We start from the raw sequence: 72,089 nt of genomic DNA, 5'->3' as shown, positions 1-72,089 counted from the left end.
ACACCTTTATAGGTGGCTGACACTGAAAGGAAAACCAGGCCCAATGTTACACACTAGGTTTTCTGTGCCCCAATAATTTGAGACAGATGGCACACACACGACCGGCACTCAAGCACCACTATTTATTTATTTTTTTTCAGGGAGAATTTACAAAAAAAAAAAATGGCCCAGTATTACACACTGGTTTTCTGTGGCACGCAATGAGAGACAGATGCCACACACAGCAATGGCACAGAGGCAGACTTGCCAATCTTTATCTCCCACTATTTATTTTTTTTTCAGGGAGAATTTACAAAAAAAAAAAAATGGCCCAGTATTACACACTGGTTTTCTGTGGCACACAATGAGAGACAGATGCCACACACAACAATGGCACAGAGGCAGACTTGCCAATCTTTATCTCCCACTATTTATTTATTTTTTTACAGGGAGAATTAAAAAAAAAAAAATGGCCCAGTATTACACACTGGTTTTCTGTGGCACACAATGAGAGACAGATGCCACACACAGCAATGGCACAGAGGCAGACTTGCCAATCTTTATCTCCCACTATTTATTTATTTTTTTCAGGGAGAAAATAAAAAAAAATGGCCCAGTATTACACACTAGGTTTTCTGTGGCACACAATGAGAGACAGATGCCACACACAGCACTGGCACAGAGGCAGACTTGCCAATCTGCCAATCTTTATCTCCCACTATTTATTTATTTTTTTCAGGGAGAATAAAAAAAAAAAAAAAAAATGGCCCAGTATTACACACTAGGTTTTCTGTGGCACACAGTGAGAGACAGATGCCACACACAGCACTGGCACAGAGGCAGACTTGCCAATCTTTATCTCCCTGCAGTAATCTCAGAAAAGTATGGCAGGCAGCTATAAAAAGGACTGCTGCACACAAAAGTGTGGACAAACAAACAAGATAGCTGTGCAGAAAGGAAGGAACAACAGGATTTGTGCTTTGAAAAAAGCAGTTGGTTTGCACAGCAGTGTACACACACAGCAACGCAGCTATCAGGGAGCCTTCTAGGGCAGCCCAATGAGCTACAGCGCTGAGGATAAAAAAATCTAGCCTCCACTGTCCCTGCAAACAAAAGGTGGTGTTGGACAGTGGAAATTGCTACAGCACAAGCGGTTTGGGGGTGAATGTACCCTGCCTAACACTATATCTGCTTCTGATGAAGCGGCAGCAACCTCTCCCTACGCTCAGATCAGCAGCAGTAAGATGGCGGTCGGCAGGAACGCCCTTTTATAGCCCCTGTGACGCTGCAGAAAGCAAGCCAATCACTGCAATGCCCTTCTCTAAGATGGTGGGGACTGAGATCTATGTCATCACGCTGCCCACACTCTGCGTCCACCTTCATTGGCTGAGAAATGGCGCTTTTAGCGTAATTGAAACACGACTTTGGCGCGAAAGTCGTGTACCGCATTGCCGACCCCACACAGGGATTGGGTCGGGTTTCATGAGACGCCGACTTTGCCAAAAGTCGGCGACTTATGAAAATGACCGATCCGTTTCGCTCAACCCTAGTCTTTAGTGCTGCAGGTGGTGTACTAACAGACCGTCGCATGCGACTATCCTCCGATAACGTTGACCGGCTTACTTTCCTGAAAATGAACCAGGCCTGGATCTCGCAGGAATTTGCCACTCCTCTTCCTGATTAAATAACTGGGTGACTGTCTACAGTATCCAGGTCTCCTGTTGTGTTCATCTTTCTACCACCTGAACTCTAATTCCTGGGCTCCAACCGCCAGTTGAGGCTCAGAAGTGCCGTCTGCACAGTCAAAACATACGACCCAGTGTTATTGGGTGTCAGTAACGTCAGCTGATCCCCAGCTGTGTAGCCGGCAATGTGTCCTGCGACCGCCACGCTGACACAACAACTGAAATGTAAGGGAATCTGTCCCCCCCCAGGGGTTTGTTACTGAAATAGCCACCTTGTGCAGCAGTAATGCTGCACAAGGAAAAGGAAACTATTTTTGTTTAGCTCCTTGCACACGCAGAACTTAACACTTTTAAAGTGTGTCCACTGATACCGTAAAACCATCCCGGAGGTGGGACTTTCCTTTGTAATGTGACGCAGCACACCCGTCATTCCTACCCCCTTAGCGCCGTGCGCTGCCTCCTCCGTGTTGTTTAATTCTGTCCCGGAGCCAGCGCTGTTATGTTATCCCTTGGCCAGGCACACTTTGCGGTGCCCGCCTTCTGACATCATTTGGTGTCAGGCTGGCTGCGCCTGTGCGGCCGCGCTGGCCGAGATCCCACCTCGCAGTGTCTTCTGATTTAATCACACTGCGGACCTGGGATCCATGGGCATGCGCAGTGCATATCTTCACCTCAGGCTGTCACTCATCTCCCTCCGTCTTCTTCAGACTGTGCGCCGTCAGCTGATCCCTAATAGCATGCCACGGCCGTGACACCGCACAGTCTGAAGAAGCCGGAGGGAGGGAAGTGAGAGGCGAGGATATGCACTGCGCATGGCCACGGATCCCAGGCCCGCGGTGGGATTACATTAGACGACACTGCGAGGCAGGATCCCGGCCAGCGCGGCCGCACAGGCGCAGCCAGCCTAACACCAAATGATGTCAGAAGACGGGCAGCGCTAAGTGCGCCTGGCCAAGGGATAACATAACAGCACAGGCTCCGGGACAGAATCAAACAACGCTGAGGAGGCGACGCATGGCACCAAGGGGGTAGGAATGAAGGCTGAGCTGCGTCACATTACAAAGGAAAGTCCCTCCTCCGGGACGGTCTCACGGTTTCAGGGGACACATTTTATAAGTGTTTAGTTCTGTGTTTGCAAGGAGCATAATGAAAAGAGCCACCTTTTCCTTTGGCATCCTTTGTGATGCAAAAGCTGGCTCTTTCAGCTACAAACGCCTTTTGGGGGGGGGTTAAAGGTTCCCTTTCGACTTGCTCCAATCAGGCTTCGGCCTAAACGGTGTTCCTCTGCTCCTCCTGCTGTCCCTGGGCTCTAACACCGCCAGTTGGTGCCTGGAACTGCTGTCCGCACAGTCAACAGTCGCTCCTCTGTTATTGGGGTTCAGTAACGTCAGCTGCTCCCCTGCTGTGTGTGCTGCAATACCTCCTATCTGCTCCTCCTGCTGTCCCTGGGCTCTAACACCACAATTTGGTGCCTGGAAGTGCTGTCCGCACAGTCAACAGTCGCTCCTCTGTTATTGGGGTTCAGTAACGTCAGCTGCTCCCCTGCTGTGTGTGCTGCAATACCTCCTATCTGCTCCTCCTGCTGTCCCTGGGCTCTAACACCACCAGTTGGTGCCTGGAAGTGCTAGATGCACAGTTAACACTTGCTGCCGTGTTATTGGGGTTCAGTAACGTCAGCTGCTCCCCTGCTGTCTGTGCTGCAATACCTCCTATCTGCTCCTCTTGCTGTCCCTGGGCTCTAACACCGCCGGTTGGTGCCTGGAAGTGCTGTCCGCACAGTCAACAGTTGCTCCTCTGTTATTGAGGTTCAGTAATGTCAGCTGCTCCCCTGCTGTGTGTGCTGCAATACCTCCTATCTGCTCCTCCTGCTGTCCCTGGGCTCTAACACCACCAGTTGGTGCCTGGAAGTGCTGTCCACACAGTCAACAGTCGCTCCTCTGTTATTGGGGTTCAGTAACGTCAGCTGCTCCCCTGCTGTGTGTGCTGCAATACTTCCTATCTGCTCCTCCTGCTGTCCCTGGGCTCTAACACCGCCAGTTTGTGCCTGGAAGTGCTGTCCGCACAGTCAACAGTCGCTCCTCTGTTATTGGGGTTCAGTAACGTCAGCTGCTCCCCTGCTGTGTGTGCTGCAATACCTCCTATCTGCTCCTCCTGCTGTCCCTGGGCTCTAACACTGCCAGTTGGTGCCTGGAAGTGCTGTCCGAACAGTCAACAGTCGCTCCTCTGTTATTGGGGTTCAGTAACGTCAGCTGCTCCCCTGCTGTGTGTGCTGCAATACCTTCTATCTGCTCCTCCTGCTGTCCCTGGGCTCTAACACCGCCAGTTGGTGACTGGAAGTGCTGGATGCACAGTTAACACTTGCTGCCATGTTATTGGGGTTCAGTAACGTCAGCTGCTCCCCTGCTGTGTATCCGGCAACGTGTCATGCGACCACCATGCTGGCACACTAACAGACATTTACATGCTTCCAGTGCAGGCTTCGGCCTACACTCTGCTCCTCCTGCTGTCCCTGGGCTCCAACACTGCTGGTTGCTGCCCGGAAGTGTTGTTTGCACAGAGTTAAACACCTCGCCAATGTGTTAGTGGGGTTCAGTAACTCCTGCTGCTCCCCTGCTGTGTATCCGGCAACGTGTCATGCGACCGCCATGCTGGCACACTAACAGACATTTACATGCCTCCAGTGCAGGCTTCGGCCTACACTCTGCTCCTCCTGCTGTCCCTGGGCTCCAACACTGCTGGTTGCTGCCCGGAAGTGCTGTTTGCACAGAGCCAAACACCTCGCCAATGTGTTAGTGGGGTTCAGTAACGCCTGCTGCTCCCCTGCTGTGTATCCGGCAACGTGTCATGTGACCGCCACGCTGGCACACTAACAGACATTTACATGCCTCCAGTGCAGGCTTCGGCCTACACTCTGCTCCTCCTGCTGTCCCTGGGCTCCAACACTGCTGGTTGCTGCCCGGAAGTGCTGTTTGCACAGAGCCAAACACCTCGCCAATGTGTTAGTGGGGTTCAGTAACGCATGCTGCTCCCCTGCTGTGTATCCGGCAACGTGTCATGCGACCGCCACGCTGGCACAATTAAAATTTAAGGGAACCTGCCCACCCCCACCCCCCCAGGCGTTTGTTACTGAAAGAGCCACCTTGTGCAGCAGTAATGCTGCAGAAGGAAAAGGTGGCTCTTTTAATTATGCTCCTTTCAAAGGCTGAACTACACACTTATGAAATGTGTCTCCTCACACCGTTTAACCATCCCGGAGGTGGGACTTTCCTTTGTAATGTGACGCAGCACAGCCGTCATTCCTACCCCCTTGGTGCCGTGCGCCGCCTCCTCAGCGTTGTTTGATTCTGTCCCGGAGCCTGCGCTGTTATGTTATCCCTTGGCCAGGCACACTTAGCGCTGCCCATCTTCTGACATCATTTGGTGTCAGGCTGGCTGCGCCTGTGCAGCCGCGCTGGCCGAGATCCCGCCTCGCAGCATCTTCTGATTTAATCACACTGCGGGCCTGGGATCCATGGGCATGCGCAGTGCATATCTTCACCTCAGGCTGTCACTCATCTCCCTCCGCCTTCTTCAGACTGTGTGCCATCAGCTGATCCCTAATAGCATGCAACTGCCGTGACACCGCACAGTCTGAAGAAGCCGGAGGGAGGGGAGTGAGAGGCGAGGATATGCATTGCGCATGGCCACGGATCCCAGGCCCGCGGTGGGATTACATTAGATGACACTGGGAGGCGGGATCTCGGCCAGCGCGGCCGCACAGGCGCAGCCAGCCTGACACCAAATGATGTCAGAAGATGGGCAGCGCTAAGTGCGCCTGGCCAAGCGATAACAGCGCAGGCTCCGGGACAGAATCAAACAACGCTGAGGAGGCGGCGCACGGTGCCAAGGGGGTAGGAATGACGGCTGTGCTGCGTCACATTACAAAGGAAAGTCCCACCTCCGGGACGGTTTAACTGTGTGAGGGGACACATTTCATAACTGTCTAATTCAGCCTTTGAAAGGAGCATAATTAAAAGAGCCTCCTTTTCCTTTTGCATCATTAGTGCTGTACAAGATGGCTCTTTCAGCAACAAACGCCTGGGGTGGGGGTTAAAGGTTCCCTTTCAACTTGCTCCAGTACAGGTTTCGGCCTACACTCTGCTCCTCCTGCTGACCCCGGGCTCTAACACCACCAGTTGGCACCCGGAAGTGCTGGCTGCACACAGCCAAACACCTCGCCAATGTGTCAGTGGGGTTCAGCAACGCCAGCTGTTCCCCTGCTGTGTAGCCGGCATCGTGTCCTGCAAACGCCACACAGACACAAGAACTGAAATTTAAGGGAACCTGTCCCCCCCCCAGGCATTTGTATGTATAACAGCCACCTTGTACAGCAGTAATGCTGCATTTGTACAAGGTGGCTCATTCAGTTATTGTCCTTGCACACGTTGAACTCAACACGTATTAAATGAGTCCCCCAAGACCATTTAACCTGTTATGATCTGGTGGCCTAGGAACGGCATGAGACGTACTCTGGAGAATGTGGTAACTGTACTGACCGCAGACCCTGGACTTAACACCGCAGCTAGAAGTAGCCGTGGGATGTACCTACTGATCCTAGACACCTCGACACATCCGGAGGACTAATTAACCCTATAGATAGAAAAGGGAAGGCTATCTCGCCTCAGAGAAAATTCCCAAAGGATAGGCAGCCCCCCATAAATATTGACTGTGAGAGGAGAGGAAAAAACATACACAGGCTGAAAACAGAATTTAGCAAAGGAGGCCAATCTAGCTGGATAGGAAAGATAGGACAGAGTACTATGCGGTCAGTATTAAAATACTATGAAATATCCACCACAGAAAATACAAAAACTTCACATCTAACTAAAGACATGAAGGGTATATCTGCCTCTCTAGAGATACCAGCTTGACTGCATAAATCCTTACACAGATTAAGCTGGACAAGAAAAAACATGAAATGCACTAAACAATAAGGCCCACAAAATGTGGGCTGTAAAACAAGCAGGACTTATCTTGGTGAAAAGACCAGGAAGCAAGAGAGACCATGAAGAGATGTGAATCCTCCAGATACAATTGACAACTGGCACTCACTAAAGGGTGAGGCCAGACTAAATAGCCCAGTCCAGAGTGAACACACCCGATAACTGCGCCTCTGCCGCCGCCCTGCCCGACACAATGCCCCTCGGTGTCTTATTTATTTTGACTTCGAGGGTGTGATTGATGGGCATGAGCAGTGCATATCTTCGCCTGTCACAAATCTCCTTCCGCCTTCTTCAGACTGTATGGCTTCATGGCCGTGGCATGCGATAAGGGATCAGCTGACGCCACACAGTCTGAAGCAGGTGTAAGGACACGAGTGTGAGAGGCGAACATATTGACTGCGCAAGGCCATGAATCCCAGCCCGGCAGTGTGAATTACTGAAAAGACACTGCGGGGCTGGGATTCATGGGCATCGCGAACCACACCGGTCAACATGAAATGATGTCAGAAGCCGGGCAGCGCTAACAGCGCATGGCCAAGGGATAACACGACTCTGGAGGTTGCGCCCAGCACCAAGGTGGCTTTTTTGACAGCTGTGCTGCGTCTCATTACGAAGGGAACTCCCGCCTCCAAGACAGTTTGACTGTATAAGGGCCTAAATGTTGTACGTGTTTCATTCAGCGTGTGCAAGGAACAAAATTAAAAGAGCAACCTTTGACTTGGGCAGCATTACTGCTGCCCAAGGTGTGGCTCTTCTAGTTTGTAAGACCTGAGGGGGGGTTAAAGGTTAGCTTTAAAATTGGTTCAATTAGGCTTCGGCCTACACTCTGCTCCTCCCGCAGAGCCTGGGCTCTAACACCGCCAGTTGGTGCCCGGAAGTGCTGGCTGCACAGAGAAAAACACCCGCCAATGTGTGGGTTTCAGCAACGCCAGCTGTTCCCCTGCTGTGTAGCTGGCATCGTGTCCTGCAAATGCCACGCAGACACAACAGACCTCCAAATGCCTCCAGACCCGGAAGACCACCCCTAAGATGACGATGACACCAGAGACGACAACCACTGAGATGACGACGACCCTGGAGACGATGACCCTGAAGACCACCCCGATGACAACGACCCCGGAGACGACGACCCTGGAGACGACGACGACATGGGAGACCGAGAAGCAGAAGAACAAGAGGCTGCAGAACAAAGAGCAGAAGAACATTAAGCATAACACTAAATATCAGAGCAAAAGATATTATCTAAATTATAAGCAGAAGAAGACTAAGCAGTGTATGGGGGTGAGTCCGTTCCTCCTCGTGGTGCCCCTGGATAAAGCCTGATGCTGCAGGCCAAACTGCACGTGGACAAATGTAACTCTTTTGTGACAGGCAGAACGGAAGGTGTAATCTTCAAACTTTTATAGATAACAACTACGGGAATGCCTGTCACAAATAAGAATATGATGAAGAAGTTGAATATGAAGAAGAATAATAGTTAAATAAAAAGAATATGAACAATGTAACAAAAAAAAATTATAGGTAGAAGATGAAGAAGAAGATGAATAAGGTGAAGAAGAACTTGATGTCAAAGATGCTGCTGATGATGAAGAAGAAAGTGTTGGAGAAGTAAAAAAGAGGGTGAAGGGCGTGGAAGTAGTGAAACATCAATATCTGACAAAATAAAAAAAAATCTTAACATAGTCAATATCTTTGTAACTCCGAACGTCTTAAAAAAAAATTAAAATTCCTGCTATTCTATTTGATTGGGCTAAACCTCTATGCCTTTAATGTCTCCGCCACCTCCCCCAATACATCCTACATTATTCTTAGTTGGTTTCCTTCATGTAGAATGAACCTACAAGGAAAGAAAGGGTTTATTTTAATTCCGATATTATCGTCCCATTGACTTGCATTGGTATCGGGTATCGGTATCGGCGAGATCCGATATTTTGCCGGTATCGGCCGATACCGATACTTTCCGATATTGGAAGGTATCGCTCAACACTAGTGACAAGATGAACCATGACAACTCCAACACAAGCTTCCATGTGTCGCGATCCAAATTACTGGATTCCAGAAAAAACTGCACCACTTTCAAGCCATCCTCCTGACATATGCAGGTATAAAATGATTAGACATCTGCTGTAACAAGAATCATATCAGAGTCTTAATTTCAGTCCATCTAGGGGTCTCAGTACATCTGTAGTTTCCTTGACATAGGAGGGCAGTGTTTCATCTTGTGGTTACAAACAATGTTTAATAAATTTGAAGATAGCGTCACATAGACCTCGTATGCCAGAGACAATCGGACGCCCTGGCAGGTTGATGGAGTCCTTGTGAACCTTGGGGAGAAGATAGAAGATAGGGACTATTCGATGTTTACCGTATATACTCGAGTATAAGACGAGATTTTCAGCCCATTTTTGGGGGCTGAAAGTCCCCCTCTCGGCTTATACTCGAGTCATACCTGGGGGTCAGCATGGGAGGGGGGGCGGGGGCTATCTAAATATACTCACCTACTGCTGGTGTGGTCCCTGCGTGTCCCTGCTTCTTCCAGCGCTGCGTAGTCTTCCAGTACTGAGCGGTCACATGGTCCCGCTCATTACAGCAATGAATATGCGGCTCCACCTCCCATAGAGCTGAACGTCAGTGCTGAAGAGAGACGGACACAAGGAGCAGGTAAATATTGAAAGTGCCGGGGGTCCTGAGCGAAGAGAGGTGAGTATGTGATTTTTTTTTTTTATCGCAGCAAAAACATATGGGGCAGTGACTGTACAGAGCATCTGTATGGGGCCATAATGATTGTGCAGCACTATAAGGGGCAGTGACTGTACGGAGCATCTGTATGGGGCCATAACGATTGTGCAGCACTATAAGGGGCAGTGACTGTACGGATCATCTTATGGGGCCATAACGCTTGTGCAGCATTGTAATGGGGCAGTGACTGTATGGAGCATCTGTATGGGGCCATAACAATTGTGCAGCATTATAAGGGGCAGTGACTGTACGGAGCATCTGTATGGGGCCATAATGATTGTGCAGCACTATAAGGGAGCAGTGACTGTATGGATCATCTTATGGGGCCATAACGCTTGTGCAGCATTATATGGGCAAGTGACTGTACGGAGCATCTTATGGGGCCATAACGATTGTGCAGCACTATAAGGGGCAGTGACTGTACGGAGCATCTGTATGGGGCCATAACGATTGTGCAGCACTATAAGGGGCAGTGACTTCACGGATCATCTGTATGGGGCCATAATGATTGTGCAGCACTATAAGGGGCAGTGACTGTACGGAGCTCTGTATGGGGCCATAACGATTGTGCAGCACTATAAGGGGCAGTGACTGTATGGACCATCTGTATGGGGCCATAACGAGTGTACAGCACTATAAGGGGCAGTGACTGTACGGATTATCTGTATGGGGCCATAATGATTGTGCAGCACTATAAGGGGCAGTGACTACATGGATCATCTTATGGGGCCATAACGCTTGTGCAGAACTATAAGGGGGCAGTGACTGTACGGATCATCTTATGGGGCCATAACGCTTGTGCAGCATTATAATGGGGCAAGTGACTGTACGGAGCATCTTATGGGGCCATAACGATTGTGCAGCACTATAAGGGGCAGTGACTGTACGGAGCATCTGTATGGGGCTATAACGATTGTGCAGCACTATAAGGGGCAGTGACTGTACGGATCTGAAGTGGCCCCCAAACGCAGGGCAGTGGGGTACTCGGTACCGGGTCTCTCGGTTCTGGGGATGTCACGGTGGCCTGACCCGGTCCGTGGCCCTGCTAAGGGGCACCCAATTAAAGATGTAGGTGACAGTGTAGGTCGCAGTAAATAATGAGGACACAGGGTTGCAGTCTCTTTACCTCTTTACTAGTGTTGAGCGATACCGTCCGATACTTGAAAGTATCGGTATCGGAAAGTATCGGCCGATACCGGCAAAATATCGGATCCAATCCGATACCGATACCCGATACCAATACAAGTCAATGGGACTCATGTATCGGACGGTATTCCTGATGGTTCCCAGGGTCTGAAGGAGAGGAAACTCTCCTTCAGGCCCTGGGAACCATATAAATGTGTAAAAGAAAGAATTAAAATAAAAAATATCGCTATACTCACCTCTCCGACGCAGCCGGGACTTCAGCGAGGGAACCGGCAGCGTTGTTTGTTTAAAATTCGCGCTATTACTTGGTTACGTGAATTCCCGGCTTGTGATTGGTCAGGTCGGCCACGTTGCCGGGACGCGGACCAATCACAGCAAGCCGTGACGAAATTACATCACGGCTTGCTGTGATTGGTCCGCGTCCCGGCAATATGGCCGCCCTGACCAATCACAAGCCGTGACGTCACGGGAGGCTGGACACGCGCTCATTTTAAAATGGGCGCGTGTCCAGCCTCCCGTGACGTCACGGCTTGTGATTGGTTGCGCCGCGGTCAACCAATCACAAGCCGGGAGGCTGGACGCGCTCATTTTAAAATGGGCGCGTGTCCAGCCTCCCGTGACGTCACGGCTTGTGATTGGTTGCGCCGCGGTCAACCAATCACAAGCCGGGAGGCTGGACGCGCTCATTTTAAAATGGGCGCGTGTCCAGCCTCCCGTGACGTCACGGCTTGTGATTGGTCAGGGCGGCCATATTGCCGGGACGCGGACCAATCACAGCAAGCCGTGACGTAATTTCGTCACGGCTTGCTGTGATTGGTCCGCGTCCCGGCAACGTGGCCGACCTGACCAATCACAAGCCGGGAATTCACGTAACCAAGTAATAGCGCGAATTTTAAACAAACAACGCTGCCGGTTCCCTCGCTGAAGTCCCGGCTGCGTCGGACAGGTGAGTATAGCGATATTTTTTATTTTAATTCTCTCTTTTACACATTTTAACATTAATGTTGTTGCGATACCCGATACCCGATACCACAAGAGTATCGGAATCCCGGTATCGGAATTCCGATACAGCAAGTATCGGCCGATACCCGATACTTGCAGCATCGGAATGCTCAACACTACTCTTTACTGAAGGCTTCGGCATCCGCAATCCAGAGCACTGTTAACAGGGCTGACTGAGACCGGCCGGTCCGAAGGCACATCCAGAGTTCCATTTGCTGGTGGAAATCAGTAGCCTACCTACTAGCACCTGGGTGTTGTAGTACTTCCATGCTGAGCACCACAGGATAGTCCTCACAACTGTCGTGTATGTTTCTGTTCTTTCTCTCCGTCCCCCAGATGATATGGATAGGACGCACCCGTATGACGGGGTAGGCCTGGAGTTATTTTATAGGGACCCTAGAGACGCCCCTCTCCCACAATTGCCTCCGTTGTCTTCATTAGGTGTAAAAGGTGATACAGCCAACCTAAAGTTAACTACCCTGCCGTAGTTCAAAGTAATGTGTAGAGTCTATTACTTCCTCGGCGTTCCGGCCGCCGACTACGCGCCTCAGTAGGATGTTGCCGATCTCGGGGCATGACTCCTACTGGTTCTATCGCCTTAGTGCTGTGATCTCGTTTCTCACTTCTCCACAATATCCTTCGCTTCGTGTCCTTTATTAAGATGCCGCCGCAATGAGGTGCAGGCACAGCTCCATAACGATCTGTCCTTTGCTAGGCCTCTGTCAGGATCCCACCCCTGACAGGGGACCCCCCTGAATCTTCCCAAGTAACGCTCTCCTCTCACTAGATGTTACCTGGGCAAAACCCAGTCAGCTTCTCCCTAACTTCCTATCCAACCCCCAGTTTTACCAGAGTGTGAGGAGTGGCCTAATACATAGAACCTTTTGCTCCCCCTGGTGGCCAGAGTGTGAAGTGTAATGTGTGACTGTGATACCTGGTCAGGTGAACTCTTTTAGTGCAATCAGACGTACCATCACTCCCCTTAGCGGCAGAGTGACGTTACTGCAATGACCAGGTCTCTGGGGCGCTGCAGATCATCTGTATGGGGCCATAACATTTGTGCAGCACTATAAGGGGCAGTGACTGTACGGATCATCTGTATGGGGCCATAACATTTGTGCAGCACTATAAGGGGCAGTGACTGTACGGAGCATCTTATGGGGCTATAACGATTGTGCATCTTATGGGGCCATAACGATTGTGCAGCACTATAAGGGGCAGTGACTGTGTGGAGCATCTGTATGGGGCCATAATGATTGTGCAGCACTATAAGGGGCAGTGACTGTACGGATCATCTGTATGGGGCCATAACGATTGTGCAGCACTATAAGGGGCAGTGACTGTACGGAGCATCTTATGGGGCCATAACGATTGTGCAGCACTGTAAGGGGCAGTGACTGTATGGAGCATCTGTATGGGGCCATAACAATTGTGCAGCACAATAAGGGGCAGTGACTGTACGGAGCATCTGTATGGGGCCATAACGATTGTGCAGCACTATAAGGGGCAGTGACTGTACGGATCATCTTATGGGGCCATAACGCTTGTGCAGCACTATAAGGGGGCTGTGACTGTACGGATCATCTTATGGGGCCATAACGCTTGTGCAGCATTATATTGGGCAAGTGACTGTACGGAGCACCTTATTGGGCCATAACGATTGTGCAGCACTATAAGGGGCAGTTACTGTACGGAGCATCTGTATGGGGCCATAACGATTGTGCAGCACTATAAGGGGCAGTGACTGTACGGATCATCTGTATGGGGCCATAACGATTGTGCAGCACTATAAGGGGTAGTGACTGTACGGAGCATGTGTATGGGGCCATAACGATTGTGCAGCACTATAAGGGGCAGTGACTGTACGGAGCATCTGTATGGGGCCATAACGATTGTGCAGCACTATAAGGGGCAGTGACTGTACGGATCATCTTATGGGGCCATAACGCTTGTGCAGCACTATAAGGGGGCAGTGACTGTACGGATCATCTTATGGGGCCATAACGCTTGTGCAGCATTATAATGGGGCAAGTGACTGTACGGAGCATCTTATGGGGCCATAACGATTGTGCAGCACTATAAGGGGCAGTGACTGTACGGATCATCTGTATGGGGCCATAACATTTGTGCAGCACTATAAGGGGCAGTGACTGTACGGAGCATCTGTATGGGGCCATAACGATTGTGCAGCACTATAAGGGGCAGTGACTGTACGGAGCATCTTATGGGGCTATAACGATTGTGCAGCACTATAAGGGGCAGTGACTGTATGAAGCATCTTATGGGGCCATAACGCTTGTGCAGCATTATAAGGGGCAGTGACTGTACGGAGCATCTGTGTGGGGCAATAACGATTGTGTAGTACTATAAGGGGCAGTGACTGTACGGATCATCTTATGGGGCCATAACGCTTGTGCAGCATTATAATGGGGCAAGTGACTGTACGGAGCATCTTATGGGGCCATAACGATTGTGCAGCACTATATGGGGCAAGTGACTGTATGGATGATCTTATGGGGCCATAACGTTTGTGCAGCATTATATGGGGCAAGTGTCTGTATGGAGCATCTTATGGGGCCATAACATTTGTGCAGCACTATATAGGGCAAATATCTCTATGGAGCATCTTATGGGGCCCTTATTACCCTTTATGCAGGATTATATGGGGCATATTTTAATATGGAGCATCTAATGGGGCCCATCAAACTTTATGGAGCATTATATGGGGCTCCTGATTCAATATGGATATTCAAAAACACTTAACCTACTGATGTCTCAATTAATTTTACTTTTATTAGTATCTATTTTTACATTTGAAATTTACCGGTAGCTGCTGCATTTTCCTCCCTAGGCTTATACTCGAGTCATTAAGTTTTCCCAGTTTTTTGTGGAAAAATTAGGGGTGTCGGCTTATACTCGGGTTGGCTTATACTCGGGTCGGCTCATACTCGAGTATATACGGTAACTGTCAGTACATGGAGGGTCTTTTTTTTAAATGATCCTCCTCTCAAATGCAATCTCAAGAATGTTCATAATTTGTTCTTGGCATATGGACAAGGGATTATTTGGAAGGAGCATGTATGTATTCCTATTTCGCAGTTGTTTGAATGCCTCTTTTTTATATTTCTCCATCGGCCATATAACAAAGTCCCTCATCCTTATCTGCTTGCTTGATGACAATGTCAGTAAGCGATTTTAGCTGCTGCAAGACTTGTCCCTGGCATGGCGTGAGATTATCTCTGTATATGATGAGTTTTTGATTTTACAGATTTTCTGCACCATTTCTGTATAAATTCTGTAAAATAGGTTACTCTGATTTTTTCAAAAATTCACAGCATAAAAAACTCACCATAAATCAGTATTTGTAAGCCAAAATGAGAAGTGGGACAATCAGAGGAAAAGTATAATAGAAATACATGCAGCACTTCTGCATTATTTACCCACTCCAGGTTTTGGCTTACAAATTCTGATTGTCGGGTGTCCTGGGACTAGGGACTCCTTTCCTATACCTAATGGTAGGGGTGCCCGTAGCTCGCTCCAGTTCCCCAGATTACTTCTGATATTGAAGATGCCGGTGCCACATACCTTGCCTTAGCAAGGTAGTACTCTTCCCAAACCCAGGGAAGAGGGGAGTAGTAATGTACTGTAATACACAAATGAGTCTAAGGTAAATATAAACAGGGATAAAGGACAATACCAATTATACAAATATACTCACACAAACAACAGACGAACGCATCGGGGAGTGGAGGATGGGGTAAAACTAAGGTAGGAGAAGGAGGGGAAATTAGCATTCACCCAAAAGCTAGCAACAGTCACAGATAAATCCACCAAATGCCTTCTCAAATAACAACGACCAACCAACAACCTTCCACCAGGCAGCAAAAGCAAACTCTGCCAGTGAGTGCTAGCCAGGGCTCAGATTATATAGGAGTAGCTAAAAGTGAACAGTTTAGAGCCTTATATGCAGGAAAGCTTCAAGGAACTCTCAACTGAGCATATTAACCCCTGCACTGCTAAAAGAAACCTGCACCATTTAGTATGAAGGTTATTAGGTGCTTCTAATCAGTGCAGGAGTAGGAGAAATCAGATGCTGCGATTTTCTGGCTCCTCTCTGTTGTGGTAAACCCATGAGAACTTAGGTAAAATACTCACCAAATACTCAACATGTGCTCATGGCCTACAAGTTATTCAAGTTTATATGTTCTTCAGTGACTAAGAATTACATAATTTTATATATCTTTAACAAAGTATGTTTGAAAATTAATAAGCAAATCATGTTGCTTCTTCAAAACTGGTTCAGTAGACTTGCTCTTTTCCATATTTATATTGGAGAGAATGGAATATTCTGTAGAACATACACATAAAATGCAATTAAAGATATAAACAAACTATGACACAGGTTGAAACATTTTATGCTGCTTTGCTTCATATTAAACATATTACATAATATTTTAAAAAATGTAAATGGTTTAACTAGATAACAATTCATCAGAACTGTTAACTTTTTGTGAATATGTAAATGAAATCTAATTATTTCAAAATTATGTGAGCAATTAACATCTAATTAGATTTTTTGCAACAAATTAACATATCATTTGATGCTTAAGCATTTAATTGGAACTCAAGGGGATAGAAAACTGGTTTTAATAGATACTAGTACAAATGCATGCAGTATTCTATGACTACTTAATAAAGAAGTTGCAAAATGGATTTCTTTAATATAATATGTGTCAGAAGAATTTTAACTAGCATTCTAATAATGCTACCGTTTCAATGTTTTAACAAAATCAAAGAAATGAGCCTAACTATAGGCTGGTACACTTGCAAAGTGTAAGAGGATGTTCACACTATTGCCATATTACAGACAAAACACAAGAAGAAAAATTAAATGAGCATATAGACTATAGCAAATAAATAAGTAACTAGCAAAAGTACATGTAAAAAAACATAATGTACTTAGCTAACGTTTTCTAATCAAAAGTGCATAAAAGCCATCCCACCATGACAAAGTGTTCCCATTGGGACGGTTCTATTCTGTCTCTAGAATTAAAACCTTACCTTGTGTCAAACTACCTCAATGTGATTAAGGAAAGAGCAGGACTAGGTCCTGACTGAGACACTCCATGGGCAGCTATATAGATGAAATACTTAGTTTAGAAAGGATGTACAAAGTACAAAGTGCAAGAAATTTCAGCAAAACCTAAGAAATGAGACAGACTATAAGCTCGTATGTGTGCAAAGTGTAAGAACACATTTACACTGTGTTGCCATTTCACAGACAAAAAACCCAAGGAAAAAAGCACAAGAAAAAAACAAAATGAGCATATACCGTGCAGCAAGTAAATAAGCAATTAGCAATTGTTACTGTAAATAATGGGTATTAAGTTAACTGTATTCTGATCAAATAAGCATAAAAGCTATACCACAACTACAAGGTGCACCCATTGGGTTGTTCCTATCATGTCTCTAGTATTAAAACCTTACCTTTTGTCAAATGACTTAGTGTGAATAAGGTCAGAACAGGATTGGGTCCCAACTTAGACAACCACTGGCATATTTGTTGTACTTTGTATAAACAGGAGTGTGGCCCCCTTTTCATCTATATAGCTTCTCATGGATGGGCCTTTCAGTAGGGACACAGTTCTGCTTCACCTTTATTCAAGCTGAGGTCGTGTAACACAAGGTAAGGTTTCAATACTAGAGACATTTGCAGGTTTATAGCAGAGTTTATATACATGTACACACATCCTGCTCTATATCCTGTGTGATATATATTTACTTTGCTATAGTTCCTCTATTACATACAGTACATACATTCATACATTTCTCGCTACATCTATCCACCCATCCAGTGTCAGACTGGGGTGCCAAGAGCCCACCAGTAACACTGACTTTGGGGGCCCACTTGCATGCAAATATTACATGACCCTCATTCACAAATTTACCTATATCTATATCTATATATATATAATAAACTGGGTAGTTTGATTAATGAATGATGAGCTGTTGCTTTTTTCTATACAGAATCATTTGAGTTATGCCAAGTACTGCTCATACAGTGGGGTTGGGGGCCCATATCTGCACAGGGGACCACCGGGGGATTCCCCAGATACCCTATGAGCCAGTCCGAGCCTGCACCCATCCATCCATCTACCCATTCTTCCATTTTTTTACAGTATGTGATTAATCAGTGAAAGGGTGTAAGGGATACTCTATTGCTAGAGCTGGTAGTTGTGTTACTTCTATGCACCTTATCAGCTATTTGCCTGGCACAGTGTCTTGGACAGGAGAACTTGTGAATGCTGTGTGAGGGAGTGGGAGAGGTTTATAAAGAGTTACGGGGGGGCGCTTACTGCGGGCGTGTAGCCCAGTGCAAGGGCTCATGTGAAATGTGAGAAACAAGCACAAATTTCTTAAGAGGAAGTAATGACTGTTACAGCGGAGTTACTACCATGGAACAAGAAACAAATAGGTTTCTTTAGGGCACTTATCCTTAGACATTTGTGGCAGAAGCAGTAGCTGAGTTAGGGTTGTGGAAAACCTCTTTAACACCTCATACTAGGCTTGCATCATTACACCAGATTTAGACCCTAAGATAAATTTGGATGCTCCAACATGATTCTTGCCTCAGTCTGGACTCCACATTGATTCAGACCCCAGACTAAGCACCTACATTGATTCAGACTATATAATAAACAACCAATATCTGTACTAGCGAGTATCAGAGCTAATAGATATAAAGTGATGAAATGCTTCATGGTAAAAACAAATATTTGTTAAAAATGTGCTAAAAATTCAGCAAAATGCCTCCCAAAAAGGGAAGAAAACACGGATACCAGTAAATCCCGAACTTGAAAATGAGGGATAGTTATAAGTGATGATTGAATACATATGGCACTATTCGTTACTCTCACGAATAGTACGCTATTCGAGCTATTCGTTACTCGGCGAGTAATTTTGTATTTGCCTCGGTATATTCGAGTGACCGCCCAGCATTTTTGTCACTTTATTTGCAGCCAATAAACATGCTGGGCTAGCATGTCAAGCCGGTGCCATCTTTGGTGTAGCATTACTGTGATTGGCTAGCCTTACAGCGTTATAGGGGATATTTAAAGGCTACTTGCACCATCTTGCGCATATTGCAGCCTGAAACAGAGTAGGGAGAGCAAAGTGTGAGCATAGGGAGAGTGATAAGAGCTTATAAGGAGCGTTATTCATTCCAAAAAGCACTTTAAAGAGCTGAAGATTGTGAAGATCAGTTCTTTGTTATTTGGGGATAGCGTAGGGGAAGATTTAATAGGAGGGAGAGTAAAAAGCAAGCACCAGGGTGTTTTATCATCATGGCAAGTACATGCGGCAAATCTCTGCTATTTTCCACTGTGTTGCATAGTTAGTATTAAGAACAGACACTATCAAAATATACAAATCAGCTATATTTAGAGGCAAATAATATTAGGTTGTACCAGCATATACAAATGCATTTTTTTAGAGCTACATAATATTATTGAGTTCCTATATATATTTTTTTACTGCAAAATAATATTCCTCAGTGCCAGCATATAGTAACATCCATTATAAAAGCGAATTGTTAAATAATATTCCTCGTCTATGGCTTAAATACCTAATATTTCTCTAGCAGTTGCGCAACTGGCGCAAAACCTGTTGAGCTATGGAAAACTCATTATTTATCAGTAATTAGCCTGAGTCTGCTGTTGGTGTGTCTCATAAAGGCGATGTTAAAAAATCCTAAAAACATTTCTACTGGTTAAAAAATAGCATATTTTTGTCTAGCAGTTGCGCGACTGCTGCAATCCATGCAGAGATAATCAAACGTCACAATTTAGCAGTGGAAATTATTTTCATTAGTCTGCTGTTGCAGTATGTCAGCAAGGCAATATAAAAAAAAATGTATTGGTTTAATAGCGCATTTTTAACTACCATTTGTGTGACCGGTGCAATCCGGGCAGAGATATTGTGATTATGCGTTACCTTGCATTATTTTCACTTTTTATGATGAATATATCCGAATGATGTGTATAGCAAGTATCCAAACTGTATATACCAGTTGGGTTATCACAACTTATTGTCACATTGTTTCATGGTTATTCTCTTTTTGTTTACCTTGACTCCTTTTAATTTTCTCTCTTTGCAGCAACAGCAAAAAAGACCCTGCTGTGGTTCAAATGTCTTAACTCTGTCACTCAATAACTTTGTTGCTCAATACTCAGAGCTATAATTTTGTCGTTACCTGCTCCCACGAATAAACTTTTGCACTTATGAAAGAGTGTGCGGTGAGTTTCTATTACTTCTAGATTTCTGGTGTCATGTTCCCTGTTACAGTTTACCTCGTCGACTGACAGAGTGGTTGCCAATCATCTGAATCTGTCCTGGCAGACAGATTTTTTTCAGGGAACGGGTGATGTTTTCAGCGACATACTCATGTAGCAGCTTTCTTAGAGAAGTAATGGTGCCTGGGCAATTGGTACTGGGGTACTGCAACAGCCATCAACTTTCTGAAATCGTCTGTATCCTCCAGGCGGAAAGGCTGTATTTCCATGGCCAACAGATTGGAGATGGCGAGTTCAAGCTCTTAGCTTTGGCATGTGTAGGAAGAAACTATACTTATAAGATATGTGTGAGTGGTATAACACTAGATTTACAAATCGATTACCTGACTTCTCACCTATATATTGAATGTACATTATTATAAGGCATATTGTGTTGTTATCATTGCCAGTTTTTAAAACTTCTGTATTACTCATACTTTGCCATCTTTGTAAATCTGTGCAGTCTTTGCCATTTTGTAAATTATCTATACACTATATATGGTCTAGGCTTTCGACCAAGTTACCTCATCTGTGGTTTTTCCTCACAAACCATAAAAACATATACATAACATAATATATTTTATCATGTTATATATATGTTTTTATGGTTTGTGTAATAAAATTATTATTATTATTTATTATTATAGCACCATTTATTCCATGGTGCTTTACATGTGAGGAGTATACATAATAAAAATGACTGATCATGTGCAGAGCACTTCAGGATTGTCACTGAATTAGCTGGCATAAGGATTCAATAGCATTTTTGGCCCAATTCCGAGTGTAAAAAACATCAAGAAAACGTACCAAAAATGCTCTGTGTGCATACAGGCTTCGTCTTTAGAGAACATTGAGTTGTGTAACTGGATTTCTAAGAAATGTTTTTCCATATCAGATTTTAGGTCTCTTAGAACTTTATTGCAATATTTCTTAATCTATGAACATTTACTTTTTAAAGACATAAATGTATATTGGTTTTAGGTTAGTTACTTGAATCCTTCACACTCAAATTAACCACATATTCTGTGAACTGAATATCCATTCCATGTTTACTCTCATCATTTGTAATAATAGTGAAAGTACTTATGGCAATATTCTTATGAACTAATTTAGATCCCCAAAACATTTGAATACAATTAAAGTGCTGAAAATAGCAAAAGGAGTGACCTTTACTTAACTCCTTCACGACCCCCGATATGCATTAAAACAGCGGTCGTTAAGGGTACTTATTCCCTCATTGCCATTTTAAAAGAGCAATGGGGATTAAGTGAATAGTGTCATCAGGCGTCAGCTGCAGCATCAGCCCTTGACAGTTTTGATACCGATTGGGGCCGATTAACCCCATAAATACTGCTGTCAATCGCAACACCAGTATTTAAATTGTTACAAGACCCTCATAAATAACCATCGGACCCCCCAATGAGAATAGCTGTTCACTATGGTTACCAATTTACCCTGAGGTCATGTGATAATCTCAGGGTATAGTAGTCTGTGAGATCCAGCACTTAACTCAGTCTCACAGGCAGTCAGTGAGACACTGACTGCTCTCATGCACTGCTGCGCATTTAAAAAAGTTTTAAAAAAAACTAAGAAACCCACACATCACGAAATTCCATTTTGCCACTCAAAATGCAGAATTTCTGATAAAACAAAAATAAACAAAAAAAGTACACATAATTGGTATCACTGCTTCTTGAATGACTTGCTTTATAAAACTGGCATGTCATTCATTCCATTTGATGAACGATGTATAAAAAATAAAAACACGCCAAAAATGTCGCTTTTTCATCATACTGACTGACAAAAAAGTGAATAAAAAGAGATCAAAAAGTCATATGTAAAAAAAAATGATATAAATGTAAACACCAAACTGTCCCACAAAAAACAAGCCCTTTTATGGCTCATTCAGCAAAAAATAAAATAGTTACAGCTCTCAGAATACAGTGGGGAAAATGTATTTAGTCAGCCACCAATTGTGCAAAAAAAGATGAGCGATGCCTGTAATTGACTTCATAGGTAAACCACAACTATGAGAGTTAAATGAGACATGTTGTCAGAAGTTTATAGAATAAAAGAACAATTTACATTTTACTCAAAAATATACATATAAAGAGAAAAATCAGACAAACTGAACATTTTTCAGTGGTCTCTTAATTTATGCCACAGCTGTATAACAAAATATTGAGATGAACTTTTGTTAATGACCAAATACTTATTTTCCACCATAATTTGGATCTCTCCGCAGCATTGGACACTGTGGATCATCAGCTCCTCCTCACTATGCTCCGCTCCATCGGCCTCAAGGACACCGTTCTCTCCTGGTTCTCCTCCTATCTCTCTGACCGATCCTTCACTGTATGTTTTGCTGGTTCCTCCTCCTCTCACCTTCCCCTTACTGTTGGGGTTCCTCAAGGATCAGTCCTAGGCCCCCTCCTCTTCTCTTTGTACACTGCCCCTATTGGACAAACAATCAGTAGATTTGGTTTCCAGTACCATCTCTATGCTGACGACTAGTGTTGAGCATTCCGATACTGCAAGTATCGGGTATCGGCCGATATTTGCTGTATCGGAATTTCCGATACCGAGATCTGATACTTTTGTGGTATCGGGTATCGCAACAACATTAATGTAATAATGTGTAAAAGAGAGAATTAAAATAAAAAATATTGCTATACTCACCTCTCTGACGCAGCCTGGACCTCAGCGAGGGAACCGGCAGCGTTGTTTGTTTAAATTTCGCGCTTTTACTTGGTTACGTGAAGTCCCGGCTTGTGATTGGTCAGGGCGGCCATGTTGCCGGGACGCGGACCAATCACAGCAAGCCGTGATGAAATTACGTCACGGCTTGCTGTGATTGGTCCGCGTCCCGGCAACATGGCCGCCATTAACCAATCACAAGCCGTGACGTCACGGGAGGCTGGACATGCGCGTATTTTAAAAAGCGCGCGTGTCCAGCCTCCAGTGACGTCCCAGCTTATGATTGGTCACGGCGCCATGTTGCCGGGACGCGGACCAATCACAGCAAGCCGTGACGAAATTACGTCACGGCTTGCTGTGATTGGTCCGCGTCCCAGCAACATGGCCGCCATTAACCAATCACAAGCCGTGACGTCACGGGAGGCTGGACATGCGCGTATTTTAAAAAGCGCGCGTGTCCAGCCTCCAGTGACGTCCCGGCTTATGATTGGTCACGGCGCCATGTTGCCGGGACGCGGACCAATCACAGCAAGCCGTGACAAAATTACGTCACGGCTTGCTGTGATTGGTCCGCGTCCCAGCAACATGGCCGCCCTGACCAATCACAAGCCGGGACTTCACGTAACCAAGTAAAAGCGCGAATTTTAAACAAACAACGCTGCCGGTTCCCTCGCTGAGGTCCAGGCTGCGTCGGAGAGGTGAGTATAGCAATATTTTTTATTTTAATTCTTTATTTTACACATTTATATGGATCCCAGGGTCTGAAGGAGAGTTTCCTCTCCTTCAGACCCTGGGAACCATCAGGAATACCGTCCGATACTTGAGTCCCATTGACTTGTATTGGTATCGGGTATCGGTATCGGATTGGATCCGATACTTTGCCGGTATCGGCCGATACTTTCCGATACCGATACTTTCAAGTATCGGACGGTATCGCTCAACACTACTGACGACACCCAATTATACACCTCTTCTACTGTTATCACTCCGACCTTCTTAGAAAACACCAGTGATTGTCTTACCGCTGTCTCTAACATCATGTCCTCCCTCTATCTGAAACTGAACCTGTCAAAAACTGAACTCCTCGTGTTCTCTCCCTCTACTAACCTACCTTTGCCTGACATTGCCATCTCCGTGTGTGGTTCCACCATTACTCCAAAGCAACATGCCCGCTGCCTTGGAGTCATACTTGATTCCGAGCTTTCATTCACCCCCCACATCCGATCACTGGCTCGCTCTTCTTATCTGCATCTCAAAAACATTTCTAGAGTTCGCCCTTTTCATACTTTCGACTCTGCAAAAACTCTTACTGTCTTACTTATTCATTCTCGTCTGGACTATTGTAACTCTCTACTAATCGGCCTCCCTCTTACCAAACTCTCCCCGCTCCAATCTGTCCTGAATGCTGCTGCCAGGATCATATTCCTCACCAACCACTACACCGATGCCTCTACCTTGTGCCAGTCATTACATTGGCTACCCATCCACTCCAGAATCCAGTACAAAACTACTACCCTCATCCACAAAGCACTCCATGGCTCAGCACCACCCTACATCTCCTCTCTGGTCTCAGTCTATCACCCTACCCGTGCCCTCCGCACCGCTAATGACCTCAGGTTAGCATCCTCAATAATCAGAACCTCCCACTCCCGTCTCCAAGACTTTACATGTGCTGTGCCGATTCTTTGGAAGCACTACCCAGGTTAATACGATTAATCCCCAATCCCCACAGTTTTAAGCGTGCCCTAAAAACGCATTTGTTCAGACTGGCCTACCGCCTCAACGCATCACCCTAACTATCCCTGTGTGGCCTAATAAAAAAAATAAAAAAATAAAAAAATAAATAAAAAATACATAATCAGGTTCCTCGCATCATGTTCTCATACACTTTATGCAGTTAATAGCACTCTGTGTCTGTACTGCTACATACTTAGGCTGTCAACTGGTTCATGCAGCTTTACATGAACACCTGAGCCTTACACTATGGCTGGTCCAAATAAATAAAGCAATTATTACCATCCACCTCTCGTGTCTCCCCTTTTCCTCATAGGATGTAAGCTTGCGAGCAGGCCACTCATTCCTCCTGGTATCTGTTTTGAACTGTGATTTCTGTTATGCTGTAATGTCTATTGTCTGTATAAGTCCCCTCTATAAGTTGTAAAGCGCTGCGGAATATGTTGGCGCTATATAAATAAAAATTATTATTATTATTATTATTATAATTTGCAAAATAAATCTTGCCAAATCAGACAAGGTGATTTTCTGGATTTGTTTTCTTATTTTGACTCTCATAGTTGTAGTCTACCTATGATGTCAATTACAGGCCTCTCTCATCTTTTTAAGTGGGAGAACTTGCACAATTGGTGGCTGACTAAATACTTTTCTTCTCCACTGTATGATGATACAAAAACAAATTCATTTTGCTAAAATATTGTTTTTAGTGTGTAAAAATAAAGCAAAAAAAAAAAAAATTCTGATACCACTGTAATCGCACTGACCCAACGAACAAATTGTTTTTATCACTGTTTCCACTCGGAGTTTTGTTCATTCTGTATCTGAAAAATCTGCATAAAAAGGGATAAAAAAATATTATGTGCTCCAAAATGGTATGAAAAAAATCTGCAACTCGTCCCTCAAAACATAATCCCTCATACAGCACTTTTCGCCAAAAAATAAAAAAGTTACAGCTCAGAATATGGCGACAAAAAAAACTACTTTTTTATAAAAAAGCATTTTTACTGTGTGATAGCAGCAAAACCTAAAAAAAGGTATATAAGTTTGGTATCGCTGTAATTGCACGGACCCGAAGAATAGATCTGCTTTATCACTTATAACACATGGTGAACCGCGCAAAAATAAAAATAAGAACTGTTCTTGTACTGTTGTCTATTTGTTCATTCTATCTCCCAAAAATCAGAATAAGTCTTGGCTCACATTTATCCTGAGTACTCTGATGAGCGCTTCAGATTCAGACAAAACCCCAGACAGAACCACATACTTATGAGGCAGATGGAGTCACTTTAGACTGGTCGGTGTTCCAGCAGTATACCATCATGTTAGGCTTCGTTTTAGCTCACATGTATGGGCGACCACAGATCTGTGCACGTCTAAGAAGATGGATACCACCAGAACAGATGCCTAGCAGAGTACGAAGTGTCTCCATCTGCCTCACGGTTGGTGGTTCTGTAGTAGGTTTTGTCTGAATCACATTTTGGTGGGATTTACACGGAAACCCCTAAGTAAGTGCTCAGCGTGGAACACAAAAATGTGATCTGAAATGAACCTTGGTTTTGGTACAAATTCTAAGGCTTCAGGGCTAAGTTCTCATTCATGAAGATGGTAAGTTTCACTTCTTGTCAGTCTGAGAAGTACAAATGTCTGTTCTTCTTCATCTGAACTCCCAAGGCTACTGTCAACCTCAGAAGCTTCAGTCTGTGGTAGTATCTCAGTTGGTTTTGGTCGATGTTGATCCACTTCTGGGATGTCCTGTTGAGTTTGGAAGTAATCACAGGGTAGTAGAAAGTTCCGATATACTATTCTTGTTTTGTTGTCTCTCATTTCTAGTCTGATTTCATAAACTGGGCTGTCATTGGACTTCCTCTTGATGACCACATACACCTTGTCGTCCCAGTACGAACAAAGTTTCCTGGATCACCTTTCTCACATACGTTTTTGACTAGCACACAACTTCCAGGAATTAGTTATGCTCCATGACATTTCCGATCATAGCATTCTTTACTTTTGCTTTGCCCTTCCGTGACCCTTTTTGATGCTATGTTGTATGCTTCTGCCATACTTTACTTCCATTTCAGGGTATATTTTGTAAGTCTCTGAAGCTGGAGTATCGAACATTATATCAATTGGTAGCCTTGGAGATTGACCAAACCACAGAAAGAATGGTGAATAACCTGTTGCTTCGCACTTGGTACAATTGTAGGCATGCACCACTTTTGATACAGAACTTTTCCAGTTCTTCTCCCCATCGGCTGTTAAAGTTCTCAACATCGACAGTAATGTATAGTTGAAACATTCCACTTGTCTATTGCCTTTGGGATGATAGGGCATAGTGCGAGAGTTCTGGATCCTAGAGTATTTCTCTAAATTAGCAAAGAGCTGTTTCTCAAATTATCTTTCCTGGTCCTGTAGGCTCGTTGGGAACCAACATTTCAGAGCAAAGTCATTGAAAATCTTCTTTGCTGCTGGCTCACCTGACTTATTGGTGGTAGCTAGGGTTGAGCGACTTTTGCTTTTTTAGGATCGAGTCGGGTTTCCTGAAACCCGACTGTCTCGAAAGTCGGATCGTCTGAAATCGGCCGATTATTGTGAAAAGTCGGGGAGCCGACCGAAACACGAAACCCAATGCAAGTCAATGGGGATTTTTTTTTTCTCTCTCTCTCTCTCTCTCTCTCTCTCTCTCTCTCTCTCTCTCTCCTCCGTCCCTGCAAAGTTTGTGTTTCACTGTGCAAATCGCTATATCCCAAGCGTTAAGATGGCGGTTTTACCACCTGTGACGCCGCACAAAGCAAGCCGGAACCTATGTCATCACGCTGCCCACACTCCTTCATTGGCTGAAAAAATGGCGGGGAAAGCGTCATATGAAACGCGACTTTGGCGCAAAGATCGCCGACCGCATGGCCGATCCCACAGTGGGATCGGGTCAGGTTTCATGAAACACGACTTTGCTGAAAGTCGGCGACTTTTGAAAATGTCCGATCCGTTTCGCTCAACTCTAGTGGTAGCATGTGTTTGAGAAAATTGAGTAAAATGATCCATCACTACTAAGATGTATTCATATCCACCTTTGCACGTTTCGAGATGCAGAAAGTCTATTGAAACTGACTCAAATGGGTAGGTCATTTGGATGCTGCCCATAGGTGCTCGGGTTGGTGTGCTATAATTTTTGTCTTTCAAACAACCACACTCTCTGATGTACAGCCAGAAGAAATGTTCATGATCCAGGTTCATAGTCCTCTCTATTCCTAGATGTCCTATGTTTTTGTGGAGTTCTTTGAAGACCAAATGGTGATATATTCCAGGTAGTACTAACTGTGGTTTCTGTCCTCTTTTGCACTACAGGATATCATTTGATACTGACCCGTAGAAGTGCAAGCACAGCGCGAAACGGCCGTCGTTTGTTCCTGCTCACAGCAACTCCTTTTCCTCACCCTCCCGGCCATGGAATTTTAATGAAGATTGAATAAAATTGAGATTTTAAGATCGGTGAGTGCCTTCTCTGCCTTTTTCGTATGCAATTATGACTGTGCATTTTTTCTGAAGAGCACCCATGATCTTTGTGTGTGCTGAAGATAATTCTATTCGCTATACGGCACCTGGGTTTCAGAGTGACCACCTCAGTTTTTCTAGGCAGCGCCGTTCAGCTTTTTTCATTTCATTTCTGTATTTACTCTCAATTTACTATTTTGATGCTAATACAGTGTTAGGGTTTGGCGGATTGCGCTAAATAAAATAAAAAATAAAGCACAATCACCACCCGTGGTCCACCATGCAGAGATGGAAAACTGCTGCTAGTGAATAATGACAGAATACACGGTGAACAATAACCCGTACATGCTGGGTTGAACACCACTCACGTGAACTGAACTCGTGCATAGAAACGAAACAAATGCTCTGCAACTGAGCTGTGTCATTCGCACACAGAAATGGAAGAGAAGCTCTGCAACTGAGCTGTGTCACTCACACACAGAAATTAAAGAGATGCTCTGCAACTAAGCTGTGTCACTCACACATAGAAACGGAACAGATGCTCTGAGCTTAATACCCTGACTAGGGTTGTGCTTGCTCTGGAACTCTACTGTGCTAACCGCACACATGTAGGAACCAGATGCTAAGCCAATAGCTAACTGTCCCCAATGATGCTAGCTGCATGCCTATGTGTACAGTCCCAAGCTAGACAGACACACAAAACTTACAGACAGAGTGGTAGAGACTCCATTCACATAGCCGTACATAAAATGATACTAGCACACTGGCATGTGCCCCTGAGAACCATTTATACACTAGGCTCATGTCCAGTCGGACAGGACCTTGCCTGTGGACCAATCCGGCACTGACACATCACTGGAGCAGCTGACGTCCGACCACCAATGAGAAGATGCCACCTCACGGATATGCTCAGTGCTGTGATCTCCAGACTTAGACTCCAGAGTACTGGAATGCGCCTGAATATTACTGGTTACTAGAGGCTTGGCTGGAGAGCCAGCAGAAACTAAATAAAAAGCAAGAGCCTGAGCAAGATGCTGGGACTGATGTCTATGCTCAGCAGCACCTGCAGTGGCTGAAGCTGAATGGAAGGCAGATAAGGCTTGGGGTCTGTCCTGTGCAGTGGGAGAATCCCGGTGCCTAACATTCAGAGCAGCTCCAAGTCCCACTTGAGAAGAGTCAAAATGCAGGACAAGTGGTTTTTTGAAGTTAGGATATCCCATTATGTGTAGTTTTACAAGGTAATAGACTAATTATTCCAATATATCCTGGTAATCTGACGTCCAGCTAATTGGTAGCTGAGCAGAAACTTTGTTTTTTCCTAAAGGCCAAATCCTGTCCAAGTTCTTTTTCTTCTCCATGGATGTGGCTGGATTTGTTGTTCCTCCCCAAGAGGTGCTATAATGGAGTGGCAACCCGGGAAAAGTTCTTTAGGTAAGTTCTGTAGTAAGAGGAATCCTAAAATCTTCCTCAGCCCCTTCACATTGCACGAATGCTTGTCTTTTATGACCATTACTGGAGCAATTTCTGATGAGTTCATGGGGTATCCGTTTCCAGACATGATTTTCCCCAGGAATCAAACTTGTCTTTTGAACAGTTCACACTTCTTTGAAGTTAACTTGGCTCCATCTTGCTGATAACGTTGGAGTACGGTCCTCACATGTTCAACATGCTTGGTGAAGGTCTTGCTGTGTACCACGTTGTCATCTTGGTACTTCTGGTAGATATCATGACAAAAAGACTGACTGGCACTTCCAAGCTAATGTGAACAGGTGCCAGCTGCATCTACCTCCATATACAATAAACAAATAAAGTTGCTCTCTGTAGTGCTAAAGCATGTCAATGTGAAATATATGAAATATGAATTGCAATACTGCTTCTGGATACTAGGAAAAAATGAGATGCTTAGCAAATAATTTGGCCAATTCATGCATGCCCATCCACCAATGACAAGGGGGTCTCAAAACTGATTGGTGGTAATGTGTCTAATGTGAATACCTCTCTAAGACTGAAGTCTGAATTCTTGGGTTGATGTGAGTACCTCTCTTCCAAGTCTGATTTTATGAGTAGGAAGGACCCTGCAGCAATTAAAATCCACCATATGCTGAAGGGCTGAGTGCTTGATCAGAATGCTAATATACAATGACAAAAACACTGACTGGCACTTCCAAGCTAATGTGAACAGATGCCAACTAGGAGCACCTACCTCCATATACAATAAACAAATAATTCTCTGATTATTTCTTTAGAGTCAGCTGTTTTCTCTTTCATTGGCTATTTTGGGTTTGCTCTCAGTAGTGATGCTGGAGAGTCTCCAGGATGATCTTCTGATTGACGGGTAGGGGTCCTCAACTTCAGTTGATTGATTTTGGTAGTTTTGCTAGCAGTGCCTTTCTACAATGTCTGTTCACTCTCTGACTCCAAACTGGCTGCCTCATTCATCTTTTCAATTAAGACTTCATCCAGAATGCCACGATCTTTTAGGTTTTGTTTCATCTGCAACTTCATGTCTTTGCTGATTAATCCTGTTTCTAAAGATCTCAAATACTTCTTGTGGACTAGCACAGCATCAAACTTTTCCTCCACCTCTATATCATGGGAAGCAAACAACAGTCTGTCCTTTAAGTTTAATTGCTCTGAACAATAAACTTTGAGGAGACTACTTGTAGTCCTGTGAGATGTTAATGAGTCGTGGAACAGTTCTGAAGTGATTTCGTCTTAATAGTGCCCTCTAAAGTCATCTTCAGGTGTGATAATGTTAAATGATTTTTCATTTCTAGTATATTTCAGAGGTTCAATCCTGGGTTGATATCTTTCAACACCCCCACAACGATCTCATCTGGATGGTAGCCTTTCTTCAATCCTGCTTCAATCTGGTGCAACAAGTTTGTGTAAGACAGGTTTTCCTTCTGTTCATGCTGTTAGGGAAGTCTGCCTTTTTTGTTTAGCTAACCCGGGTGGGCTAGAAGTTCTGTCAGTAGTTCAGTAGCATTTACATATTCCCGCATGGCAGCCCTCCAAGCGATGAATTGCTCTTTCAATTCCTGTAGCTCTGTCTGGGGAAGGAGTTTCCTGCTCTTGATGATCGGCACATTCCCTGCATTCTTCACCTGAACCTGGTTATAAACTGCTGTCAGCACAATACGCTAATGTTATTTTAATACATGCATTTTTCATTATATTATTTGCAATTTGTCAAATTATAATACATTGAATCTAATATCTATAAGCAGGGCACTGTCTAATACCTCATACCTGCTAGGAATGATTCTCTTTTTACCCTTTGGTGCTAAAAATCCCTTCACCTCATATACACTGTGGTATTACATAGATGGGTTCACCTTTTCCTATGTGGATGTTCTATCACAGCTTTATACAGCAACCACTCAGTAATTTAGAGTTTGATGGATTTTGTCAATCATGTTCTGAGTGCATGAACATGGCATAAAGATCTTTAATCATTTGTATTACCACGATGGCTACAATATCGGCTGTGTGCGCAAACACATTTGTACCTAGACACCTAACAGTAATGACTTACGAGTACTGCTGCCTCCAACGACTCAGGAGTTTTGTAAAGTGCTAGTGCGTCCTTTAATTTTTCAGACAGGCCATGACAAAACTTACTCCTAAGAGCAGGATCATTCCACCTGGTGTTAGTGGCCCATCTACAGATCATTGAGCAGAATTCTTCTGCTTACCAGTTTCCTTGATGGAATTTATGTAGCTTAGACTCAGGAAAGGCGACACAATCCAGATCATCATACATGAGGCCTAGAGACTCAAAAAACCCATCAACTGACCAGACAGATAGTGAGTCTGATGGAAGGGAAAAGGCCCAGGATTGAGGATCTGCTTAAATGAGAGAAATGACAATCTCAGCCCATTGCTCCTCACTCCCAAATGAATGAGGATGAAGCCTAAAGTAAAGCTTTCAGGCTTCATGGAACACATCTTATTTATCTTGTCACCCAGAAAACCTATCCGGGATGGCCACCTTTGGTTCTAGTTCAGCCTGACTGCCAGCCAGACCAACAGTCTTCTGCTGTGAGACCCTAGATTGCATGTCTGACAGTTCAAGAGACAGACCCTGCAATTGTTTGTCAAGGACTGCATCGGGATCCATACCAAGATGCAAACTGTGGGGTCGGTGAAAATGTCACACTGTGATAAAGATGACAAACCAGGAGGCACACTTTCTTCTTTGCATGTGTAATATTCTACCTCCCCCTATTTCTTTGGATTCCCTCTTTCTTTCCATTACCCTCTCTGATGGATGGTCCAGACAGGGCTGTGCAAGTTGCAGCCAAGAGACAGAGACCAGAATCAAAAACATGGGAGTTAATATGCAGGAGCCATTATAAAGCGTGGGAGCTAGTGCGGTAGCCATTATACAGCATGGGAGCTAATGTGGGGGCCATTATACAGCATGGTAGCTAATGTGGGGGCCATTATACAGTACAGCATGAGAGCTAGTGCGGAGGCAATATACAGCATAGGAGCTAATGCGGGGGCCATTATACAGTGTGAGAGGTAATGTGGGACCATTATACAGCATGATAGGGTGCAGGCCATGTTACAGCATGGTAGCTAATGAGGGGGCCATTACATAGTGTGCGAGGTAATGAGGGGGCATGGAAGCTAATGCGAGGGTCAATATACAACGTGGAAGTTAATGCAGGGGTCATTATATGGCATGGGAGCTAATGCGGGGGCCATTATACAGCATGATTGCTATTGCGAGGGCCATTATAAAGTTGGAAGGCTACTGTGGGGGCCTTCTTACAGTGTGGGTGCCATCATGCAGTGTGGGAGCTACTATGGGGGGCTGTCATAAACTGTGTGGGACATTAGACAGTGTAGGGAATATTGTGGGGGCCTTTAAACACTATGGGAGCAACTGTGGGACCATTAAAGAGTGTGAGGACTACTGTGTGGGCACAAAAAAGACATTTTATTAAATAAGGTGCACAGTGATGGCATTATTATGTGAGACAGTAAGAGGAACATTGTTTTCATACCACACAGTAAGTGCAGTAATAGGGACACTTTTGGCAACAGCAGCTCAGTATTAGAGTATGAGCACTATGAGGAGTTTGTGCAGGTTGGGAATAGATGGGGATGGTACAGTTAATGTGAGAAGTCAGATGTGTCTTTGTTGTCATCTTTGCAGATGACCCACGGCTGGGGATGTTGTCATGTCGTTCTGAGCAAGACTCCTTCAGAAAGAATGTCATCTGTAAGACATTATCAGTAACTGTAATCTCTTATGTGTTCTGCAGCACTGGTACCTATCACTATATGTTTACCGTATGACGGTCATATCAGTGTTGGTCTTTGTGGAGATTTTTTTTCAGTTACATCAGGGTCATAGGCTGAGGATCCCTTACACCCATGATTAGAGAATGCCACCATAGATGTCATGACCGGTTAGGGGCCCACTCAGATGTTTGGCCTCCCACCAGAGCTGAACCCCTATGACACCTATGCATCTGGGTGTAATCGTATGTCAGATTGATTATTTCAATCCAAGTTGTTGGCCATTGATGAAAAATTGAATCACACAAATGTGTATACAATAAAATTATGCATCTTGACCAGGAATCTTGCCTTAAGTAAACTAAAACACATTCACTATGGATGAATTCAGTGCTGTCTTTTGTTCCTGACATATAAAGGTCAGGATGATCAGTAAGCATAACTGGTATACTGTTTGGATACACCTTTTTGGGGCTAATCATTTTACAGAAAAACAAAACTATATATTTGATAAGTGTATTTTTTTAAAAAACTGTTTTGGCATCTTGTTATCCAAAAAGTAACAAAATGAAAAAGAACTCTGCTCCATCCACAACCATATTAGCCAATTTTTATAGGGCATTGCCAAAATGCACATGCTGCTCAAATATCAGTTTGATTGCATACTATCTCTCTATTAACTGTTGACTGGAAAACTGGAGATGACCAAGTATACCGTTTGAAATTTGCTGCAGTTCCATAAGAAGTGTAACATAGTTCAATGAAGATTAATGTAGTGCATATTCTCATTAACCGCTCCATTCATGACGACCATTCCGTTTCCTGGGAATTTGTGGAGTCATAACGCCACTTATCTACTAGTCATTATCTATTTGAAGGAAAGATGACTACTGTTAATAACTTTTCACAACCAGACTAACTGTTTAACAAAAACTGCATGAAACATTTTTTTTTTATTTCACTATGTTACTGCTGCAGCAAGATGAGAGAAAGGTCTTTTCGGAAGCAATGGCCTTTGAAAACAAGGAGTTATTGAATGGTTATTGTGTAGCTAATCCTGTGGTCTGGAAAGGTACTGTGATGCACTCTGATGGTTTACTGACCAGCAGCTTTATATTTTTGTGACGAAGGATAACTGGGAGAAATATAAAAGATAGTGAGTTAGGAGTCATATGGACCCATGAAGGTGTAAGGTAGATCTATATAATGTGGCTGGTTCAATCCCATGTGAGAGAATAGGCAGTGTCAGTGAATAGCCAACCAAAGACCAACAATGGCATTAAATCATTGGTGAATGGCAGTGGCCATTTTGGGAACAATCTGACTCTTGGTGAACTAGCGAAACATTGATTAGTTTCCGAGAACTCAAAGAGGAACTGAGAAAATATTTTGCTTATGAAAATCATGTACTGTAAAATTATTATTAAAATGTAACAATTATTACATGAATATTGCAAATGAAAAAATTAACTTTGCATTGATATAAATGAGAGGCTGAATATTTTGCTTCCAGAGTTGGACATAAAAGCTTGTTAGACTTAGAAGTTCCTTAAAAATGCCAATGAATATTCTGACTGGGAAAAAGAAAATAAAAATCTTACATCAATTGTTCATGAAATAGGTTAATTAAACTTGCTGAATGAAAAAGACATGAATAAAATTTTGATATAACGAGAATAATATATTTACATTCTAATTTTTATTAAAAAATAAATAGATACAATTTTGTAGCCAAATTTATAAGCCTTATTTGTTGCTAAAGATTCACAAATGGCAAAATACTTAAAATGCTCATGCTAAAAGAATGTACACTTTGTATAGTTAAATGCAATATTTTTTTAATGTTAAGGTGCTATTTTACTATAAGATCTGAAAAATAAGGATTTATTCATGGTTTATTTGGCTATTAAGGCTTAAGATTTTTTTCCAACAGTTTTGATTATGCATTAAAACATGTAGTATAGTAGAATTATTTCATCAATGAATAAATGCATAAAGAACTTCAGTGTACCAGATTTAAGGTATAAAAGTGCTGTTAGATTTAAGGCCTTTACCAAAGAATACAACATGTAACATCTGTTCTTTCTATGGCTCACAGAGAGAATAATTTCCTCATTCTTTTTCTTCCTGTAAGCTCTCCGTTATAAGATTCTTACAGGCATCACATTAAGCATCTTTCATCTTCATCATGTTAAGCATCTTTCAACTGCTCAGATAAGCAGTTTAAACAGTAATGCTTTTAATGCTTAGTCTGTCTGTAATTCAGAGAAAGCAGTTGAATTGAAAGTTATGTTAGGAAAAGCAGATGGTTTTCAAACTATTGAAGGTAGAGGTCTGCTTATAATGCACAGATTTTGTGAAGCCAAATAAAAAGTATTGGATGAAACATCATTATTGTACTTCCTGAAAGAATTGCTGTATCATAACTTTTCAAAATGATACTAAATATCGTAATGCACTTTTGGCTTCCATTATTTAACAGTTTGTTTAATACTACTTTACGGCATATGCACTTTATAATTACTAATTACTGATTAACATGAGAAATTCATAAATAGTATTGTATTAAATGACCTTGTTTTCTAGCTGGTTAAAGGGAACATTTAATTACAAATACATTTCTAAATATCTTTAATTATTAAATCGCTTTACTTTTGTTTAAGGAAGTAATCAGAATAGTACGTTAAACTCTTGGAGATGGCTGTCATGTGCCATCACTATATGCAGTAGGTTAGGAAGCATAGCAGCAATTTATTGTCTTTACGTTTTAGTTGTCAATGCTTTCAAGCTATAAATCGGCTTGGAAGAACTACACCTTGCATTAATTAAAGGAATGATGGCGGTCTGTGTTTGGAATCAATGCTATGCCCTGTTGCTGTTGCTAATTGGGTTATATTATATTGAGTTGAATGCAGAAGAGTTGTAGAAGGTGACACATAACCAATGCCTAGCTCCCAGTCATCGAAGCTTCAAAAGTTGACCCAATTGTGGTGGTACATTTCTACAACTCAAAACAAATCCCGAGTGAGCCCGTAAAAGTCATAAATTGTTTCTATGTATGCATACAGTGGTATGAAAAAGTGTTTGCCCTCTTCCTGATTTCCTATCCTTTTGCATGTTTGTTACATTTCAATGTTTCAGATCACCAAACAAATGTAAATGCAGTTTTTAAATAAAGGTCTTTATTATTTAGGGAATAAGAAATTCACACCTACAGGGCCCTTTGTAAAAAGTGATTGCCTCCCCCCCCTTAAAACATTAACTAACTGTAATTTATCACATCTAGCCACACCGACCCCTCATTAATGCTACCCTGTTCTCAATTGAGAAATCACTTAAATAGGACCTGCCTGCCAAAGTTATGTAGACCAAAAGATTCTAAAAAGCTAGACTACACGACACCATCCAAAGAAATTCTGGAGCAAATGAGGAACAAAGGAATTGAGATCTATCAGTCTGGAAAAGGTTATAAGGTAATTTCTAAAGCTTTGGGACTCCATTGAACCACAGCGATAGCCCTTATCCACAAATGATAAAACATGTAACAGTGGTGAACATTCCCAGTAGTGGCTGGACAACCAATTGAACAATAAATTCTGCTGTCTATCAAAAAATCCTGAAGGAGAAATTCCGGCCATCTGTTTGTGACCTCAATCTGACGTGCACTTGGGTTATGCATCAGGATATTGATCCAAAACACACCAGCAAGTCCACCTCTGAATGGCTTAAGAAAAAGAAAATTCAGATTTTAGAGTGGCATAGTCAAAGTTCTGTCCTTAATCCGATTGAGATGCATTTGTATGACTGTAAAAAGGCGGTTCATGCTCGATAACCCTCCAATGTGGCTGAATTACAACAATGCTGCAAAAATTAGTGGGCTAAAATTCTTCCAGAGCATTGTAACAGACTCATTGCCAGTAGTGATGAGAGAATAGTGAAATATTCCGATTTGGGAAAATCTGCACAAATAATTTCTAATGTTTTTCTGCTGGACCTAACAAACAGGTCTGGGGCTTGAGAAAAAAGCTGAAATGGATAGGAAAGAGCTAAAACTAAATGGGAACAGCATGGAGAAGATGCCTGCATGCCTTTCTGACTCACATATAGTATCTGGAAATAATGTTGTCAGCCTATTGTGCCTGTTTTACTGATTTATAAGAAGACCTACCAAACCAAACCTAATTTTTTTTTAAAGGGAAAAATGCTAACAACCATATTTTCCTTCATAACTACATGTAAATAATGCAAAAAAAGATACTTAAAAAAAATGTATACCTCCCCTTTAGCATATGTTCACACGAAGAGTTTCGCATTAGCCTTGCCTTTTATATTTGTGAGGGCTCTCACTCCTACATTTGAGAGGTCCCTCCCTCATTCAAAACTGTTAGTTATAATGTGGAATTCATATTCCCCATCACTTTATGCCAGCTAAAACATGCCTATCTGAATTTTGGGCTTTGCCTGCCACCACCACATCCAGCACCATGTCATTATTCAGCCCTCGCTTGACATTTTCCGAGGCCCAGCAGGTGCCATGAAACCTGAGTTTGGGAAGGGCCGTCAGGTGGTCCTGTATCATACATTTGGGAGAGCTCTCACTCCTACATTTGGGAGGTCCCTCTCTCATTCAAAATTGTTAGCTGGATAGTGGAATACACATTCCCCATCACTTTACAATGCCAGCTAAAATATGCCCATTTGAATTTTGGACTTCACCCGCCACCACCACATCCAACGATATGTTATTCTGCAGCCCTCGCTTGAAATTTTCAGAGGGCCAGCAGGTGCCATGAAACCTGAGTTTGGGAAGGGCCCTCAGGTGGCCCTGTATCATACATTTGGGAGAGCTGTCACTCCTATATTTGAGAGATCCCTCCCTCATTCAAAATTGTTAGCTAGATAGTGGAATTCATATTCCCCATCACTTTACAATGACAGCTAAAACATGTCCATTTGAATTTTAGGCTTTGCCCACCACCACCACCACCACGTCTACCGCTATGGCTTTATGCGGCCCTCGCTTGACATTTTTAGAGTGCCAGCAGGTGCCGTGAAATCTGAGTTTTGTGAGCTCCACAGTTCATTTTGGCCACTGGATCCCAATGGAGCCACTGTCATAGTGGGTGAAGCCACTGTACGGTGAATATAATACAGGAGTTGGGGGAGCTGTATGATCAATGTCAGTAATTTGGATTCTACCAGACACCAAAAGCATTAGAATTAAATTATGAATACAGTGTATGCAAGTGAGGGCCTGTATTGTGGTCACTCTGTCAGGCCTGAAACACATGTCAGGAACATGTACAAGCCTCACTTTACTTGGAAGCAGCCTCTACAAGTGAAAGAGACAGGAGTGTCATTGACCAATCTGCACAAGCCTAGGCACTTCTTCTGGAAACTACTCAACCAGGCAGAATTTATCTTTTGCATGGTTTTGAGCAACAATGGAGTAATTACAGGATATGTCACATAGAGTGACGAGGTTTTTGGAGTATATTAACCCAGTCTCTTCAACCTGCTTAAAATGTACAGAAACATTCTGTTTGAATTTTTTTCTTACAGAGATGTAAGAAAAAAAAGGTTGAAAGAGCTTAATCACACTAGTTCAAATGCAGACATGAAGATTTGACCTAAGGGTGTCATGTCTAAGGCTGGTGCAGTGCTGCAAGGATAAACCAGGGAGAAGATAGAAGATACAGCACATCCAAGGTAAATAAAAATCAATTGTTTGCTGTTTTAATGGATACAGATTAAAGAATTATTGAATTTTATTTACCTTGAATGTGCTGTCTCTTCCATCTTCACCCAATGATTAGAGAAGATCGAGCACTAAAATGCAAGGATGCTCATTACTCAAGCCAAGCAATACGTAATGCTCAGGTGCTTGTTTCAAGTAAAGAGTATAATAGAAGTCAATGGGAAATCTGACCATTTTTCCGGCAGAGCCGAGAAGGAGGTCTGGGTGCATGAAAATGATGAAATGGATGGGAAAAAGTGCTGTGGAAGTAGAACAGCATGCGGAGGACCCCTGGAAGCATCTCTAACTCCCATACCACTTTTACTTCACTATAAGAACTGACAATAAAACATTCAAAATTGAAGAGAGCATGATGTTTACAGGAAAAAAAGTTAAGAAACATTTTTTTTCCTTTAATATAACTTGTATATAAGACACCATTTTAAAAGGATCTTAAAATAAATAATAATTTTAGTAAATAAAAATTGAATTTTTGAATGAAAAAAAAACCTGGAAATTTCAGTGTAATTTGTGAATAAAGCAAGAAGTAACAAACATTATGGACTCAGAGGGACTCCGATACACCCTGGATTAAACATAAACGATGGCATCATACACATTCTGTTCAAATGTAGTGGCACTCATAGACTCATAAAGGCTATGCACACAGTGCAAAGCCCACCAAAAATTACAGGCAGGGTCATCCATATACCCTTCAAGGCACCAACTGCAGTGACTCGTAAAAAAGATGTAGCTGGGACTTCCACATTCATAAAGGCTTCGCACACAGTGCAAAGCCAGGAAAATTGCTAAGGAAGGTAATACAGTCATCCATAGACCCTTGAAGGCAACCGCTTGTGGGCCTCATTAAAATATTATAAACATGTAGTTGATGTACTCCTACACTCATAAAGGCTTTACATAAAGCACAAAGCCAAGGAAAATGTATAAGTAGAGTCATCCAGTCATCCATAGACCCTGCCACCTCCCAGCACCAAGTAATATCTGACATTTATTCATGAGCTCTGCTGCCCTCTGGGACCTTAGTATGCACTTTAACAGGAACCATGGCAGGTTGGCTACACTATGTATATTGGACTGATGTAGTGCCTTCCTTTACCTATGAAACTTTCCCTATTAGGCTGAAAATTGTTTATTTGGCTATCTATTGTTGTCACTACTATTCACTTGTGGGTGTCCTCTATTACTAGCAAGCCATTGATTTGTTTGATACTGTATACTTGTATTTGTGGGGATTACATTATACATATCCTTGATGCTGTGATAACTCATTGATACTTCTCTCTGTTTTTATTGATATTTTATGAGTGTGCATTCTTGTTAACCCCTTAACTACTGCCAACATGTCTTTTAAAGGCAGTACTTATTCCTATGCGCCGCTTTTTAAAGACGCTGAGGAATAAGGTTATTGCACCCCCCCAGCACTGGAAAATCTGGAACATGATTCAGGTTGGCTTTTACCATCCCCAGTGTCACGATCACTGCTATTCACAGAATAATGGCAACCGCAAAAAAAGGTCAGATTTCCTATTTATTTCTCTCTCCTCTGATATGATCTAACACATCAGAGGAGAGAGAAACGGGGTCCACCGAGACCCCTCAGTACCTCCGGCACCTCCTGCATCCCCGGGTGAAGTCCCCCAGCACTTGGTGTCTTCTTCTGGGAAGAAAATGGCAGGTGCATGCACAGGGTGCCTGCTGAGATCTGAAGGCCAGCACCCGGCAACAATAGAAGATTTTTCCTTTTGTTCATTTTGATCACTGTGATAGACCCTACCACAGTGATCAAAATAAAAAATTGTCTAATCAAACTCCCCTTTATCACACCCTTAGTTTGATAAAAATAATAAAAAAATTAATTTATTTCCATTTTTCCATTAGGGTTAGGGTTGGGGCTAGGGTTATAGCTAGGGTTGGGGCTAGGGTTAAGGTTGGGGTTAGATCTAGGGTTAGGGTTGGTATAGGGTTAGGGTTGGGGCTAGGGATAGAGCTAGGGTTGTGCTAGGGTTAGGGTTGGGGCTAGAGTTAGGCTTGAGGCTAGGGTTAGGGTTGGTGTTATAGCTAGGGTTACAGTAGGGCTAAGGTTAGGGTTGGGGCTAGGGTTAGGGTTGGGGTTAGAGCTAGGGTTAGGGTTGGAGCTAGGGTTAGAGTTGGACTAAGGTTAGGGTTGGGGCTAGGGTTAAGGATAAGGTTGGGGATAGAGATAGGTTAGGTTTGGGCTAGGGTTAGGCCTAGGGTTAGGGTTGGTGCTAGGGTTAGGGTTGAGGCTAGGGTTGGGGTTAGGGTTGTGTTGAGGTAAGGGCTGTGTTAGGTTTGGAGTTAAAATTTGGGGTTTTCCACTGTTTAGGTGCATCAGCTGGTCAGGACTAGAGTTGGGGCAAGGGTTAGGGTTGGGGTTAGGGTTGGGGTTAGAGCTAGCGTTTGGATTGGGATAGCATTAGGGTTGGGTCTAGGGATGGGGCAAGCGTTAGGGTTGGGGTTAGAACTAGGGTTAGGGTTTGGCTAGAGTTAAGGTTAGATCTAGGGTTAGGGTTGGGCTAGGGTTAGGGTTGAGGCTGGGGTTAGGGTTGGGGTTAGAGCTAGGGTTAGGGATGGAGCTAGGGTTAGGGTTGGGGCTGGGATTAGAATTAGGGTTAGGGTTGGGCTAGGGATAGGGTTGGGGCTAGGGTTATAGCTAGGGTTAGGGTTGGGGCTAGGGTTGAGGTTAGGGTTGTGTTGAGGTTAGTGTTGTGTTGGGGTTAGGGTGGTATTGGGGTTAAGGCTTTGGTTAGGGTTATAGTTAACGTTGGGATCAAGGCTAGGGGTGTGTTGGGGTTAGGGATGGGGTAAGTGCTGTGTTACGGTTGGAGTAAGCATAGGGTATTTCCACTGTTTAGGTTCATCAGGGGGTCTCCAAATGTGACATGGCGCCCGCCATTGATTCCTGCCAATTTTGCAATCAAAAAGTCAAACATTGATCCCTCCCTTCTGAGCCCTGCCATGTGCCCAGTGGCTTTCCCCCACATATGGGGTATCGGCATACTCAGGAGAAATTGCACAACAAATTTAGTGTTCCATTTTCTCCTGATACCCTTGTAAAAATAAAAAATGTTGGTTCCAAAGTAAATTTTTTGTGAAAAAAGTAAAATGGGTTGGGGCTAGGGTTAGGGCTAGGGTTAGGGTTGGTATCTCAGAATTAGTGGGATGCGTTAAAGTGTTCCACAGCTATAAAATCATAAAGTGACAGTGGTCAGAATTGTAAAAATTGGTTTGGTCATTAAGTACAAAATTGGCTGTCACTAAGTGGTTAATAAAGTATATTTTTATTCTATACTTCTGTATACATTCCTGCTTCCTTTTCTGATGGGTTGATTTATTATTGTATTACTGCTGACTGCTTATATTTAGTTATATGTTTAATTGTCAGCAGCGACATTTTTAGGCACTTTTTTAGGTACTGATGATGATGGTATCATCGCCATTCACCATCCTTGTGAAATCCTCAATGTCTTGCCAGCATGTGCAGTTTCGAGTTCTAGAGAATGGTCATGCCGCACACCAGTCGTTGAGCTGGAACTTGTGTGCACTGCTGCAGTACTGTTAGAGCAGCGGCAGCTACAGTTGTGCTCAAAAGTTCACATACCCTGGCAGAATTTTTACTTTATTGGCCTTTTTACAGAGAATACTCATGGTTAGTGGTTGGGTGAAGCCATTTATTGTCAAACTACTGTGTTTTCTCTTTTTAAATCATAATGACAACCCAAAACATCCAAATGACCCTGTTCAAAAGTTTGCATACCCTTGTGATTTTGGCCTGATAACATGCACAGAAGTTGACACAAATGTGTTTGAATGGCTACTAAAGGTAATATCCTCACCTGTGACCTGTTTGCCTGTAATCAGTGTGTGTGCATAAAAACTGAGTGAGTTCCTGGGATCCAGACAGACTCTTGCATCTTTTATCCAGCCACTGACATTCCTGGATTGTGAGTCATGGGAAAACAAAAAGATTTGTCAACGAATCTACAGAAAAAGGTAGTTGAACTGTATAAAACAGAAAAGAGATACAAAAAGATTTCCAAGGAATTGATCATGCCAGTCAGCGGCATTCAAACTGTGATTAACAAATGGAAAATCAGGAGCTCTGTTAAAACAAAACCACGGTCGGGTAGACCAACAAAAGTGTCATCCACAACTGCCAGAAAAATTGTTTGGGATGCAAAGAAAAACCCACAAATAACATCAGCTGAAATACAGGACTCTCTGAAAACTAGCGGTGTGGCTGTTTCAAGATGCAATAAGGAGGCACTTGAAGAAAAATGGGTTGCATGGTTGAGTCGCCAGAAGAAAGCCATTAATGCACAAATGCCACAAAGTATCTCACCAACAATATGCAAAACAGCACAAAGACAAGCCTCAAAACTTTTGGAACAAGGTAATTTGGAGTGATGAGACCTAAATTGAACTTTTTGGCCCCAACCATAAACGTTACTTTTGGAGAGAGGTCAACAAGACCTATGATGAAAAGAACACCATTTCTACAGTAAAGCACAGAGATTAATTGCTGACATTTCAGCAATGTGTGAGCTACAAAGGCACAGGAAACTTGGCCAGAGTTGAAGGAAAGATGAATGCAGCATGTTTTCAGCAAATACTGGAGGCAAATTTGCACTCAGCAGCCCGGAAGCTGCACATGGGACAAACTTGACCATTCAAACAAGACAACAATCCAAAACACAAGACCAAGTTGACCTGTTATTGGCTACAGCAGAAGAAAGTGAAGGTTCTGGAGTGGCCATCTCAATCTCCTGACCTCAATATCATTGAGCCACTCTGGGGAGATCTCAAGCGCGCAGTTCATGCTAGACAGTCTAGGAATTTACCAGAATTTACAGGACCTGGAGGCTTTTTGCCAAGAAGAATGGCAGCCTTACTATCTGAGAAAATAAAGAACCTCATCCACAACTACCACAAAAGACTTCAAGCTGTCAGTGATGTTAGAGGGGGCAACATGGTATTAAGAAATGGGGTATGTGAACTTTTGATCAGGGTCATTTGGATGTTTTGGGTTTTCATTATGATTTAAAAAGAGGAAACACAGTAGGGCTGCAGTCTAGCCTAGACAGAGTTAACTGTAGCAGCCAGCCAACATTAGGTAGGGGAATCTGAAGGTTAATGCCAAGTTCAGGAAGTGTCGAGTTCAGTTAGAGAAAGTGTGGTCAAGTGACAGCATCGGTTGCTAGGGACAGTATGAGCATGAAAAGAAAAAGAAAAGTCAAATATGTTATAGGATTTTCACAGGATGAGAAGGTGAAGTGGTCAAAAATGATGTTGAGAAGGACGAACTTTTAAATTCCTATTTTGCATCTGTGTTCTTTAACCCCTTCATGACCCAGCCTATTTTGGCCTTAATGACCTTGCCGTTTTTTGCAATTCTGACCAGTGTCCCTTTATGAGGTAATAACTCAGGAACGCTTCAACGGATCCTAGCGATTCTGAGATTGTTTTTTCGTGACATATTGGGCTTCATGTTAGTGGTAAATTTAGGTCGATAATTTTTGAGTTTATTTGTGAAAAAAACGGAAATGTGGCAAAAAATTTGAAAATTTCGCAATTTTCACATTTTGAATTTTTATTCTGTTAAACCAGAGAGTTATGTGACACAAAATAGTTAATAAATAACGTTTCCCACATGTCTACTTTACATCAGCACAATTTTGGAAACAATTTTTTTTTTTGCTAGGAAGTTATAAGGGTTAAAATTTGACCAGTGATTTCTCATTTTTACAACAAAATTTACAAAACCATTTTTTTTAGGGACCACCTCACATTTGAAGTCATTTTGAGGGTTCTATATGGCTGAAAATACCCAAAAGTGACACCATTCTAAAAACTGCACCCCTCAAGGTGCTCAAAACCACATTCAAGAAGTTTATTAACCCTTCAGGTGTTTCACAGCAGCAGAAGCAACATGGAAGTAAAAAATGAACATTTAACTTTTTAGTCACAAAAATGATCTTTTAGCAACAATTTTTTTATTTTCCCAAGGGTAAAAGGAGAAACTGGACCAGGGACGTTGTTGTCCAATTTGTCCTGAGTACGCTGATACCTCATATGTGGGGGTAAACCACTGTTTGGGCGCACGGCAGGGCTCGGAAGGGAAGGAGCGCCATTTGACTTTTTTAATGAAAAATTGGCTCCAATCTTTAGCGGACACCATGTCGCGTTTGGAGAGCCCCCGTGTGCCTAAACATTGGAGCTCCCCCACAAGTGACCACATTTTGGAAACTAGACCCCCCAAGGAACTTATCTAGAAGCATAGTGAGCACTTTAAACCCCCAGGTGCTTCACAAATTGATCCGTAAAAATGAAAAAGTACTTTTTTTTCACAAAAAAATTATTTTAGCCTCAATTTTTTCATTTTCACATGGGCAACAGGATAAAATGGATCCTAAATTTTGTTGGGCAATTTCTCCTGAGTACACCAATACCTCACATGTGGGGGTAAACCACTGTTTGGGCACATGGTAAGGCTCGGAAGGGAAGGAGCGCCATTTGACTTTTTGAATGGAAAATTATCTCCATCGTTAGCGGACACCATGTCGCGTTTGGAAAGCTCCTGTGTGCCTAAACATTGGAGCTCCTCCACAAGTGACCCCATTTTGGAAACTAGACCCCCCAAGGAACTCATCCAGAGGCATAGTGAGCACTTTAAACCCCCAGGTGCTTCACAAATTGATCCGCAAAAATGAAAAAGTACTTTTTTTTCACACAAAATTTCTTTTAGCCTCAATTCTTTCATTTTCACATGGGCAACAGGATAAAATGGATCCTAAAATTTGTTGGGCAATTTCTCCTGAGTATGCCGATACCTCATATGTGGGGGTAAACCACTGTTTGGGTGCACGGCAAGGCTCGGAAGGGGAGGCGTGCCATTTGACTTTTTGAATGGAAAATTAGCTCCAATCGTTAGCGGACACCATGTCGCGTTTGGAGAGCCCCTGTGTGCCTAAACATTGGAGCTCCCCTACAAGTGACCCCATTTTGGAAACTAGACCCTCCAAGAAACTTATCTAGATGCATAGTGAGCACTTATAACCCCCAGGTGCTTCACAGAAGTTTATAACGCAGAGCCATGAAAATAAAAAAATAATTTTTCTTTCCTCAAAAATGATTTTTAGCCCAGAATTTTTTATTTTCCCAAGGGTAATAGGAGAAATTGGACCCCAAATGTTTTTGTCCAGTTTGTTCTGAGTACGATGATACCCCATATGTGGGGGTAAACCACTGTTTGGGCGCACGGCATGGCTCGGAAGGGAAGGCACGCCATTTGGCTTTTTGAATGGAAAATTAGCTCCAATCATTAGCGGACACCATGTCGCGTTTGGAGAGCCCCTGTGTGCCTAAACATTGGAGCTCCCGCACAAGTGACCCCATTTTGGAAACTAGACCTCCCAAGGAACTAATCTAGATGTGTGGTGAGCACTTTGAACCCCCAAGTGCTTCACAGAAGTTTATAACGCAGAGCCATGAAAATAAAAAATAATTTTTCTTTTCTCAAAAATGATTTTTTAGCCCACCATTTTTTATTTTCCCAAGGGTAACAGGAGAAATTGGACCCCAAAAGTTGTTGTCCAGTTTCTCCTGAGTACGCTGATACCCCATATGTGGGGGTAAACCACTGTTTTGGCACACGTCAGGGTTCGGAAGGGAAGTAGTGACGTTTTGAAATGCAGACTTTGATGGAATGCTCTGCGGGCGTCAGGTTGCGTTTGCAGAGCCCCTGATGTGCCTAAACAGTAGGAACTCCCCACAATTGACTCCATTTTGGAAACTAGACCCCCAAGGGAACTTATCTAGATGTGTAGTGAGCACTTTGAACCCCCAAGTGCTTCACAGAAGTTTATAACGCAGAGCCGTGAAAATAAAAAATGTGTTTCCTTTCCTCAAAAATATTTTTTTAGCCCAGAATTTTTTTATTTTTGCAAGAGTAACAGGAGAAATTGGACCCCAAAAGTTGTTGTCCAGTTTCTCCTGAGTACGCTGATACCCCATATGTGGGGGTAAACCACTGTTTTGGCACACGTCGGGGTTCGGAAGGGAAGTAGTGACGTTTTGAAATGCAGACTTTGATGGAATGCTCTGCGGGCGTCAGGTTGCGTTTGCAGAGCCCCTGATATGCCTAAACAGTAGAAACCCCCCACAAGTGACCCCATTTTGGAAACTAGACCCCCCAAGGAACTTATCTAGATGTGTGGTGAGCACGTTCAACCCCCAAGTGCTTCACAGAAGTTTACAACGCAGAGCCGTGAAAATAAAAAATCATTTTTCTTTCCTCAAAAAAGATGTTTTAGCAAGCAATTTTTTATTTTCACAAGGGTAACAGGAGAATTTGGACCCCAATATTTGTTGCCCAGTTTGTTGTGAGTACGCTGATACCCCATATGTGGGGGTAAACCACTGTTTGGGCACACGTCAGGGCTCGGAAGGGAAGTAGTGACATTTGAAATGCAGACTTTGATGGAATGGTCTGCGGGCGTCACATTGCATTTGCAGAGCCCCTGATGTACCTAAACAGTAGAAACACCCCACAAGTGACCCCATTTTGGAAACTAGACCCCCGAAGGAACTTATCTAGATGTGTGGTGAGCACTTTCAACCCCCAAGTGCTTCACAGAAGTTTATAACGCAGAGCCGTGAAAATAAAAAATAATTGTTCTTTCCTCAAAAATTATGTTTTAGCAAGTAATTTTTTATTTTTGCAAGGGTAACAGGAGAAATTAGACCCCAGCAGTTGTTGCCCAGTTTGTCCTGAGTACGCTGGTACCCCAAATGTGGGGGTAAACCACTGTTTGGGCGCACGTCGGGGCTTGGAAGGGCGGGAGCACCATTTGACTTTTTGAACGCAAGATTGGCTGGAATCAATGGTGGCGCCATGTTGCGTTTGGAGACCCCTGATGTGCCTAAACAGTGGAAACCCCTCAATTCTAACTTCAACACTAACCCCAACACACCCCTAATCCTAATCCCAACTGTAGCCATAACCCTAATCACAACCTTAACCCCAACACACCCCTAACCACAACCCTAACCGCAACACACCCGTAACCCTAATTCCAACCCTAATCCTAACCCTAATCCCAACCGTAACCCTAATCCCAACCCTAACCACAACTGTAACCCCAACACACCCCTAACCCTATCCGTAACCCTAACCACAAGCCTAATCTTAACCCTATTTCAAACCCTAGCCCTAATTCCAACCCTAACTCTAATTCCAACCCTAACCCTAAGGCTATGTGCCCACGTTGCGGATTCGTGTGAGATTTTTCCTCATGATTTTTGAAAAATCTGCAGGTAAAAGGCACTGCGTTTTACCTGCGGATTTACAGCAGATTTCCAGTGTTTTTTTGTGCAGATTTCACCTGCGGATTCCTATTGAGGAACAGGTGTAAAACGCTGCGGAATCCGCACAAAGAATTGACATGCTGCGGAAAATACAACGCAGCGTTTCTGCACGGAATTTTCCGCACCATGGGCACAGCGGATTTGGTTTTCCTTAGGTGTACATGGTACTGTAAACCTGATGGAAAACTGCTTCGAATTCGCAGCGGCCAATCCGCTGCGGATCCGCGGCCAATCCGCTGCCAATCCGCTGCGGATCCGCGGCCAATCCGCTGCGGATCCGCTGCGGATCCGCTGCGGATCCGCTGCGGATCCGCTGCCGATCCGCTGCGGATCCGCTGCCGATCCGCTGCGGATCCGCTGCGGATCCGCTGCCGATCCGCTGCGGATCCGCTGCCAATCCGCGGCCGATCCGCTGCCGATCCGCTGCGGATCCGCTGCCGATCCGCTGCCGATCCGCGGCCGATCCGCTGCCGATCCGCTGCGGATCCGCTGCCGATCCGCTGCCGATCCGCGGCCGATCCGCTGCCGATCCGCTGCGGATCCGCTGCCGATCCGCTGCCGATCCGCTGCGGATCCGCTGCGGATCCGCTGCCGATCCGCTGCGGATCCGCTGCGGATCCGCGGCGGATCCGCGGCCGATCCGCTGCGGATCCGCGGCCGATCCGCGGCGGATCCGCTGCCGATCCGCTGCCGATCCGCTGCCGATCCGCTGCCGATCCGTGGCCGATCCGCTGCGGATCCGCGGCCGATCCGCTCTGTGTGCACATGCCATAACCCTACCCCTAACCCTAACCCTACCCGTAACCCTAACCCTACCCCTAGTTCTAACCCTAGTTCTAACCCTAACCCTAGTGGAAAAAGAAAAAAAAATATTTTCTATATTTTATTATTGTCCCTACCTATGGGGGTGATAAAGGGGGGGGTTTATTTATTATTTTTTTATTTTGATCGCTGTGATAGAACCTACCACAGCGATCAAAATGTACCTCTAATGAATCTGCCGGCCGGCGGGCGCACTGAGCATGCGCCCGCCATTTTGGAAGATGGCGGCGCCCATGATGGAGGCGGACGGGGACCGGGAGCCTCGGTAAGTATAAGGGGGGGGAGATCGGGGCACGGGGGGGGCGTCGGAGCATGGGGGGGTGACATAGGAGCAGGGGGGGAGCGGGCAGGAGGACGGGGGAGCGGACAGCAGGACGGGGGAGCCGGCAGGCGGACGGAGGGGACCGGACCCTATAACGGAGCACTGGGGGGGCGATCGGTGGGGTGGGGGGGGGGTCACATTAGTGTTTCCAGCCATGGCCGATGATATTGCAGCATCGGCCATGGCTGGATTGTAATATTTCACCAGTTTTTTAGGTGAAATATTACAAATCGCTCTGATTGGCAGTTTCACTTTCAACAGCCAATCAGAGCGATCGTAGCCACGGGGGGGTGAAGCCACCCCCCCTGGGCTGAAGTACCACTCCCCCTCTCCCTGCAGATCGGGTAAAATAGGAGTTAACCCCTTCACCCGATCTGCAGGGACGCGATCATTCCATGACGCCACATAGGCGTCATGGGTCGGATTGGCACGGGTTTTCATGACGCCTATGTGGCGTCATGGGTCGGGAAGGGGTTAAGAAAGCAATTGTAACATCAACTGATCTTCACAGTTCCATCGAAGGATTAAAATTATCCACACTACTTTTGAAAAGAGAGATGGTGAAGGAACACTTAGCTCCTGGTAAGGTTAGCAGAGGAAATTACAGAACCACTAGCCAGAATCTTTGAAAAATCCTGGAGAACAGGAGAAGTCCCACAAGATTGGAGAAGGGCAAATGTTGTCCCTATCTTCAAAAAAGGAAAGAAGATGAAGCCAGGAAGTGAGCATTACTTCTCTACCAGTCAAGATCTTTAAACCAGTACAATATTAAACAGAATGTATGTAAATATTTGGATAAGAACACAGTAATTAACCAGAGCCAGCATGAGTTTGTAGCAAATAAGTCATGCCAGAATAATTTAATTTCTTTCTTTGATGGAATCACTGACTGGGTAGATCAGGGAAATGCTGTAGATCTAGTATATCTCATCTTCAGCAAAGCATTTGATAAATTATCTCATACTATCCTTATTGAAAAAATGATCAAGCATGGGATTGACAAGGCTACAGTTAGGTGGATTAATAACTGGCTCAGTGATCGTACTCAAAGAGTGGTAATGGCAACACATCCAATTGGAAGAGTGTTTCAAGTGGGGTGCCACAAAGCTCTGTCTTAGCCCCAGTGTTGTTCAACATTTTTATAAAATGATCTAGATAAGGGAACTGAAGGTAAACTAATCAGATTTGCAGATGATGCAAAGCTAGGAGGGATACCTAACAATAGAGAAGACAGAGAAAGGATTCAGAATGATTTAGGTAAGCTTGAACATTTGGCAATGACTAATTGAATAGTATTTAGCAGGGAGAAAAGCAAGATTCTACATCTGGGCAAGAAAAACAAAAATGACAACTACAGAATGGCAGGAATAAAAGTAAGCAAAAGCATGGGTGAAAAAGACTTAGGTATACTAATAGATCACAGACTGCACATGAGTCAACACTGTGATGCAGCAAAAAAGGCAAACAGTTCTAGGATGTTTTAAGAGATGCATAGAGTCTAAATCACGTGAAGTAATTATCCCCTTCTACTCCTCCTTGGACAGGCCTCATCTGGAATACTGTGTACAGTTTTGGGTACCACATTTTACAAAAGACATAAAAAAACTGGAGCACGTACAGAGAAGAGGTACCATGATGGTGAGTGGACAGCAAATTATATCCTACAAAGAAATGTTAAAGGATCTAGGAATGTCTCGCTTGCAAAAAAGAAGGATAAAAAGGGACTTAATAGCTGTCTACAAATATCTGAAGGGGTATCACAGTGTAGTGGGATCATCCTTCTTTTCTTTTGCAAATGGAAACATGAGAAACAATGTAATTAAACTGAAAAAGTGAAGATAAAGGTTAGATATTAGAAAAAAACTTTTTGACAGTGAGGTTGATCAATGAGTGGAACAGGATGCCAATGGGAGTCTTCAAACAGAGGCTGGGCAAGCATCTGTCTGTGATGGTTTAGTGAATCCTGCATTGAGCAGTGGGTTGGACACGATGACCCTGGAGATCCCTTCAAGCTCTAACATTTCATGATTCTATGATTCTAATTGGAAAGTCTGTCTTCACTGAATACAGATTTTACCTCAGAATTGATTATTTTAATAATAACCTATCAATTTTGTCAGATAAAGAAACAAAATTCTCTGAAAACACATATTACAAAGTTGCTTATTTTATACAAATTAGATATTTGAAACTTTTTGAAAGATAGGGTGGAAAAGACTGTGATTATAGTTCTCCTTAAATGAAAGTATTCAAACATAGGCTGGACAATCATATGTCTGAGATGGTTTAGTGAATCCTGCGCTGCATTGAGCAGGGGGATGGACACAATGACCCTTGAGTTCCCTTCCAACTTCTATGATTCTATGTTACTTGGGGCAGTGTTTTGCAAAAGAACCCTTCTGTGCAAAGTTTACTACTCCTTTCAGCATATGTCTGCTGTCGCTGATAGCAGCAAGAGCAGGCACCACTGAAGGGAGTATTCTTCAGCTTGCACCTCCCATATAAATAAAAAAAAATTATGTGGGTTCTGTTCTATTTTTGATAATCAGGCCTTGCAAAACTGACCGTAGCAGGCTGCAACCCTCAGCTGTCAGCTTTATAAGGGCTGGTTGTCAAGAATAAAAGGGTCCCTACACTGTTTATTTTAAATTATTTAAACTAATAATTTTAAAAAACGACATGGGGTGCCCCTATTTTTAAATGCCAGTCAAGCTAAAGCAGACAGCTGGAGGCTGATTTTCTCACACTGGTAAGGACCCATAGATATTAGCCCCTCCAGCCTAAAATTAGCAGCCTGAAGCTGCCCCAGAAAAGGCACATCTATTAGATGCACCAATTCTGGCATTTTGTCCTCCTGCTTGCCCTGTGGCAGTAGCAAGTGAGGTTAATATTTGTGGGGTTGATGCCAGCTTTGTATTGTCAGATGATCGGCCTGATGAACTGCAGTGACCCATGTTGCTCCTCGCAGTGATCTCATTGAGGTCATCGCAGTTCATCGGGTCGCTCACAGTAAAGTGTGGGAAACAGCTTCAGTGACTGGCGGAGAACTCTATAACATCACCGCTAGTCACTGAAGCTGCACTCACAGCACCTCATTTTTCAGTGGTTTTTCAGCCTGGATAGTTGCATCATGACATCATCCAGGTTGTAAACCACATATCACAGAGAAGGATTACGGTGTGGTAAATTTTCACTTTGGACAGGTGAGGGATATGGTTGATTATTATTTTTCTTTTTTTTACAAAGGACAAGGGCTTCAATGGAATGGCATAAGGTGAGTATTTATTTTGTTTATTATTTTATTTTTTTTACAGGGGACAAGGGCTTCAATACAATGGGCATAAAGTGACTATAACTGTTTTTTTAATACATTTGTAAAACTGTGGATTTTTATTTCAAATAAAGGACTTTATTCTGGGTGTTTTTTATTTACATTATTACTATGGGTATTGTAATGGAGAGGTGTCCTTTAGACACAAATATTACCCCACTTGCCACTGCCACAGGGCAAGTGGGAATAGCCAAGCAAAGCACCAGAATTGGGGCATCTAATAGATGCGCTTTTACTGGGGCACCTGGGGATTGCTATTTTTAGGCTGAGGGGGTCAATAAATATCCATAGCCTCTTACCAACCTGAGAATATCAGCTGTCTGCTTTAGCTTGGCTGGTTGACAAAAATGGGAGAGACCCCATTCCATTTAAAAAAAATGGCATGGGGACCCCTCTAGTAGTCCTCTCTCATCCGCTGATGCCTTTGACCGGTGGTAAACTTTGTATTGCTGATCACAGCTGCTGACTCACAGTGTTCGGTACTGACTCCAAACTTTACTGTTCGAGTTAACCCAGCTCTGGTCTCAACTCCTTAAATAAGTTGCAAAAGTCTTACAAAAAAAGCTGTTTTATAATGTAGTTCCTTTTAAAAATCTTCTCCATTCTCAAAGAAACTGGGATAAAAAGGGGTTCATTTTAAATGTATAGTTTACTACTCCTTGACTAGGTTACTGGTCACCTCTGCAATCTATTAGAGGTGGTAGGATTCCTAGGAAAAGACTGCATACTAGAAAGTTGTTTGCTATATATACTGTTCAAGGATAGCTCTGAAACTGGTCAGATTGCTATAGCGGAACAACTGTAATGCCCCTGTGCTTCTCTGAGCCTGTAGAGGCAAAGCTACCTCTGCTTGCAGCATGTGCTTAGAGCAGTGATACAACCATATCTCTGTCCTGATTAGCCAATCTTTTGGAGCTCACCTTCCCTAGTAAACAGGTAGTCAAAAGAAAAAAAAAGACAACTCCTTTATGGGAATCGTGTGTGAAACCTTCACTTTATATTTGGGAGATAAGCTTACCCAAACGATTTTTCTCATCAAGTTGCAACAGATCTTAAAACAAAATAGAAAAAAAAATCCCCAATATTCTTGTAAAAGGATCCAAATCTACTTCAAATATAAAACAACTGGAGAGTCGATTTCCCAAACATAATTTAAACAGTCTAAGAAATTAAGGTTTAACAGGCCAATATTTAAGTTATTAATGCTTAGTTTGTAATCCATGTAATCCTTGGATAACTATCTGTTAAATTCATGTTGCAATTTATCAAGGATTTTCTAGAAAAATAAAAGAAATAAATGTTTGATAAATCTTTTATGCAAATTTCAGTTAAGAGGTCACCAAGTGAGCTAAGCCACATTCCTGAACATTTCAATTTAGATTTTTATTTTATGGCTGTCTGACAATGCTGCTGTTTATTCAGTTGGAGCCACTAATTAATGTAAACCTATCCTTGAACCATGGAATTCATGTATGCCTTATATTCTTGAAATTATCAAAGATCTTCTACTCATTCTCATTATGACAATAATCAGTTATGCGTAAAGGTTTAGTTACAAAATGGAAATTCATAAGACTGACTTTTTTTCCATGTATTTTAATCTTTTTCTTGAGGGATTTCTGCCACCATTTAATCTAATTCCTTTTGACACTTCATCCATTTGAACACTGAGCAGTTTGAGAACAAAGAGAGGAAGCTGCCGGAATCTTTGAAAGCTGAGAACAAATTGCAATACGTATTCAAACAGCTTTCTGGGGGTGAGTCAAATATATATTATCTACTGAAAGCACAAAGAATGTCTTAAGCATAATTAGAAATAAAGTGTCTAGAGAAACCATACAGAAGGATTGCTAAGATTGGTTCTTGTCTCTTTGCAGACATATTTTCCTTTATATAGCTTTATGTTTGACAGAGTAATTTAGAAGTATATATTTTACTAATCTTGCTTTACAAAATGAAAGTTAAGCTGTGATAACATTTTGAATATCAGAAAGTATTGTATGTGCAACAATATAAAAATGCAAACATGTTCACACGCATTATGTATAGTGATGTGCGAACCCATGGATGTTCGGGTCTGGTGGGTTCGGTCGAACATTTTAGAAAAGTTTGGGTACCTGAACAGTACTTTTGAAAAGTAGCCAAATAGACAACCTGGACAATCCCTTTTGAATCAAATAGCCACCCTTGTAAAAAAAAACATAGACACTTTCACACTGGCATTCAAGCAAAATCGGTGCCTGATTTCCTGGGACTTGCATGACATTTGTAAGGCACATGAGGTGTAGTTACCTCATCCAGTGTGAGGTCACTTTCAATAATTTTCATATCCTGAGGCAGTTTAAAAGGTTATGTGCAATGATATTTCACCTTGTTTTATTCTGAAGCTAAGGACTAATATGGTCACAATAATGGTCTTTGATATTATAGAGACCAGTAAGGGTATGTGTCCACGTTCAGGATTGCTTCAGGATTTGGTCAGCAGGTAAAATCCTGACCAAATCTGCACCTGAGGTCACTGGCAGGTCACCTGCGTTTTTTCTGCAATGTAAGGACATGCTGCGTTCTTAAAAGACGCGCCGCATGTGAGTTTTCTCGGGTGTGCCGCATGCGTCTTTTACTGCATAGTGGAGACGGGATTTCATGAAATCCCCTCCACTATGCTGTAACATCTGGACGCTGCGTTTTTTATGCATGCTGCTCAACGCTGCATCAAAAACGCAGCATTTCCTGAACGTGGAAACATACCCTGAGGGTATGTGTCCACGTTCAGGATTGCATCAGGATTTGGTCAGGATTTTTCATCAGTATTTGTAAGCCAAAACCAGGAGTGGGTGATAAATACAGAAGTGGAGCATATGTTTCTATTATACTTTTCCTCTAAGGCCGGGGTCACACATGCGTGTTTTACGTACGTAAGAGCGCAAAAACTACGTACGTAAAACTCGCATTACATACGGCACAATGCTTCTCAATGGGGCTGCTCCTATTAGCCGTATATTACGGTTCAGTATTATACGGCGTTCTACGGCCGTACAAAATCGCAGCATGCTGCGTTTGTCAGCGTATTGCGCAAATAATACGCCAATGAAAGTCTATGGGGCGAGAAAAATACGGATTCCACACGGACCTGCAGTGTGACTTGCGAGAAATACGCAGCGCTGTTAGTGAAAAGTCGGTAATTCAATTGCCGGCTTTTCATTTCTCCTGCACAAACCCGACAGGATATGAGACATGGTTTACATACAGTAAACCATCTGATATCCCCTTTTTTTTTGCATATTCCACACTACTAATGTTAGTAGTGTGTATGTGCAAAATTTCAGCGCTGTAGCTGCTGAAATAAAGGGTTAAATGGCGGAAAAAATTGGCGTGGGCTCCCGCGCAATTTTCTCCGCCAGAATGGTAAAGCCAGTGACTGAGGGCAGATATTAATAGCCAGGAGAGGGTCCATGGTTATTGGCCCCCCCTGGCTACGAACATCTGCCCCCAGCCACCCCAGAAAAGGCACATCTGGAAGATGCGCCTATTCTGGCACTTGGCCACTCTCTTCCCACTCCCGTGTAGCGGTGGGATATGGGGTAATGAAGGGTTAATGCCACCTTGCTATTGGAAGGTGACATTAAGCCAGATTAATAATGGAGAGGCGTCAATTATGACACCTATCCATTATTAATCCAATTGTATGAAAGGGTTAAAAAACACACACACACATGATTTAAAAGTAGTTTAATGAAATAAACATAGCGGTTGTTGTAATAATTTATTGTTCTCGCAATCCATCAGGAACACCCTCGCTTGGAAAAATAATAAACGCACAAGATACATACCTTCTGGTGAACCGTCTCGTCCCACGAAGTAATCCATCTGAAGGGGTTAACTAATATTACAGGCACGAGCTGCGATAAACCACTCGCTCGTACCTGTAATCCCCAGCGAATGAATGAAATGTAGGTCATTGACCTACATTTCCTTCAGTCGCGGTGATGCGCCCCCTGGTGGATGTCCTCATATGACCTGGAGCGTGGGAAAAAGTTCCCAGGCTGCAGTTCATGAGAACATCCACCAGAGGGCGCCTCACCGCGACTCAATGTAAGTACAGATCACTGCTTTCCTTTCAGCACCCGGGGATTACAGGTACGAGCGAGTGGTTTATCGCAGCTCTGCCTGTAATATTAGTTAACCCCTTCAGATGGATTACTTTGTGGGACGTGATCTGACATCAGAAGGTATGTATCTTGTGCGTTAATTATTTTGCCAAGCGAGGGCCTGGAAATGGATTGCGAGAACAATAAATTATTACAACCACCGCTGTGTTTATTTCATTAAAATCCTTTATAATAATGTGTGTGTGTGTTTTTTAACCCTTTCCTACAATTGGCTTAATAATGGATAGGTGACATAATTGACGCCTCTCCATTATTAATCTGGCTTAATGTCACCTTCCAATAGCAAGGTGGCATTAACCCTTCATTACCCCATATCCCACCGCTACAGGGAGTGGGAAGAGAGTGGCCAAGTGCCAGAATAGGCGCATCTTCCAGATGTGCCTTTTCTGGGGTGGCTGGGGGCAGATGTTTTTAGCCACGGGGGGCCAATAACCATGGACCCTCTCCTGGCTATTAATATCTGCCCTCAGTCACTGGCTTTACCACTCTGGCGGAGAAAATTGTGCGGGAGCCCACGCCAATTTTTTCCGCCATTTAACCCTTTATTTCAGCAGCTACAGCGCTGAAATTTTGCACATACACACTACTAACATTAGTAGTGTGGAATATGCAAAAAAAAAGGGGATATGAGATGGTTTACTGTATGTAAACCATGTCTCATATCCTGTCGGGTTTGTGCAGGAGAAATGAAAAGCCGGCAATTGAATTACCGGCTGTTCACAGATATCGCGCTGAATGAAATCTAAATACAGAATATATATATATGTGTCTCAATGACATATATATATATATATATATATATATATATATATATATACTGTATATATGTTTTCCCTAACATTTGAGCACATAAATCCATTAGATGTCGGTTTTGCAAGCCTGCGCGAAAATCTCGCAGTACGGATGCCATACGGATTACATACGGAGAATGCCATGCGCAAAATACGCTGACACACCCTGCCTACGGATCACTATTTTGGGAACATTTCTCCGTATTACGGCCGTAGTACGGACGTATAATACGTGGCGTATTGTCTTACGCCATGTGTGACTCCAGCCTAATTGTTCCACTCCTGGTTTTGGCTTACAAATACTGATGGAAAATCCTGACCAAATCCTGATGCAATCCTGAACGTGGACACATACCCTAACAGTCACTAAAACTGGAAAGAATATCTTGAGTAGCATGAGAGTTTTTGCCATTTGGACTCTTTACGTAAGAGATAAAGGTAGTTAAAGGGAACCAGTCAGAAAATGCTATGCACTAACAGCCCTGCTGCTGGGAGAAACTGAACTGTTTTTTCCCTGGCATACACAATCTTCCAGTCATAGGAGTAGTGCAGGCATGGTTTCAGTCACTGTCTTGTGTGCAGAGAGTGGTGACTAGAGGCACGACCCTGACACTGAGTGACAGCCAGCTCAAATTCTGATGGTTGCAACTATTTGGCTGCTGTACTCTCAGTTTTTCAGCTTGTCCAAGGTTCATCTGAGGGAACTGAAAGCACAGGAGCCCAAAGCAACCACTGCAAAGCTCAAATGACACAACGTCAAGCAAGCCCCGAGAAACCCGGTGTAACAGGCCAGATTAACCTCCCCCCACCCAGAATATACCCGGGGTTAAAGTTGCCTAGGCCAGATTATACCCCGGGTATATTCTGGCCTAGCCCAAACTATACCCCGGGGTATAAATTGGACTAGTCCAAATTATACCCCTCCAGATCAGAATATACCCCAGCTGCTGTAGATCAGGCAGCACACAGGGCCCCAGGCAGCCCACAAGGCCCCAGGCAGCCCACAGGGGCCCCAGGCAGCGCTCAGGGCCCTAGGCAGCACACAAGGGCCCAGGCAGCAAACAGGGGCCCCAGGCAGCGCACGGAGCCCCAAACAGCGCACAGTGCCCCAGGCAGTGCACAGGACCCCAGGCAGCCCACAGGGCCCCAGGGAGTGCATAGGGCCCCAGGCAGTGCACGGGGCACCAGGCAGCATACAGGGGCCCCAGGCAGTGCACAGGACCCCAGGCAGCAAACAGGGGCCCCAGGCAGCGCACAGGGGCCTCAGGCAGCACACAGGGCCCCTGGCAGAACACAGGGCCCCAGGCAGTGCACAGGGCCCCAGGCAGCGCACAGGGCCCCAGGCAGCATACAAGGGCCCCAGGCAGCACACAGGGGCCCCAGGCAGCGCACAGGGCTCCAGGCAGCCCACAGGAGCCTCAGGCAGCCCACAGGGCCCCAGGTAGCCCACAGGGGCCCCAGTCAGCTCACAGGGCCCCAGGCAGCCCACAGGGGCCCCAGGCAGCCCACTGTGCCCCAGGCAGCGCACAGGGGGCCACAGGCAGTACACAGGGCCCCTGGCAGAACACAGGGCCCCAGGCAGCGCACAGGGCCCCAGGCAGCATACAGGGGCCCCAGGCAGCACACAGGGGGCCCAGGCAGTGCACGGAGCCCCAAACAGCGCACAGTGCCCCAGGCAGTGCACAGGACCCCAGGCAGCCCACAGGGCCCCAGGGAGTGCATAGGGCCCCAGGCAGTGCACGGGGCACCAGGCAGCATACAGGGGCCCCAGGCAGCGCATGGAGCCCCAAACAGCACACAGTGCCCCAGGCAGTGCACAGGACCCCAGGCAGCAAACAGGGGCCCAAGGCAGCCCACAGGGCCCCAGGCAGCGCACAGGGGCCTCAGGCAGCACACAGGGCCCCTGGCAAAACACAGGGCCCCAGGCAGCGCACAGGGCCCCAGGCAGCATACAGGGGCCCCAGGCAGCGCACAGGGCTCCAGGCAGCCCACAGGAGCCCCAGGCAGCCCACAGGGGCACCAGGCAGCTCACAGGGCCCCAGGCAGCACACAGGGGCCCCAGTCAGCCCACAGGGGCCCCAGGCAGCCCACAGTGCCCCAGGCAGCGCACAGGGGGCCACAGGCAGTACACAGGGCCCCTGGCAGAACACAGGGCCCCAGGCAGCGCACAGGGCCCCAGGCAGCATACAGGGGCCCCAGGCAGCACACAGGGGGCCCAGGCAGTGCACGGAGCCCCAAACAGCGCACAGTGCCCCAGGCAGTGCACAGGACCCCAGGCAGCCCACAGGGCCCCAGGGAGTGCATAGGGCCCCAGGCAGTGCACGGGGCACCAGGCAGCATACAGGGGTTCCAGGCAGTGCACAGGGCCCCAGGCAGCGCACAGGGGCCTCAGGCAGCACACAGGGCCCCTGGCAGAACACAGGGCCCCAGGCAGCGCACAGGGCCCCAGGCAGCATACAGGGGCCCCAGGCAGTGCACAGGGCTCCAGGCAGCCCACAGGAGCCCCAGGCAGCCCACAGGGCCCCAGGTAGCCCACAGGGGCACCAGGCAGCTCACAGGGCCCCAGGCAGCACACAGGGGCCCCAGGCAGTGCACAGGGCCCCAGGCAGCCCACAGGGCCCCAGGCAGCCCACAGGGCCCCAGGCAGCCCACAGGGGGCCACAGGCAGTACACAGGACCCCTGGCAGAACACAGGGCCCCAGGCAGTGCACAGGACCCCAGGCAGCCCACAGGACGTCCCAGATAGTGCACAGGGGGGCAGATACAGTGAGCAAGGGGGTAAGAGATAGCATGCAAGGGGGGAAATAGACAGAGCGCATGTTTCCTGTGTGCTGTCTGGGCCCCCCTGTGTGCTATCTGGGACCCACTGTATGCTGTCTGGGACCCCCTGTGCGATGTCTGGGGCCCTGCTCTTGAGTATATCACTCAATCCTAGTTTCACATTTGCGTACAGCCGTACGCATGCGTACGCTCTCAGTGAAGCCTTGACCCCTGCTGCGCCCCACTGGTTAAGCTCCGCTGACGTTCTTTTGACGGTGCTGCAACCCGCGGTGAAGGCAACAAGTTGGATTTTCTTGCATTCACCGAATCGTCAAAACAATGTATGCAGACGCAAACGCAAACATCAGCAGGGCCTGCGTACCCAATGATAAAGATAGGGTACGCGGGCCGCATGCGGCCGCATGCGCACCTGGGCGGAGCTTAATTGGCGGGCGTGATAATGGGCGGGGCTTCACTGAGAGCGTACACAGCTGTGCGCAAATGTAAAACTAGCCTAAGATGTCTAGGGCCCTTGTGCAATGTGCGATATATAGGGCCCCGATCTTGAGTACATCACTCAATGGTTCTCATAAGGCTACTTTCACACTAGCGTCGTGCACTGCACATCGCTATGCGATGTTGCGGCGCACCGATGCATACTGTGGAAGCGCCGCACAACGGGGGCAGCGGATGCTGTTTTTCAATGCATCCGCTGCCCCATTGTGAGGTGCGGGGAGGCGGGGGACGGAGTTCCGACCGCGCATGCGTGGTCGGAAAAGACGGGCAAGATGCACCAAAAAACGTTACAAGCAACGTTTTTTGGTGGTGACGGTCCGACGCAACACGACGCAACCGTCGCACTGCATCGCTAATGCAAGTCAATGGAGAAAAAAACGCATCCTGCAAGCACTTTTGCAGGATGCGTTTTTTCGACAAAAGGATGCATAGCGACGTGCAGTGCACAAGGCTAGAGTGAAAGTAGCCTTAGTGTGAAAAATCTGATCTACAGCAGCAGGGGTATATTCTGGCCCGGAGGAGTATAATCTGGCCTAGGTATAATATACCCATGGTCTATACACCTCTAGGGCAGAATATTAGTGTGTTTTTGCTGCTGTAGTGCTACAGTATATATAGATGCACATACACAAACCATATACCATTTCATGCGGCTTTTGTCAGATTTTCATGCAGTCTGCAGCAGATTTCCCTCTTCCACGTGACACTGAGAAATCTGCTGTGCTTCTGCACACAAAAATCCACATCGTTGGGATGTGGATTTTGATGCAGATTGACTGCTGATTTTTTCCCTGTTAAAAATTAGCAGCAAATCTAGTGCAAGGGAACGGGTGGACTAGACTTATAGCATGTGTTGGAGGTAGGGTTGAGCAAAACGGGTCGTTTATTTTCAAAAGTCGCCGACTTTTGGCAAAGTCGGCGTCTCATGAAACCGAGCCGATCCCAGCGTTGCATCGGCCATGCGGTACGCGACTTTCGCGCCAAAGTCGCATTTCAATGACGCGAAAAGCGCCACTTCTCAGCCAATGAAGGTGAACGCAGAGTGTGGGCAGCGTGATGACATAGGTCCTGGTCCCCACCATCTTAGAGAAGGGCATTGCAGTGATTGGCTTGCTGTCTGCGGCGTCACAGGGGCTATAAAGGGGCGTTCCCGCCGACCACCATCTCACTGCTGCTGATCTGAGCTTAGGGAGAGGTTGCTGCCGCTTCGTCAGAAGCAGGGATAGCGTTAGGCAGGGTCCATTAACCACCAAACCGCTTGTGCTGTAGCGATTTCCACTGTCCAACACCACCTTCGGTGTGCAGGGACAGTGGAAGCTACATTTTTTTTTTTTTCTCAGCGCTGTAGCTCATTGGGCTGCCCTAGAAGGCTCCCTGATAGCTGCATTGCTGTGTGTACGCCACTGTGCAAACCAACTGCTTTTTTCAAAGCACAAATCCTCTTGTTCCTTCCTTTCTGCACAGCTATATTTTTTGTTTGTCCACACTTTTTATTTAATTTGTGCATCAGTCCACTCCTTATTGCTGCCTGCCATACCTGGCTGAGATTACTGCAGGGAGATAGTAATTGTAGGACAGTCCCTGTTTTTTTTTTTTTTTTTTTTGTGGGAGATTAAGATTGGCATTTCTGCTAGAGTGCCATCCCTGTGTGTGCCATCTCTCACTCAGTGGGCCATAGAAAGCCTTTTTTATTTTTTTGCTTGATTTGGGTTCTAAAATCTACCTGAAAAAAAATCACTACATCAATCAGTGGAAGAAAAATATTGGCCTCAGGGCTTGTGTGCCACTCCTGACTCCTGTGTGTGCCATCTCTCACTCAGTGGGCCATAGAAAGCCTTTTTTTTATTATTATTTGGTTTCTAAATTGTCCCTGAAAAAATCATTTTATCTTATTTGGTTTCTAAAGTCTCCCTGAAAAAAAAAAAAAAAATAAAACAGTGGGAGATTAATATTGCCCTTTCTGCTTGTGTGCCAGTCTTGACTCCTGGGTGTGCCATCTCTCTCTCTCAAATTGTGGGCCATAGAAAGCCTATTTATTTTTTTGCTTGATTTGGGTTCTAAAATCTACCTGAAAAAAAATCACTACATCAATCAGTGGGAGAAAAATATTGGCCTCAGGGCTTGTGTGCCACTCCTGACTCCTGTGTGTGCCATCTCTCACTCAGTGGGCCATAGAAAGCCTATTTATTTTTTTGCTTGATTTGGGTTCTAAAATGTACCTGAAAAAAAATCACTACATCAATCAGTGGGAGAAAAATATTGGCCTCAGGGCTTGTGTGCCACTCCTGACTCCTGTGTGTGCCATCTCTCACTCAGTGGGCCATAGAAAGCCTTTTTTATTATTATTATTTGGTTTCTAAATTGTCCCTGAAAAAATCATTTTATCTTATTTGGTTTCTAAAGTCTCCCTGAAAAAAAATAAATAAATAAAACAGTGGGAGATTAATATTGCCCTTTCTGCTTGTGTGCCAGTCTTGACTCCTGGGTGTGCCATCTCTCACTCTCAAATTGTGGGCCATAGAAAGCCTATTTATTTTTTTGCTTGATTTGGGTTCTAAAATCTACCTGAAAAAAAATCACTACATCAATCAGTGGTAGAAAAATATTGGCCTCAGGGCTTGTGTGCCACTCCTGACTCCTGTGTGTGCCATCTCTCACTCAGTGGGCCATAGAAAGCCTATTTATTTTTTTGCTTGATTTGGGTTCTAAAATCTACCTGAAAAAAAATCACTACATCAATCAGTGGGAGAAAAATATTGGCCTCAGGGCTTGTGTGCCACTCCTGACTCCTGTGTGTGCCATCTCTCACTCAGTGGGCCATAGAAAGCCTTTTTTTTTATTATTATTTGGTTTCTAAATTGTCCCTGAAAAAATCATTTTATCTTATTTGGTTTCTAAAGTCTCCCTGAAAAAAAATAAATAAATAAAACAGTGGGAGATTAATATTGCCCTTTCTGCTTGTGTGCCAGTCTTGACTCCTGGGTGTGCCATCTCTCTCTCTCTCAAATTGTGGGCCATAGAAAGCCTATTTAATTTTTTGCTTGATTTGGGTTCTAAAATCTACCTGAAAAAAAATCACTACATCAATCAGTGGGAGAAAAATATTGGCCTCAGGGCTTGTGTGCCACTCCTGACTCCTGTGTGTGCCATCTCTCACTCAGTGGGCCATAAAAAGCCTATTTATTTTTTTGCTTGATTTGGGTTCTAAAATCTACCTGAAAAAAAATCACTACATCAATCAGTGGGAGAAAAATATTGGCCTCAGGGCTTGTGTGCCACTCCTGACTCCTGTGTGTGCCATCTCTCACTCAGTGGGCCATAGAAAGCCTTTTTTTATTATTATTATTTGGTTTCTAAATTGTCCCTGAAAAAATCATTTTATCTTATTTGGTTTCTAAAGTCTCCCTGAAAAAAAAAAAAAAAAAATAGGTGTGAGATTAATATTGACATTTGTGCTTGAGTGACAGTCCTGCGTGTGTGGCATCTCTGTGATTTGGTGCCACAGAAAACAGAGTGTGTAACATTGTGCCTTATTTTCCTTGTGGTCTCACCAACCTGTTAAGGGATATTGAAATCATACTGAAGTTATAGCTCACCGTGTAAGTTGTTTGACAGCAACAAATAAAGTTACTTTGGTTAAGTTTTTAAAACAATGAGGAAGTCTGGTGCAAGAGGTCGTGGCCGTGGGCGTTCATTGTCAGCTGGTAATGATGGTAGTGGTAGTGGAGCATCAGGTGGTCGTGGGGATAAAAATATTCCACCTAAGTCTGGAGCTGTGGAGCCAGTTTCGTCGTCTGGCTACACAAGGCCTCGAACGCTCTCTTTTCTGGGAGTAGGAAAACCGCTTTTAAAGCCGGAGCAGCAACAGCAAGTTTTGGCTTACCTTGCAGACTCAGCCTCTAGCTCTTTTGCCTCCTCTTCTGAAACTGGTAAATGTAAAAGCAGCGCGTCGCTTGTGGATGTTCACGGTCAGGGACAAGTCGCTTCCTTGTCCTCTTCAGCAAAAACTACAACAAGAGAGAAGGATGCAGCAGGCGACACAACGGGTTACTCCATGGAGCTCTTTACACATACCGTCCCTGGCTTAGAAAGTGAAACACTTACCAGGCCATGCCCATTACAAGTAGATTCTGACATGGAGTGCACTGATGCACAGCCACAGCCAGAGTACTATGCTGCTCCTTTGACTCAGACCACAACATTGCCCTCTCAGGGTACTGATCCACAATCAGACCCTGATGAGACTATGTTGCCCCGCCACGAACGCTATACCACCGACCGACACGGTGACACAGACGAAGTTGCACACGAGCTCGAAGAGGAGGTAATAGATGACCCAGTTGTTGACCCCGATTGGCAGCCATTGGGGGAACAGGGTGCAGGCGGCAGTAGTTCAGAAGCGGAGGTGGAGGAGGGGCCGCAGCAGGCATCAACATCGCAACAGGTTCCATCTGCCGGGCCCGTATCTGGCCCAAAACGCGTGTCAAAGCCAAAACCTGTTGGAGGACAGCGTGGCCATCCGGTTAAAGCTCAGTCTGCAATCCCTGAAAAGGGATCCGATGCTAGGAAGAGTGCAGTCTGGCATTTTTTTAAGCAACATCCAATTGATCAGCGCAAAGTCATCTGTCAAAAATGTTCAACTAGCTTAAGCAGAGGTCAGAATCTGAAAAGTCTCAATACTAGTTGCATGCATAGACACTTAACCACCATGCATTTTCAAGCCTGGACTAACTACCAAACGTCCATTAAGGTTGTAGCACCCTCGGCCAATGAAGCTAGTCAGCAACGCAACATCCCTTCCGTCACTGTAAGGCCACCATTTTCCGCACCACCGGCAGTATCTGTGCAGGTTTCTTTGCCAGCCAAAAAGCAGTCAGGGTCAGGGAATCACCAGTTTTGTAGGAGGAAATATTGCATCTAGGGCACCGGCGGAAACAATACCGTCTCCAACCGTCTCTCAGTCTGCCATGTCCACCGGCACACCCGAAAGTTCCATGATCTCCAGCTCTCCAGTCCAGCTCACCCTACATGAGACTCTGGTTAGAAAAAGGAAGTACTTATCCTCGCATCCGCGTACACAGGGTTTTAACGCCCACATAGCTAGACTAATCTCGTTAGAGATGATGCCCTACCGGTTAGTTGAAAGCGAAGCTTTCAAAGCCCTGATGGAGTACGCTGAACCACGATACGAGCTACCCAGTCAACACTTTTTTTCCAGAAAAGCCATCCCAGCCCTGCACCAGCATGTTAAACAGCGCATCGTCCATGCACTCAGGCAATCTGTGAGTACAAAGGTGCACCTGACTACAGATGCATGGACCAGTAGGCATAGCCAGTGACATTATGTGTCCATCACGGCACACTGGGTGAATGTGGTGGATGCAGGGTCCACAGGGGACATCAATTTCGGGACAGTTGTGCCTAGCCCACGGTCTAGGAAACAGTTGGCTGTAGGCGTTCGCACCCCCTCCTCCTCCTCCTCGTCCTCCTGCAGAAGCTACAGCTCTTCCACAGACCGCAGTCGGCCAACCACTCCATCGGCAGATGACACTGTTGCACACCAGTTGTCCCATTATGGGCCAGCTACTGGCAAGCGTCAGCAGGCTGTATTGGCTATGAAGTGTTTGGGCGACAACAGACACACCACGGAAGTTCTGTCCGAGTTCTTGCAACAAGAAACGCAGTCGTGGCTGGGCACAGTAGATCTTGAGGCAGGCAAGGTAGTGAGTGATAACGGAAGGAATTTCATGGCTGCCATCTCCCTTTCCCAACTGAAACACATTCCTTGCCTGGCTCACACCTTAAACCTGGTGGTGCAGTGCTTATTGAAAACTTATCCTGGGTTCTCCGACCTGCTCCTCAAAGTGCGTGGACTTTGCTCACATATCCGACGTTCGCCTGTACACTCCAGCCGTATGCAGACCTATCAGCGGTCTTTGAACCTTCCCCAGCATCGCCTAATCATAGACGTTGCAACAAGGTGGAACTCAACACTGCACATGCTTCAGAGACTGTGCCAACAGAGGCGGGCTGTTATGTTTTTGTGGGAGGATACACATACACGGGCAGGCAGTAGGATGGCAGACATGGAGTTGTCAGGTGTGCAGTGGTCGAAGATACAAGACATGTGTCAAGTCCTTCAGTGTTTTGAGGAATGCACACGGCTGGTTAGTGCAGACAACGCCATAATAAGCATGAGCATCCCCCTAATGTGTCTGCTGATGCAAAGTTTGACGCACATAAAGGATCAGGCGTCTGCACCAGAGGAAGAGGAAAGCCTTGATGACAGTCAGCCATTGTCTGGTCAGGGCAGTGTACAGGACGAGGTAGCGGGCGAAGAGGAGGTGGAGGACGAGGAGGATGATGGGGATGAGTATATTTTTAATGCGGAAGCTTTCCCGGGGGCACTGGAAATTGGTTGCGTGACAAGGCCGGGTTCTGGTTTTTTGAGGGACACAAGTGACGTAGATTTGCCTGAAACTGCCCCTCAACCAATCACAACCGGAGATTTGACAACTGGAACTTTGGCCCACATGGCGGATTATGCCTTACGTATCCTAAAAAGGGACACACGCATTACGAAAATGATGAACGATGACGATTACTGGTTGGCCTGCCTCCTTGATCCATGCTATATAGGCAAATTGCAAAATATTATGCCACATGAGAACTTGGAACTAATATTAGCAACCAAACAATCAACTCTTGTTGACCGTTTGCTTCAGGCATTCCCAGCACACAGCGCACGTGATCGTTCTCACACGAGCTCCAGGGGGCAGCAGACTAGGAGTGTTAGGGGTGCACACATCAGAAGTGGCGTTGGACAGAGGGGTTTTCTGACCAGGTTGTGGAGTGATTTTGCTATGACCGCAGACAGGACAGGTACTGCTGCATCAATTGAAAGTGACAGGAGACAACATTTGTCCAGTATGGTTACTAACTATTTTTCATCCCTTATCGATGTTCTCCCTCAACCGTCATTCCCATTTGATTACTGGGCATCAAAATTAGACACCTGGCCAGAATTGGCAGAATATGCATTGCAGGAGCTTGCTTGCCCGGCAGCAAGTGTCCTATCAGAAAGAGTATTCAGTGCTGCAGGTTCAATATTAACCGAAAAAAGGACTCGTCTGGCTACCCAAAATGTTGATGATCTAACATTCATTAAAATGAACCACAACTGGATTTCGAAATCTTTTGCCCCACCTTGCCCGGCCGACACCTAGCTTTCCTATGAAAAGCTCTTGCCTGTGGACTACTGTGAATTACTTTTCTAATGTCTAATTTGCTGCAGCTGATTGTCCAGCATACGACATGTTTACACCTCCCTAAATGGCCAAACTCCCCACGACTTGGCGCAAGCACCCGTGAGACTGCTGTTTGTCTGAAGAGGTGGGTGTGCTCGCTTTTGGTCGACGGCATTGCTACTGGGTCCCTCATAGTACAATAAAGTGTCTCTGGCGGTGGTGGTGCGCACCCAACGTCAGACACACTGTTGTAACATGAGGGGCCCTGGGCCTGTACCGCCAGCCACAAGAGAGTTCACCCACCCCCAGGTCAAACATTGCTCTACCACTTCCACAGTTATCTCTCACACTTCCACCAATGTTTAGTCTATGCGCTGACATCCTTCCATACCTGCCACTGACAATACCATTGTGTTGACATGTATGATGGTACTTAACATGGTCAGGGGCAGTGTCCTCTATTTACCACAGTAAATACTTTGCGCTAAATTAGTAGGTCTGAAACAACGCAGAGGATCCCACCCCTGAACCTAATGATTTCACCCTTTAGTGTTTTTGTTTTGTTTTAATGCGAGACATTCACATTTATTTGTTGTTTTTGACTACTAACTGGCAGACACTGATTACAATCGGCCTCCACTGACCAGACCACTGCTGCCCGTGTACCCCTGGAACCAATTATAAAGTGCCTACAGCCAGCCCATTTTATTATGTTAGGCCTTCGAAGCCTGTCTGCGGTCCCTCCTTCCACTAGGCCTCCACTGACCAGACCACTGCTGCCCGTGTACCCCTGGAACCTATTTTACAGTGCCTACAGCCAGCCCATTTTATTATGTTAGGCCTTTGAAGCCTGTCTGCGGTCCCTCCTTCCACTAGGCCTCCACTGACCAGACCACTGCTGCCCGTGTACCCCTGGAACCTATTTTACAGTGCCTACAGCCAGCCCATTTTATTATGTTAGGCCTTCAAAGCCTGTCTGCGGTCCCTCCTTCCACTAGGCCTCCACTGACCAGACCACTGCTGCCCGTGTACCCCTGGAACCTATTTTACAGTGCCTACAGCCAGCCCATTTTATTATGTTAGGCCTTCGAAGCCTGTCTGCGGTCCCTCCTTCCACTAGGCCTCCACTGACCAGACCACTGCTGCCCGTGTACCCCTGGAACCTATTTTACAGTGCCTACAGCCAGCCCATTTTATTATGTTAGGCCTTCGAAGCCTGTCTGCGGTCCCTCCTTCCACTAGGCCTCCACTGACCAGACCACTGCTGCCCGTGTACCCCTGGAACCTATTTTACAGTGCCTACAGCCAGCCCATTTTATTATGTTAGGCCTTCAAAGCCTGTCTGCGGTCCCTCCTTCCACTAGGCCTCCACTGACCAGACCACTGCTGCCCGTGTACCCCTGGAACCTATTTTACAGTGCCTACAGCCAGCCCATTTTATTATGTTAGGCCTTCGAAGCCTGTCTGCGGTCCCTCCTTCCACTAGGCCTCCACTGACCAGACCACTGCTGCCCGTGTACCCCTGGAACCAATTATAAAGTGCCTACAGCCAGCCCATTTTATTATGTTAGGCCTTCGAAGCCTGTCTGCGGTCCCTCCTTCCACTAGGCCTCCACTGACCAGACCACTGCTGCCCGTGTACCCCTGGAACCTATTTTACAGTGCCTACAGCCAGCCCATTTTATTATGTTAGGCCTTCAAAGCCTGTCTGCGGTCCCTCCTTCCACTAGGCCTCCACTGACCAGACCACTGCTGCCCGTGTACCCCTGGAACCTATTTTACAGTGCCTACAGCCAGCCCATTTTATTATGTTAGGCCTTCGAAGCCTGTCTGCGGTCCCTCCTTCCACTAGGCCTCCACTGACCAGACCACTGCTGCCCGTGTACCCCTGGAACCTATTTTACAGTGCCTACAGCCAGCCCATTTTATTATGTTAGGCCTTCGAAGCCTGTCTGCGGTCCCTCCTTCCACTAGGCCTCCACTGACCAGACCACTGCTGCCCGTGTACCCCTGGAACCAATTATAAAGTGCCTACAGCCAGCCCATTTTATTATGTTAGGCCTTCAAAGCCTGTCTGTGGTCCCTCCTTCCACTAGGCCTCCACTGACCAGACCACTGCTGCCCGTGTACCCCTGGAACCAATTATAAAGTGCCTACAGCCAGCCCATTTTATTATGTTAGGCCTTCGAAGCCTGTCTGCGGTCCCTCCTTCCACTAGGCCTCCACTGACCAGACCACTGCTGCCCGTGTACCCCTGGAACCAATTATAAAGTGCCTACAGCCAGCCCATTTTATTATGTTAGGCCTTCAAAGCCTGTCTGCGGTCCCTCCTTCCACTAGGCCTCCACTGACCAGACCACTGCTGCCCGTGTACCCCTGGAACCTATTTTACAGTGCCTACAGCCAGCCCATTTTATTATGTTAGGCCTTCGAAGCCTGTCTGCGGTCCCTCCTTCCACTAGGCCTCCACTGACCAGACCACTGCTGCCCGTGTACCCCTGGAACCTATTTTACAGTGCCTACAGCCAGCACATTTTATTATGTTAGGCCTTCGAAGCCTGTCTGCGGTCCCTCCTTCCACTAGGCCTCCACTGACCAGACCACTGCTGCCCGTGTACCCCTGGAACCTATTTTACAGTGCATAGAGCCTATTTTTTTATTTTATTAAATATTAATAAAGCCACGATGGACTACGCTGTACCACGCTATGAGCTACCCAGTTGACAATTCTTTTGCGAGAAAAGCCATCCCACCCCTCCACCAGCATGTTAAAGACCGCATTGTCCTTGCATTCTGTCAATCTGTGAGTCCAAGGGTACACCTGACAACAGACACATGGACCTGTAGGCATGGCCACGGAAGGTTACGTGTCCTTTGTGGCGCAATGGGTTAATGTATTGGATGCATGGTCCACACAGGGGACAGCCTGGTAAGTCTGTGTGCAGTCCCTAATTCAAGTTGTCCTCAAATGAATAAATCTGAGCTTCAACCTTCTGGCTCTCATTAATCTTTAAAAAATAAAAATAAAATTGGTGTTTAGGGCCTACTAACGGTGTCTGCCCCTGCCTGGTGTTTGTCCTCAACTGAATACAGCTGAGCTTCTACCTTCTGGCTCTCATTAAGTGCTGTTTTAAAAAAAAAAAATGGTGTTTAGGGCCTACTAACGGTGTCTGCCCCTCCCTGGTGTTGCCCTCAACTGAATACAGCTGAGCTTCTACCTTCTGGCTCTCATTAAGTGCTGTTTTAAAAAAAAAAAATGGTGTTTAGGGCCTACTAACGGTGTCTGCCCCTCCCTGGTGTTGCCCTCAACTGAATACAGCTGAGCTTCAACCTTCTGGCTCTCATTAAGTGCTGTGTTTTTAAAAATTGGTGTTTAGGGCCTACTAACGGTGTCTGCCCCTCCCTGGTGTTGCCCTCAACTGAATACAGCTGAGCTTCTACCTTCTGGCTTTCGGCCTATAGCATCAGATATTAAACTGCATTTGGCCTTCAACTTTGGTTACGGCCTACTAACGGTGTCTGCCCCTCCCTGGTGTTGTCCTCAACTGAATACAGCTGAGCTTCTACCTTCTGGCTCTCATTAAGTGCTGTTTTTTTTAAAAAAAATGGTGTTTAGGGCCTACCAACGGTGTCTGCCCCTGCCTGGTGTTTGTCCTCAACTGAATACAGCTGAGCTTCTACCTTCTGGCTCTCATTAAGTGCTGTTTTTTTTAAAAAAAATGGTGTTTAGGGCCTACTAACGGTGTCTGCCCCTCCCTGGTGTTGCCCTCAACTGAATACAGCTGAGCTTCTACCTTCTGGCTTTTGGCCTATAGTATCAGATATTAAACTGCATTTGCCCTTCAACTTTGGTTACGGCCTACTAACGGTGTCTCCCTGGTGTTGTCCTCAACTGAATACAGCTGAGCTTCTACCTTCTGGCTCTCATTAAGTGCTGTTTTTTTAAA

This window comes from Ranitomeya variabilis, chromosome 1 (genome assembly GCF_051348905.1).
Source record: "Ranitomeya variabilis isolate aRanVar5 chromosome 1, aRanVar5.hap1, whole genome shotgun sequence".
Taxonomy (NCBI): Eukaryota; Metazoa; Chordata; class Amphibia; order Anura; family Dendrobatidae; genus Ranitomeya; species Ranitomeya variabilis.
Note: the sequence above shows the minus strand (reverse complement) of the source record.